Genomic DNA, 72,089 nt, shown 5'->3' on the forward strand with positions numbered 1-72,089 from the left:
ATTTTCTTTTATGGCTTTTCATTTAAGAAAATATTTGGTAACTGTGTAATAGAGACTGTCATATCCAGATGTGAACATACAATGTAGTATGAATCTCTATCCCTGATATCGAAGATGGACTCCCAATGAAAGTGTTCAATATATCTTGACAATAGGATGCTGGACTTTCTGCCCTTGTCCATACCTATAATGTCAGGATACTCTTTTTTTTTTTTTAAAGATTTATTCATTTTATTACAGCCAGATATACACAGAGGAGGAGAGACAGAGAGGAAGATCTTCCATCCGATGATTCACTCCCCAAGTGAGCCGCAACGGGCCGATGCGCGCCAATCCGAAGCCAGGAACCTGGAACCTCTTCCAGGTCTCCCACACGGGTGCAGGGTCCCAAAGCTTTGGGCCGTCCTGGACTGCTTTCCCAGGCCACAAGCAGGGAGCTGGATGGGAAGTAGAGCTGCTGGGATTAGAACTGGCGCCCATATGGGATCCCGGGGCTTTCAAGGCGAGGACTTTAGCCACTAGGCCATGCCACCGGGCCCAGGATACTCATAAATAGTGGAATCACGGTCTTATGCTTGTTTAAGGAATATATTTGTGTAATGATATAGGAGAAGTCAGTATGGATGTGGGGCATAGGTAAGGAGATAGGGAAAACCCATGGCCTATGGAACAGTATCATAAAATAGAAAATAATGACTTTTGAAGTCACTGTGGCAAGAGGCTTTGCAATAATACAGCAGAAAGCAGAGTGCCTTTCCTTTCAGTTTTCACTCGCTCAACCAACTTTCTCATATGTTTAGCTTGCCCTAATTTCCTGTATTAATCAATCAGTTAGCTAATCATTCATGACATGGTTTATTTAAGCCTTGCAAATCATGTAAGTTAAACAGTTTAAGTTATGTTACTTCCCAGCTATGACTGCCAAGTTTTTGTCTTCTTGCTAAAGACCTGAGATAGATCTTTTGATCTGGTGTGCCTAATGTCTCAGGCTGAAGAAAATACCCCATATTTATGTATTTATTTATTTGGTTAGTTATTTAGCTCACCCAATTTCAACATAAGAGTTAAATGAGTTTTGTAAGATTCTGGAGATGACTGCAGGGACATCTCTCAAATCTTTAATGTCAGTTTTTCGTTGTGCAATGAACCATCTCCCTTGGCATTATAAACCCAATCCAAGGCATTTGATGACTGATTTATGGTTTCCCAGTAGAAACTTCCATGACAGACACAAAGCTATGCTATAACGTTAGAACTCACTGTGTAAATGCATTGGCCTTATCTGTCAGCTTTGAATGGGCCTAAGGAGGCGAAGATGCAGCAGACGGTCTGAGAGACAGTTGTATTTTTCCATTCTTCCTTACATACAGGTGCACCTGACTTTGTCACCTTCCAAGGTTGCTGAACAACATTCTAACAAGCCAACTCATTTTTGCTCTTAGCATTAATGAAGTTTCCCTGTTCCAGGCTCATACCAGACACATGTCTTCTATGACTATTGTCACAGAAAATGGAACCCTTTTCCACTCACATGAATATTCAAATCAGCTGTTGCATTATTGGAAGTTTGAAGCTGATAACAGGATTGGACACAAATGCTTCCTGCTCAAATCAAGGCACAATTCACTCAACTCTATTTTAAACACTCCCCAACTGTTTCATACTAAAGGATAATAACATGGAAGTACATACATTGCTCCATTATCATATGATTTAGTCAGCATAGTTATTATTGGAATGAATGAATTTCCTGCAAACTTGTTAATTGGTCTATGAGATCCTCTTCATCTCTTTTCCATAAAGTCATGTGTCTGTAAAAAATCTAGTATTTTCTATCTTGGGTAAAGATAAGAGTGCAAGTGTGATACAGGCAGAGATAAGTAAGCCAGAGAAGTCACAACAGAGCACAGAACACTTATGTCCACTTTGCACAGCTGAAATACTACCTTATTTGGGACATAGAAGCGTGGCTGAAATTCATTAAGTTTCCGATAGAAATTTAAAGCTTCTTTTTTTAAGTTGAGACATCAGATTTGAAAATACGTTGTTTTCTTGGTATATTATTTTTCAAGGTAATATAGAAAAAAATCCAAGATTGGCAAATAGAGAGATGGCCGAATGTTCTGCAATTTTCATCACCACTCTACTCTCAGCATTACTTTTGAATTCCTTCTATTTTGTGTATGACCATTAAAAAGGCTGGTAGTCCCTCATGCTGAAACCTATGGCTGGAATGCTAGACCAATGGTTTTATTTCATGCTGAGGGGTAATTTGTTAGTTAAAGCACACAAGCGTATTTCAGGATAGAAAACTGCCCTACATTCTTTTCAGCATGTTTTGGCATTCCTCTGGAGAGAGAGGAAATAAAATAGAATAGAGTTGAATAGACCTCCTTTCATACTTCAGCATGAAAAGAAATGCAGCTAATATTCATGGAAAGAAATCCCCAGGTTTTCTGAGTATTCTATTCATAATTAACTTCATTATATAAATCAGACTACCTATAGAAAGATTCATCAAGGCAAAAGAAGAAACATTTTTAAAAATAAAAAACTTGCTGGGAAAAATTAACCCCCTCAAGTCTCGAAAACTATTTGTTCAGAACCTAGGAATGATCTAGAGAAAGAGTTGAATCACGTGTCATCCTTTGATGTGGAGTGGTTCCCTGTGTCTTATGCAGTGCTATAAAGTAATGCTTCAGGAAACAAGTGCTTTAGTCAATTTAGGTTTTTCATGTGATCTCCTGTGCTTTTTTTCTCTGGCAAAATGAAGGTGTGTTAGGGCCAAACACCCACTGAAAACCTGCTGATTTTAGTATGACCATGGAGTTGCTGACAAGTATTGGCATTGTATTTTAATTTCATGTTCTATTAAATGGAAAAAAAGTCTATCTGAAATGATAGTTCTTACTGTAAAGACACTTTCTAGATTTCCTAAGTACTGGGATGTACAGAGGCCAGGAACGGAGCTTGTAGCGCACGGGCAATGATTGCCCTAGCAGCCTGTGTGACCTCACAGTGCCCTGTATTCTCCCGTGGCTCTGTGCAGTGGATTATGGGAAATCCAAGTTTTTACCTACAAGAAACATAAGACCTATGCTCACTTTTTTTCTGATAAGTGGTAATACTTTATTGTCTATGATTCTATAAAAAAAAATAGTGCTCGAAGAATCAAAGACAAAATAATTCGCACTCTGTAAAGCCAAGCACCAAAATGGCTAATGCATGTGCATCGAACTGAACAGATTGTTCATCATCAGAAGATGTACTTGAAAAATCGCTGAAAAAATTCTTTAACAATTATTTGCCACATTCACTGATATGCATTAAAGTCTTACATTATAAATACTTTCAATAAAGCCAAGAGGAAATAAAATCCAGAATTCTTAGATAAAAACTATAACTTTTCGCTTTTCATTTGAATAGATATCTAGGAAAGCAGTTGGCATGCTGGACATCTTAGCAAACATAAAAGCAAGCAAGTCTCTATATATAGTATCCCCAATACAATTATTAGCCAGTGAAATGGGAGGCAAATTGCATAAAACAGATTTATGATGTGATTGATATGAGGTATGTACATGAGAAAGAGTTTTAATTGAAAAATAAAAACAATCAGAAATTAAATTTGTTAGGTAAAAATTCAGGTTTTCATATGGCAGTTAAGTTTGACCTGAACTGTAAGAATTCTTAGGATAGGGTCCAGTGATGTGGCCTAGTGGCTAAAGTCCTCGCCTTGAACACCCCGGGATCCCATATGGGCGCCGGGCCGGTTCTAATCCCGGCAGCTCCACTTCCCATCCAGTTCCCTGCTTGTGGCCTGGGAAAGCAGTCAAGGATGGCCCAAGGCTTTGGGACCCTGCACCCATGTGGGAGACCCGGAAGAGGTTCCTGGTTCCCGGCTTCGGATTGGCCGTTGCGGCTCACTTGGGGAGTGAATCATCAGACGAAGATCTTCCTCTCTGTCTCTCCTCCTCTCTGTATATCTGACTTTGTAATAAGATAAATAAATCTTTTAAAAAAAAAGAATTATTAGGATAGGGGTCAACATTGTGGCATAGTAGGTAAAGTCACCTCTTGAAAGTCTAGCACCCAAATGGGTGGCATCTCACGCCCTGTCTGCTCCACTTCCACTTCAACTCCCTAACAATGTCCTGGGACAAGCAGGGGAAGATGGAGCACACGCTTGGACCCCTGCAAACAACGTGGGAGACCCAGAAGAATCTCTGGACTCCTACCATCACTATTTCCTGGCCTGGCCCCAGCCATTACAGTCATTTGGAGAGTGAATAAGTGGATGAAAGATTCTGTCTGTCTTTTTCCCTTTAATTCTGATGTTCAAATAAATAAATATTTTAAATATAAAAAAGCATAAGAAAGTGGGATATAGCCAAGTGTGGTCAAGACGTTGAAGCATTCAGAACAGCAGGGTGAATAAGAGTAAGTAGCTATGCTGAACCAAACAGAAGTGGAACTATACACACCACATGCTTAGATTACATTTATATAAAATGTTAGGGTATGTAATGTAATCCAACATGACAGAGAAAAGAGCAATAAAAATAAAGCCAGAAGAATCCCAGTCCAAACATCAACACATGCCACAGGCCAGTGGTAATCAAACAGTCTGGTACTAGTACAGAAACGGGATCAATGGAACAGAATACAAAATCAGCTCTAAATGTATCAAGGACCTGAATATGCACCAAAACAATCATCAAACTGTAAGAGTAGAAAATAAGAAGGAGTCTCCAAGATATAGGAACTGGGGAAGGCTTCTTAGAAAAGTCATCAAAGGCACACGCAATCAAAGCCAAGATAAACAAATGGGACTCCACCCAGCAGAGAAGCTTCTTTACAAAAAAGGAGAACAGCAAAGTGAGGAAGCAACCAAAGGAGTCGGAGACAATCTTGACACATTACACAACCAGGAATTGACAAAGAGCTTCAGTAATGCAACGACACCAAAACAAACAACCCTGTGAAGAAATGGGTGAAGGAAATGAACACTTTTTAAAAGAACAAATTCAAATGTCTAATACACGTATCGGCAGAGTGGATCTTGAAAGCAGAATGTGAACAAGTGGACTTCCATGCTGGTGGAGGAGGATTTTCCTCAGAGCATATTCAAGCACTAAGACAAACTAGAACCACACATCATATGTACTAAAGTAATACTACTTCACTAACTCTACAACAAGTCTACCATTATTAAAGTAAAACTATTTAATAATATTATAATCAATAATCGATCTCTAGCAAAACTGTCCTTGAAAAATTAAGGAGGAGTAAGGACTGTCTCATAGAAAATACAAAGCGGCTAAACACTACACCTGTTTTGCAAGAACTGCTAATGGGAGTTTTCAAGTTTAATGGAAAAAAAGAAACACGAAAATGTATGACATTGTTTTTTTATTTTTCTTGCAAATGTATGACATTCTTAAAGATGAGTAAATACTCAATTCAAAATACTTTATATAATGAAAGTATAAACAAAGGATCATAAAAATCCCACAGAAAAACATTATTCTGAAAAGAATATGAATGCATTGTTAAATTCTGCACCAAAATAAACTTACCATTTACTTACACTTTACTCAAGCATATTGAGTACCCTCAAAAATAACATCCAACTGCAGTGTGAAAGTTAAAAAAAGAAAATTATTTAAACATTGATAGCTTAAGAACATTAATTTTATGTGTTAATTTGACATGGTGAGAATTATGCAAAGAACTTGAAAGGAATATTTCTGAAAGATATTAGGATAGACTACGGAATGGTTTTATAGATTTTATTTTTCTTTTTTAATCTTATTTATATTATTATTATTAGTAGTAGTAGTAGTATCATTTTATGATACAGTTCCATAGGCCCCTGGATTTCCGTTATCCCCTCCTCAGTTCCCTCACCCCCACCACCGAGTTCCCCTATATCATTACTAAGGTATAGTTCTTTATATACAGTCATATCTCCATTATTGTGGGCATGGACAATGGCAGAAAGTCCATCACCCTATTGTCATATAGTAAGCCGTTTCATTGGAAGTCCATCTTTAGCCTGGAAGTAGAGATGCATAGTGTATTGTATCCTCACATCTAGATATGTTAGTCTCCATTTCACAGTTACTCTACATCCCTTAAATGAAAAGCCACAATGCAAAAGCAACAGTATGAAGAGAAATAGAAATTTACAATGCCATAAAGCTAAATAACATGCTACTGAATGACTAATGTGTCACTGAAGAAATGAGAAAGACAATCAAGAACCTTCCAGAAGAAAATGATGCTACTATATGATCTATGTTATATATATCTCACATATCTCATGGATTCTGATTTTTGGGCTATGGTTAGTTTGATCTCTTCAAAACACTCTCTTCTGATTAAATTCTTCAATGACTCATGGCTTATAAGGTAGATTTTATTTTTTAAACAAACAGCAAAAAATAACTAAATGTTCTATAAAATAGTGATTTGATTTGATACACCTAGTCTGAAAGTCAATGGACAGTAAAACTTGTATGCAAATAGATACCAAAAGTTAACCTTGGTGCACACATGTATATCAGACATAATCACTAATAGAGAACCGTGGTGGCTATATGGAGATGAGACAGAAGACTGTTGTTAAAGACTTTCAGAAGTGATAAGGAGGCCAAACCATAAGGATCTTTTCACAAAGGTTATATGATGATCACAACTGTGTTTTCGTGTAATTCCAAAACAAAGCAATATTTGGAACAAATGCTAACAGAACTCAAGGGAGAAATGTCTGTCACTACAATGCTAGTATGGAACTTGGTGCCTCAGTTTCAGCAATGTATGTATCATGCAGACCAAAATCCTGAGTAATGGACAGTAGACCAAGCAATGCTGTAGATGAAAAGGAACGAACAAGAGAGAAGTCTTCTTTATTAAAGCCAGTGGAAACTATGCATATAAAAATGTCATTAGTGATAGCTCAATTGACTACAGTTCCAACTGTAAGTAGTGGGAACCTATGTGAGCGCTGATTCATATCCTAGCTGCTCCACTTTTCAATCCCACTCCATACTTATGCCCGGGGAAGTTAGCAGTGGGTGGCCAAAGTCCTTGGGTCTCTGCACCCAGGTGGGAGACATGGAAGCAGTCCTTGGGTCTCTGCGCCCAGGTGGGCGACGTGAAAGCAGTCCTTGGGTCTCTGCACCCAGGTGGGCGACGTGGAAGCAGTCCTGGTTCCCGGTTTCAGACCTTGCCAGCTGTGACGCTTGTAGCCATTAGAGGAGTGAACCAGTGGGTGGAAAATCTTTCTGTCTGTGTCCTCTCCTGTCTTTGAATCAGCCTTGCCAACAAAGATGAGTACTATTAAACATTAAATGAAATAATTTTTGCACAAAAAATAATGTCAACTTGCTATAATATGTCTGAAGTGAACCTAGTCTGAGATATTAGAAACTACAAGACAGTCCCTGGGCTGTGGCCTAGCGATTAAAGCCCTTGCTTTGATCGCAGCAGGATACCATATGGATGCCAGTTCTAATCCCGGCTGTTCGCTTCCCATCCAGCTCTCGGCCTATGGCCTAGGAAAGAAGTTGAGGTTGACCCAAAGCCTTGGGACCCAGCACACATGTGGAAGATCCGGGAAAGGCTCTGGGCCCCTGGCTTCGGATTGGTTCAGCTCCAGCAATTGTGGCAGTTTGGGGAGTGAATCATCTGATGAAAGATCTTCCTCTGTGTCTCTCCTCACCTCTGTATATCAGACTTTGCAATAAAAATAAATCTTCAAAAAGAAAAGAAAGTACAAGATGCAGTTCAAAAAGCAAAAGCCTGTATTATGTCATCAGGAACACATACAGATTACTCCTTTCATTTCTTTTGTCAATAAAAGGCAATTTTGTGACGGTGTTGATAGTCCTGCATTAAGGATCCACCTTACAGTGCTTTTGGTTTCTCCTGATTTCCTTTTGAATTCAAATATTAGCAAATCTTTAAATCACACCCATTATTCCGTATTATAAAATTAATTATAGGAGCACTGACATACTAGCCTTTTCAATTGCTTGTGAATGGACTGCATTTAGGCTGATATTATCACTCAGAGAAGTCTTAAACTTGCTTGCACTTTTGTTGTGAAATAAAGGTGTTTTTAAACTTCATCATTCATTCCATTTTCCAATGAACTTTTTTAAAGTTCCCTTGTATGTAGAACAATCCAGCAAACAGAAACTGAATCAGTAACTTCTAGAACACTTCAGATTAGGTTACACGTTAGTCCACAAAGCAAGTCTTAGCAAATATAAAAATATTTTTAAAATATCAAGTATAGTGACAGTAATGGTCTATTGACATGGAAATTATTAACTATGGAAGATTAGAAAATTCACAAACACATAAAAACTAAATAAAATACTCTTGAATAATGGCAGAAAGAACAGACACAGACTTTAAAAAAAAATCTTGAGACAAACGATAACAAGAGTATAATAAAAAGTGTAATGGCCAAAGTAGTTCAAAGAATTCTATAGCTATAGGCACAGAAATAATAATAGAAAAAAAACTTGAACAAGCTCATATTAAAAAACAAGGAAAGAGGAAAGAAGACAGTACGTCAGATGTCAGCAGAAGGAAGTGAAGAAGGAAGACTGAGTAGAAACCAATTCAACAGAGACCAACAGACACAGAACAGCGCAGGCACGATGTTCAAGTCAGCCAGGAGTGCTTAGAACAGACACAAAACAGAGCAAACAAAAAGAGAACACACTGTGGGCGTGCATAAAAGGAAAAATCTACAATGCAAACATTTAACAGAAAGAAGAAAGAACTTACATGGAGTGATACTTGAAAACTCTTTTCTGCTAGGAGGTTATTACCTAAACATATAGAGAATTCATAGAACTTGATAGAAAAAAACAACTAAAAAATACATAAATTTAAATATGAGCAAAGAGAATACATGTTTTCTAAATAAATAAATGATCCACAGATATGTAGGAAAGTTGTCAGTATTAGTCAGATACAGGGAAATGTACATGGTATACTTAATATACACATATATAACAGATTCATGTAGAGATTGATTTAATATGTTTAAATACAAGTATTCATTCTTGTAAGATACCATCATATTCTTCATTAGAAAAACCCTACATCTCAAAATAATATGGGTATACGTGTTTTTACTGGAATAAAATGGACAGAGAAATCTCACTTATTACTAAAGTGTAAGAAAGTTTGCCTCCAAGAAGCAGAGAATACCTTGGCAGTTGGCAGAAGACAGGGAATGTTCACTCTGGACGACGCTGGTGAAAGGATTCAGAACACAAGTTACATACATCGGGGACCTAACATCTGACTACAATCACTTCAGTTAGTATTATTTTACTTTATATATGCACGTTTTCTGAGGAAGTAGAGCTTAACTATTCTCAATGCAAATACAGAGTGAGAGAATAAAGAAACTGTAGCCATATAGAATGATGAAAACACTAACTTTGTTTATTGTGACAATCACTTTACTCTGGATACATATTGTGCATAAAACATTGCATTATATTGCTTAAATATACCAATTTCAAATGTTTCAGCTTGGCCCCAGATGCCTGTGAAAGTTCAAAAATGAATGCATTCTACATATACATGAGACATGATATAAAGGTTCAAATTAATACATATACAAATTGTATTTAAAATGAACATTCTCTGTTAAAATTGTCTTTACATTTGAAAAATAAATAGATAAGCAAGCAGAAAAATTACAAAAGATTTGGTAAAAAAAATGGACACACAACTCCACCAGTGTTTTTTTTTAATTATATAATTTTAAAATACATACTTATTTATCTGAGAAGCCAAGTAACAGAGAGGTGGGGGAAGAGTAGAGGGTGAGTTTTCTTTCTTGCACCTGATGGCTCACTGCCCAGCTAGACTCAGATCAGGAGTCAGGAATTGCATCCTGCCAGCCCACTGAGCAGGCAGAGGCTCCAGTACTCAGGCTCCCTTCTGCTGCCTTCTCAGTAGGTTTGCAGGTGGTTGGATTGGAGACAAAATAGTGAAGACTTGTATCAACACAGTGCTGTGCAGTGTTGGCACTGCATGCCGTGGGCTACAATGCCATCCATGTAACTGTGACATTGATAGAAAGGACAGGTTAACTGAAAGAAGACGATCTAACTTTTTTCAGTTATTTTTAATGGAAAGTCAGATACACAGAGAGGATGAGAAACAGAGCGGAAGATCTTCCGTATGTTGGTCAACTCCCCACATGGCCTTAAGGATCAGGGCTGAGCTGATCCAAAGAGAGAGCCAGGAGCTTTCTCAGGGTCTCCTACATGGGTGCAGTGTCCCAAAGCTTTGGGTGGTCCTTGACAACATTCCCAGGTCACAAGCAGGGAGCTAGATGGGAAGCAGGACCACTGGGATTAGAGTCATCCCTCATATGGAATCACTGTGTGTGCAAGGCAAGGACTCAAGCTACTAGACTATGTTGCTAGACCAGAATCTAATTTTATATGGGAAACTTGGCACATGTATGAATGAAGGGAAAGAGAGCAGAGCTTATTTTCTTCAAATCATGTACAACTACATCCAATAACCATATAACATAGTAAAAATTCAGGTATAAATAGGTGGTAACTCTACAGCCTGGTCTCCTCTCAGAATTCTGAACCGCTGATTAGAGAATTTTTCCCCACTGCAGCTCAGTGATTTTACACATGGCATCCAACAGGGGGTGCTACACTTACGTGTCTTATGTTTAGACTACACTGAATTTATTTCAAACAATTAGATATTTCTGCTGAGTCACACAAGGTGATTGTTACTCAGATAGAATAAAATGAGAAGCAGTAATATTTGACTGAATGTGATGTATGCATGAAACTTTTCTTCATTCTCAATTCTTTCATTGCAGGGACCTCCAAAGATCCATGAAAAATACACTTTATGAAACGAAACAAACAAACCAAAAATCTACATGAATTTCCAAAGTTTTGCATCAAAATAAATTCACATTTAATACTGTTCCTCTGTGAACTTTTAAAAAGCCGCATACTTCTAGAAAATTGAGTTGAATTTACTCCTGGTAAAAATGGATAGATGGCAGGAAAATTTGTAAGTTGCGATCTGGTTTGGTTAAGTATATGTCAGGTTTTATTTCCGTTCCTTCCCCAAAAGTTTCAAATATTAGTTTAAGATCTCTGCAGCTAGTCTGATGATAAGCATGCTTACTTAGGATGGACTATTTTCATATCTGTGGGGAAAATATTGATCACAAACCCTCATGGATGTAGGTATTATAAGGATAAAATCAGCTAATATAAGTGAAACAAATAACTGTGTTTCTAAATGATTAGAATTAAGTGCACTCTGCCAATATCAGCTCTATTGACTAGTTGGAAAATAAGACACTCAGCAAAATAACGTTTTGTTTCATAAGCAAATTTTGAGTGTATGTATGTTTGAATGAGAGAGACAGACACATAGAATTGGACTTCCAATGGTAAAAATACATGATGATCATTTTACAAATTAAAGTCAGAAAAGTTTTAGGTTTATAGCAATGGTCTGGCCAGGATAAAAAAAAAAAAAAATAGGTAGGATTTACCTGAAATTTAAAGGACGGGTAAAATTTCAAGAATTTTACAAATAAAAGAGTAGGAATGGTTTAATTGCAACACGAACAGTAAGAAATGTAAGAGAAAATTCATTGGGAAGCAAAGGAAAGAGTCTGGTATCGAATGAAGGAGATCTGCACAAAACAGCATCATCAACATTTTTGAACAAGAGAATCGTGATGAACTTACTCTTACTAGTATACTCTGAACAGGCAAAATGTAAAAACAACAGCAACAACAAAACCATGGTTAAGAATTCAACATATCGGGCCTGGTGGCGTGGCCCAGTGGCTGAAAGTCCTCGCCTTGAAAGCCCCGGGATCCCATATGGGCGCCGGTTCTAATCCCGGCAGCTCCACTTCCCATCCAGCTCCCTGCTTGTGGCCTGGGAAAGCAGTTGAGGATGGCCTAATGCCTTGGGACCCTGCACCCGTGTGGGAGACCCGGAAGAAGTTCCTGGTTCCTGGCTTCGAATCAGCACAGCACCAGCTGCTGCGCTCACTTGGGGAGTGAATCATCGGATGGAAGATCTTCCTCTCTGTCTCTCCTCCTCTCTGTATATCTGACTTTGTAACAAAAATAAATAAATCTTTAAAAATAAGAATTCAACGTATTATGTAAAACCTCATCAGTGAAGAACAAAATAAGATCTCAAAAGTAGCATGAAGAGCAAAAAAGGAAAATGAAGAAGTTATCATTTTGCACAGTCAAGGTTAAAATTTGTATAACTTATTTTTTTTGAAGATTCATTTATCTTTATTGAAAAGTTAGATTTACAGAGAGGAAGAATGACAGAGAGGAAGATCTTCTGTCCAATGATTCACTCCCCAAGGGACTGCAATGGCCAGAAACAAGCTGATCCAAAGTCAGAAGCCGGGAACTTCTTCCATGTCTCCAACATGTGTACAGGGCCCCAAGGCTTTTAACCACCCTCTACTGCTTTCTCAGGTCACCAGGGGGGAGTTGGATGGGAAGTGGTACATTGGGATTAGAACAGGCACCCATATTGGATCCCCACACATTCAAGGCAAGGACTATAGCCGCACGACCACTGAGCAGGAGCAACAAATTTTATCTTATGCAGCCTATGTTAAGCTTTAATTCCAGCATTCTCACTTCAGAATCAGTTGTTATCTGGCAAAACTTTTACAGTAATATCTTCAGTACTTTTTCAATGACTGAACGGAATTCAATGTGTGAGTTGTTACCCCAGCTTAATGCACAGAAATTTTTGTGTCTATTTTTCTGTTTTTACATCATTTAAATTTTTGCCTTCTGTTGAAATGTTTTCCTTTATTGCAAACCCCTTGTTAATTCTCCCTATCCTTGGAAATTAATGGTCAATGTCAATATTAGGTAAAGTTAATGATCTAGCTTTTTCCCTTTTTCCCACATCAAAAAAAAAAAAAATGAAAATAGTGAACATTGGCATGAACTTGTGCACCGATCTAATCACACCCACAGAACAGGATAAGTCTGGAGCAGAAAACAATTGTGTCTACCTGCCATGACCATCTATCATCATTTTTTTCCCAAAATTCTTGATACTGACAATTTTTGCCTGCTAGATGAGTGAAAGATGTGCTGCTTGTTAGCATACGCATGTTGTTGAAATGTTCGTAAGGTGTTTTTCTTTTTTTTGGCAGACATGAAAGGTGAAATCATAGTTCAGAGTCCCCCCTCCAGCAGAGAAAAGAAAATAGTCTTTGCTTCATTGAAGAGAAAGCAGTAAGAGGGTCACGGGGAGAGGATGACCCAGGAGGTTCCTTGGCCCTACTCTGTCTGGACTCACACAGCCCATTCTTCCAAAGATCTGCTAATGAGTGTTGCCCAGTGGTGATTTCCTTCATTTTAGTGCCAACATCGTATGAAATAACGTCAATTCAATATGTATTAATGTTTAAGTTATGTTGAAGCTATGCCCCATTGTAGAAACATTTGGATATTTCTGCAGTGTTACCGACTCTCTCTCTCCATCTCTCTCTCACACACACACACAAACTAAAGTATTCACGGGGTGCTCTGATATAGAGAATATGTTATTGCAAACATTAAAGAAAAAAGAAGTAAATGAAGGATGTCTGAGGAGAAGAGAAGGGGAAGAATGATTATCATAGAGTTATACCTATGAAATATGCAAAATATGTGATGAAAGAAATTAGATCTAAGATTATTCTCTGGGCAGGATTAAGGATGCCATTGCATGAAAAGCATGTTTTTCTATAATGATTTACATTAACTTTATTATTAAAAATGTATAAATATTCATCTTTTTTAAAGATTTATTTTTATTGGAATGGCGGATATACAGAGAGGAGGAGAGGCTGAGAGGAAGATCTTCCATCTGATGGTTCACTCTCCAAGCAGCAGCAACAGCTGGAACAGAGCCAATATGAAGCCAGGAGCCAGGAGATTCTTTCAGGTTTACCACGCTGATGCAGGGTCCCAAAGCTTAGGGCCATCCTGGACTGCATTCCCAGGCCATCCTGGACTGCATTCCCAGGCCACAGGCAAGGAACTGGACTGGAAGCGGGGCTGCCAGTTTAGAACCAGTGCCCATATGGGATCCTGCTGGCGCTTTCAAGGCGAGGACCTTACCCACTATGCTATCGCCCCAGGCCCTAAATCTTCATCTTGTTACAAAAAGGAGACATTATCTGTGTTGTAATTGTTCCATAAAATCATATCAATCATGACTTGATCATAACCAGTGTGTAACCAACGTTGGTGAATATAGTGATTAAATAATGTCAGCAACACCATGATATTTAATATCATCTTGTATACTGGAAAGTGTTTTTGGAGGGCTAAAAGACTTTTTTCAAATGTTTGTGTCTGTGTATGTCTATTTTGATGTATGTGTATTAGAGATGTCAAATTTACTATTAGAATTGTAAAGAAAAAGCAACACCATACAGGTAGGCACCACAGCACACCATCACAGAAGAGGCACTAAATGGGCACTAACTCCCGAGGACTCATTCCATGGAGAAACATTCCTGGAGATGTAGGATGGATACAAAGAAACACATACCTTACCCAGAAAGGTACAGTGAAATGCTGATGATGTAGGGCTTGCACTCCAGCTCATGGTAGAGGAAAGCAGACATAACGAGCTTCGGCACATAAACCTGATAAGCATTAAGCTAAGCATGGCTGTACCTATTACTACTGCTATTGAGTGATGCATCTAGGATTTTGCAAGAAGACTCTAGAAGCTGTACAGAAACAAAACCAGGTAATAAAGTCCCTTGGGAGAGAGGAGATGGAGTGAGTGGAACTCTTCAAACAGATCAGACATGAATTACTAAAGCAAAGAACATACTGCATTATATTTATTGCTCTACATCTGATAGTAAATTTGTTGTACATTGCCTCATATTAAAACTATAATCTATATCAAAAATTCTCCTCAAGACAGATGGACAGTCAACATGTGTGGGAGTATCCATTGAACACAAAGCAAACGTGCTGTGATACAAATTGAATTTTGATCCAAAGGTATTGAAATTTGCCCACCAGCTAGCTGAAATTCCCATCCAAAGAGCTACTGCAGGGCTGGTATGGAAGTCTTCACTACAGTCCTCACCTTGCATGTGCTGGGATCCCATTTGGGCACCGGTTTGTATCGTGGCATCTTCACTTTCTTCTAGTTCCCATCCTATGGCCTGGGAAAGCATTTGAGGATCATCCTGATTCTTGGGACACTGCACCTGCATGGGAAAACAGAAAGGATTCCCTGGCTCTTGGATTAGGATCGGCTCCTCTCTGGCCATTGACACCACGTGGGGAGTGAACCAGAGGATGGAATATCACTCTGTTTCTCCTTCTCCCTGTAAAGCTGACTTTGCAATAAAAATTAATAAATCTTTAAAACAAAACTACTCTTGCTGCTAGTTATATCAGTATGAAAAAATGGAGAAGGGTAATTGCAGTAAATCATATCATAGAAAAATATTTAACAGAATTCAAGTCCTCAAATATGTTTCAATGTACTCAAAAACAGGAAAAGTGCATGTGTATGCTGATGTCATCACTCAACTGATCAGTAAACTGTAAGATGATTTAGAAACTCCCTTTTTGAAGCTGATGTCGGAACCAATGCAGGACAGAACAAACCTGCATCTGAATCTTTGCATTATCTACATTACAGGAAGTATAGATTTCAGTTGATAATCATGAGAAAGATAAGTCTATAGTAATTCTGAAAAATGGCTTGCTGTCCAACTTACTTTAAGGAGTTCTATGTGGGTTTTCATAGTGTCTCCTTGCATCCACAACATTAACAGAGCCCAACTTTGTTCTCCGTATTTAACATCTTAAAAAGTATGTTAGGCTGAGTGTTAAGTTAGTTTGCTTATTTACTGAAGTTGCTCAAGTGAGCAGAGATGATTTCAACAAAGATATTTTGATATGAAGTCAAATTATACCAGGATTCACAAACAAAGCAAATTATAGACATTTTGCATAGCATGCATCCTGAATATTTGTGTCGTTTTCAGGACTTTTCATTTGCCTGACAACACTCTTGGATGCAGGTGATTTAATATTAGCAGCACTCAAAGAAAAAACTGCAGTCTTTCAGAAAAAGAATATTTAATGTAATTTTGGAAAAGAAATCATACACAAATATTTTAAGCATGTTTAGGCAGAGATAATTTAACTGGAATAAAATCAAAGCTTTTGAAGTGTCTCTTGGGTTGGATCATTTCAGAAGAGATTCTTTAACATAAAGTCATATTGGATTCTCAAAACATTTAATCAATCAAAGGCATCATTAGGAACAGCCATTTTATGAGAACTAAGAGCCCAACTTCCTGGACTCTAATGACAAGTTCCCAGACAGTCCATGCAGCCAGCAGGAAGAGTCTGTTTGCAAATCCACCACCTCCAGGGATATATAAGGGCCCATCCAAGTGAGGGTCAGTACGAAAGTTGGTTTCATCTGTTCCCACAAGCCCAGCTTGCTCTCCAAAGCCTTCCTATGGCTTGCCAGAACTACTGCTCTGCAAACTGTGGTTCAGGGTCCCACAGGAACACCTGCCACATCCCTGCCTCACCATCTGTGACCCTCTGCTCTACCAATGGGAGCTGTGGAGATGTCTTCTACTTACCCAGCAGTGGTCAAGACCAGGCCTGGCTCTCTGACAACTGCCAAGAGACCTGCATGGAATCAACCAGCTGCCAGCCACTCAACTGTGTGCCCAGCAACTGTGCAACCTCTGGGGGCTCTTCCACCGTGTACTATGTGCCCAGACCTAGCCAAGGCACCAGTTTGGTTCCTGTATCTTCCATCATCTCCAGCTCCTGCCTGCCAGTCTCCTGTAAGCCTCTGAGTTATGTGCCCAGCAGCTGCCGTCCACAGAGCTCTCTGCTTACCAATTGCCAGCCCATAAGCTGTGGGCCCACTGTCTACCGCCCAGTGACCTTTCTGCCCACCAGCAGCCGACCTCAGGGCATCCTCACTTTTGGATGCCAGCCAGGAGGTTCTGTGACCTGTGGTCCTCAAGTGGTGCATGTGGTATCCAGTAGCCCAAGGCCTCCACAGCCTCCATCCGGCGGTTGCCAACCTGTGACCCATGTGTGTGGCACTTTCCGTCCATCTTGCTCTGCTCAGGGATGCCAGTAGCTTTCTTGTTCCAGGCAATGAGAATGTTGGAGATGCACGATGAAAATTCCAATGGACTTTTTGCTGCTTCCTTGGTAGTGCCTGAATTTCAGTTGCCTGCTCTTCCTGTACCTGACCTAGACAGGAGCTGCTACTTCTATACTTTCATCTTTGCTTAGCATTAAAAAGGGAAAAGAAAAGAAAAAAGAAAAGTAATAAAGAAAACATCTGCAATGTTTCCAGTGTTGCCTTGATGTGGGAAGCATGTATTTGGTTCATGCTGTAATAAAAGTCAAAACTAAGCATCTGATTCACTGGTTTGTCTTTTATTTCTTCATTTCGACACAGAAATGATCAAACAAAACTTCTCACAAGTTTTCCCAAAAAAGATAGGTGTGATACCCAACCATATACTCTTACTGGGCATTAAGAGATTGTTTGATGTTATTATTCCTCAAGCTGCCTTATGCACCTCAGATCCCTTGCTCTGGAGAGCCCAAGAAATGCTGTTCGGCATGCATTTTACAAAGGTAATACTAGGAATAATGTCTCTCATCTCTCTCTTCCACTATAGTGCCCTTTTTCATCACAGATGTAGCCATAGTTTAGTACTTAAGTCTTCATTGACTTCCAATAATCTAGACCCCAAAGTAACAGCCCAACGCCTAGAGATGACACCTTTCTTCATAGTCTTCTAACTGCTCTGGCTACTTTCCCCTTTGTTGCATATTAGCTCTTCTCCCATGTCTCAATCCTAACACGTAGACCACCAAACACAGTTCTGACAATCATCCTACGTTTTGAAAATCTCATTAGCAAGATTAGACTCCCTGTGTTATCTTTCTACTTGCACTTCTTATTTTTTCCTCCTTTATATTTTGTTCTTATTATTTTCTATCATACAGTTTTATAGGTATAGTGATGCCATCCTTTGAATTTTCCTCCATTCCTTCCCATTCTTCCTTCATTATTCCAATTCCCCCCAAGATTTTTACAATATTCCTTTAGCAATAGGTTGAAAGTCTTACATTCTGCTATTTAGGTATATCATGTTATTGTACATAAACACAACTGTAGCAAATGTAGTATCAAACTTTCAAAGGTATATGCAACAGTTTCGTTGGAAGTCTTTCCTGTGCAAGTATTCACCAAGGAAAGAGTAGAAACATTAAAAAAAAATGAAAACTTGCTCATAAAAAAATTTAACTCCCTCAAGTCTTGAAAACTATTTCGTCAGAAACCAAGAATGCTCAAAATAAAGAGTTAAATCATTGACATGTCAGCCTTTGATGTGGAGACATTGGTGCTGTGTTCATTCTGTGCTATAAAATAATGTTTCAGAGGAAATTTATGCTTTAGCCAATTTAGATTCTTAATTTGACCCTGTGTACTTTTTTCTCTGCAAATGAAGGTGTCTAGGGCCAAACCATCATGTGAAAACCTGCTGATTTTAGTATAACTGCATATTTGTTGACAAGCTATTGCATTGCATTTTAATTTCATGTTCTATTAAATGGGGAAAAAGTCTATCTGAAATGATAGTTCTTACTGTAAAGACACTTTCTAGATTTCCTAAGTACTGGGATGTACGGAGGCCAGGAATGGAGCTTGTAGCGCACGGGCAATGATTGCCCTAGCAGCCTGTGTGACCTCACAGTGGCCTGTATTCTCCCGTGGCTGTGCAGTGGATTATGGGAAATCCAAGTTTTTACCTACAAGAAACATAAGACTTATGCTCACTTTTTTTTCTAGTAAGAGAGAATTAATTACGATCTTTGTTGCTGCCAAATAAAATGATCAAAGAATTAAAGACAAAATAATTTGTACTGTGGAAAACCAAGGGCTAAAAAGTTGAACCATGTGCATCCACATGAGCAGATTAACCATCATCAAAAGTACTTGGAAAGTTCCTAAAGAATTCTCTCTCACTTTTCTTCCTCCTTTTAAATTACCTATTTATTCTTCCTGTTTCTGGGAAAAGGGAGGAGATAAAGGAAGTTGCCACACCCAGCCTTCCAGTGCCCCAGTACCTAGGGATGGGGAATGGCCACAGAATATCCCCCAGGGTCCTGATATGTTGTAAATTTCAAGGATCATGCCAAGGTAGTTTTGATAGTTCCAAAATACTTCCAATGTACATTGGCTGACATAGTCCACCTTACATATTTGCTGTAATCTCCTGGCTGGGGTAGTTTTCCAATTTGCTCTATGCTCCTTCCTCTGCTGTGGTATCAGATGTCTTCTGTAGTTCCCAATGGGTGGAATATTCTCCATGTGCAACAGGTCCTGCTGTCCACTGTTCTGTATTTTCCACTGCAGAGGACCAGTTCTTGCAGGTGGGCACAAGGACCAAAGATAGGTGAACTGGGCTTGGCTGGAATCCTGCTCAAGGAGCTCAGAGACCCAGCACCCACTGTGCACAGAATGGCATGGCTTGCTTCACCTCAGCATCCACCAGCGGGTGTTGCAGCCTGCCTTGGTCCAGTCTGCTCCTAGTTCCAGCTCCTACTCCTGAGTGATGCAGCCTATCCTGGCCCAGCCAGCACCCAGTCACGGCCCTAACGTGCACTGGCTGGTGTTGTGATTCAACCTGGCCTTTCCTGCAGCCTGTCCTGGTTCTCAGCTCTGTCCATGGCTGTTATGAAATGGACCAGTCTCGTCTGTTCACTGACAGGACCCACATGTATGACTGTGGATACTGTAACCTGAATGGTCTGGCTTGCTCCTTGCTTTCATTCTTGTTCTAACCTGCATCCCAAAGAAGGAGTTTCCCAAGTTCCTCTTTCAGATCTCCTGCCAGTGGCAGATCTCACGCACACCAGTGTCTCCTTGGCCAAGGTAAACTTACTCTACCTCTTGTTCTGGCAGGTACAATGTTGTTACCCAGCTGGTGCATACCCATCCAGTTGTTATTCTTGGGAGTTACATTCCAGATGTACTCGGTCCACTCTCAGTCACAATTCTCATGTGGTTCAGCCAGAGCTGAGACATTGCCCAGATAGTTCTATGCCCTTCCTGGCTCTCACAAGTACCAGTATATGCTGGTATCTGGCCCAGACTAGTGCTCCTCAGACTCAGTCCACACCTATGTCAAGGGGGACTTCAGCCATGTCCACACGAGACTACCGTATCCAATCCATACCCATGCTCACTGATGGGAACCTGAGTCAAGCTGGGGCATCCGCTTGGCTCTCCAACTGCATCTGTTCCCAGTCACAGATCTTGTGAGTGCCAATGAAGCTTGCAGTTCCATAAAGGTGAGCCCACATGCCCCACTTTCAATTTTGTCCCCAGGTCTGATTCTCTTACATGTTGGTTACTGTCATGGGCCTGCCTAACATTACCTGTCCCCTAATCTGAATCCTACTGGTGGATACTGTTGTTTAAATCAATAAGCAGGCTCTCAACCCTAGCTTTAATGTGTGCCAGCAAGTGGAATTTCACTGGTGGTCGATGATAACTGCTCCAGCTCAGGTTTCCCATGCATGCTGATGCTTTGGTCTGATCCTTAAGGGACCGCCCCGCCCACCCCCACCCGGCCTCGCTTTATTCCCTTTCTACCTGTTAGGTCTCAGTCCCATCGCTGACCTGCAAATACATTATACTTGTCTGTGGAAGTCTCTCAGTAGACATTCCTAACCTGACATGAACCCTCAGGTCTCAGCTTGCTCTAATCTGAGCCATCCCCAACATCACTGTAAGCCCTCCCGCCAAGTCCCCCAAGTCCCCAGAGCATGCCATTGTGAGCAACATTGGCACACAGAGTCGCAAGACTTCCCCTCCCTGGGTAGTTATGCCACCTGACTACTGTATCTGTGCTGGTTCAAAAAGCACCCAGACCGGGGGCCCTGGGGCCGTGCTGGGCCTTCCTTCCCGTGGGAAGTTAAGCCGTGATTACCACACCTGTGCAAGTCCAATAAGCCTAAAAACTTTTCTGAAGAGTCATTTGCTATCACATTCACTGATTTACATGAAAATCTTGTTAGAAATATTTTAAATAAAATCAAGGGGAAATAAAATCCACAGATATCCTATATAAAAACAAGAAAATACTCTTTCATTTTTTCCTTTGAAGATGTATCTAGCAAAAATCTGTTAGAATGTTGGACATCTTAGCAACATAAAAGCAAGCAAGTTTATAATGTCCTGAACATAATTATTTTTCAGGTGACACAGGAGGCAAATTGAATAAAACAGATTTATGATGTGATTAGTATGAGATATGTCCATGAGAAAGAGTTTAAATTGGAAATTTAAAAAACAATTAGAAATTAAACCTGATTAGGTAAAAATTGAGGTTGCCAATTGGTGATTAAGTTCGACATGAACTGTAAGAATTATTAGGATAGGGGTCAACATTGTGGCATAGTAGGTAAAGTCTCCTCTTGAAAGTCTGGCACCCAAATGGGTGGCATCTCACGCCGTGTCTGCTCCACTTCCATTTCAACTCCTTAATAATGCCCTGGGACAAGCAGGGGAAGATGGAGTACACACTTGGACCCCTGCAAACAACGTGGGAGACCCAAAAGAATCTATGGGCACCTGCCCTCACTTTATCCTGGCCTGACCCCAGCCATTACAGCCATCTGGAGAGTGAATAAGTGGATGAAAGATTCTGTCTCTCTCTTTACATTTAACTCAGATTTTCAAATAATAAATCTGTATTTTAAAGGAGTAAGAAAGTAGGATATAGCCAAGTGTGGTCAAGATCACTGAACATTCAGAACAGCAGATGTGAAAAAATGATGTGAAAATATACACAAAAGTCTTACTTTGCCCTTAAATAAAATATTGCAATACATAATGTAATTAAACATGACAGAAAGAAGCACAGTAGTTCTGGATAAAGGATTTTGGAGGAAAGAAAAAAACAGAAAAAAGTTCTAAAATGAAACATGAAAAGATTTTAGGGGTAGATAACATAACTATTTTCTTGGTTTGTGGCACATACTAGCGACAAAATTTAAATTGTTTTTTTGTCTGTACATTTATTAACCTTAGTCTATTGTGTCTCAGTTCTATTTCAATCCAACCGATAAAAAGTATAGACCAATTTGATTTTGGATCTAACTGTAGCTCCTAAATCAGCCCCATAATCCACAGGCAGGTTTTCCATGAGGGACAAGCTGAGCCACCAAATAAGACCATGTCGGCAGAGAACATGTAGAGCCTGATCACACTATTAATAATAGGATTTCCAACCATAGCACCAACTGAATGTTTAGCAGCAGTAGTCAGATGTGACCCAGTGTCACTGAGTCAGAATCCTGAAAGCTGGGACATTAAGTTAAGGCTCCTTCAGATGAGCTTAACATTGTCCAAAAGAGCCTATAATGATTGATCTACTCTATCAAGTGCATAGACATCAAGGTAAGGCTACATGAAAAAAGATTCAAAAATAATGCAACCTTTCACAATCAGTAGAGTTTGAGCTAATTATCCTAAAGAAACAGAAAGCTACATATTTCCTGACAAAGCAAACACTCTTATGAAAGAAGCTTAATGAACTCCCGAAGAGCAAACTTGTACAACTGAATGACTCAGGCAAGCGGTTCCTAACAAACTGGGAAGTCTGGCAATGGAAGAGCAGTCATAAACATCAGTCAAGAAGACATCTTGGAGTTGAAGAATAAAATTATTAATTGATAATCTTTATAGTCTTTCAACAACAGATTCACACATTCTGAAGAAAAGAAAAACATGAATAACGTTAGACAATCTGAAGCGATCTGAGTGATTTGGTGGACAAGTGAGCTATTCACAGGCCAGCAAACCTGGGCTTGTGCCTAACCTTGGAATACTAAGACACAGACCAAATTCCCTGGTGTTGTCTCTCCTTTGTGCCTTCCTATGGTTAAAAATAGCAGAAGAGAGAGTCCCTGACCCCCATTCTATCTTTTCTTCTTGTTTTCCATGAGCTACAATTAATGAATCAAAGCATACCAAGAATGTGTTAATGCCTGCTCCCTATCCTAAGAATTGCCAGCTTCACATAAGATAAAGGTTCTTTCTGGGTATAAAAGCTGTGTTTGCTGAAACAAAGGGCATTCATCCTGAAAGTGTGGCTGATGGACACAGCGTAGAAGAACAAAATCATTTGTCTGTTAAGAATTTTCTTGTGGTTTGCTTGATTAATCTTGACAGTGGTCCAAGTAGAGAGGGAAAAATGGTGCATACTGAAGCTGAGTCAGCCTTGTGACTGAGGCGGTGGAATGCTGCTGGTGATGCGAGCAGCCCACATTACAGTGTTTGTGTGATTCCTCCTGCCTGACATCTGTCCAAGATCTCTGGTAATAAACCAGAGAAAGCAGCACCATAATGCCCAGGTAACTGTGTGCCTGGAGCCCGTCTAACAGGCCCAGAGGGGCGTCTAGGCTTTCGGAATTTTCCCTGAGCTATCCTGGATGTTAGAGCCCTGTGTGGAGCAAGACACTTAATGGAAGTACTCTCTCTTCTAATAAATAAACACATCCTAAATTGACAAGAGAAATGAAGTCCATATAATGATGTCCAAAGTATCACAAAATGCACTGAAGACCAACATTTTCAAAAATCAAGCACAAAGCTTGAATCTTGAAAGAAGCATGTGAAAAGCCTCTCACCAAGAGCAAGTGAACTTTGAAAAGAGTTGAAGACATTTTTTTCATCAGAGCATATTCAAGGCCTAAGAGAAGAGAAAATTACATATCACATGTACTGAGGCAAAAATACTGCCAGTCAATAATTCTGTCTTCAGGAAAGCTGCCCTTGAAAAATTAAGCAGGGGTAAGGACTTTCTCAGACATAGAAAATATGAGCCAGCTGAATACTAAACCTGTCTTACAAGAACTGCTAAAGGGAATATTCAAGTTTAAATGAAAACACAGTATTGAAAAAAAAAGTATGGCATTCTTAAAGATAAGTAATCTCAATTTGAAATATTTCATGTAATGAGAGCATAAAAGAAGGATCATAAAAATTCCACAGAAAAACATGACTGAAAAGATTACGAATGCATCTTTTAATTCTGCACCAAAATCAACTTACCATTTGTTTATACTTTACTCCAGCAACTTGAAGTACCCTCAAAAATAACATCCAACTGCAGTATAAATGTTTAAAAAAGAAAATTATTTAAACACTGATAGCTTAGGAAAATTAATTGTACTTGTTAACTTGACATGGTGAAGATTACTCAGAGAATTTGAAAAGAATTTTCTGAAAGATATTAGGATAGTTTACGTTCTTCACCAAACTATATGGAGTGGTTTAATGGATTTTATTTTTCAAACAAACAGCAAAGTAACTAAATGTTCTATAAAATGGAGTCATTTGATTTGACATACCTAGTCTGAAAGTCAATGGACAGTAAAACTTGTATGCAAATAGTTACCAAAAGTTAACCTTGGTGCACACATGTATATCAGACATAATCACTAATAGAGAACCGTGGTGGCTATATGGAGATGAGACAGAAGACTGTTGTTAAAGACTTTCAGAAGTGATAAGGAGGCCATACCATAAGGATCTTTTCACAAAGGTTATATGATGATCACAACTATGTTTGTGTATAATTCCAAAACAAAGCAATATTTGGAACAAATGCTAACAGAACTCAAGGGAGAAATGTCTGTCACTACAGTGCTAGTAGGGAACTTGGTGCCTCAGTTTCAGCAATGTATGTATCATGCAGACCAAAATCCTGAGTAATGGACAGTAGACCAAGCAATGCTGTAGATGAAAAGGAACGAACAAAATGGAAAAGTCTTTTCAATAAGCTAATGGAAAATATGTATATGAAAACTGTGTGGATTAAAAAAAAATGCACAAGGCCATCAGTGAGAGCTCAATTGGCTAAAAGTCCCCTTGCAAACCCTGAGATGCAATATGAGTGCAGGTTCATCCCGGCTGCTCCTTTGTTCAATCCTCCTCCATACTCACAGTCTCAAAAGTTAGCAGAGGATGGCCAAAGTCCTTGGGTCTCTGTGCCCATGTGGGAGACAAGGAAGTATGTCCTGGCTCCCAGCTTCAGACTTGCCCGATTGTGGCCCTTATACCCATCAGGGGAGTGAATCAGTGAGTGAAAGATCTTTCTCTCTGTGACTACTCATGTCTATGACTCTGCCTTCCGAATAAAAATGAGTAACTCTTAAAAATAAAATGAAATAATTCTTGCACAAAAATATAGTAATGTTAGCTTTTCACATGTCTGAAGTGAGCCTAGTTTGATATATTAAAACAGATAAAATGCAAGCTAAAAGATATAAAAGACTGTATCAAATCATCAGAAACTTATGTAGGTTGCTCCTTTCATTTCTTTGTGCCAATAAAAGGAAATTTTGTGAGGGATTTGAAAGTCATTTATTAGGCATCCATGTTACATTACTCTTTGGCTCCCCCTGATTTCTGCTTGTATCCAAATATTACCAAGTTTCTTAAATCACATGCATTATTCCTTGTTATAAAATCTATAAAGGGGCCCAGTGCAGAGGCCTACTGGCTAAAGTCCTCGCCTTGAGCATGCTGGGATCCCATATGAGCACCGGTTCTAATCCCGGCAACCCAGATACCCATCCAGCTCCCTGCTGTGGCCTGGGAAAGCAGTCGAGGATGGCCCAAAAGCTTGGGACCCTGCACCCACATGGAGATCCAGAAGAGACTCTTGGCTCCTGGCTTTGGATTGGATTGTCTCCAGCCATTGCAGTCACTTGGAGTCAGTTGGAAGATCTTCCTCTCTGTTTCTCCTCTTCTCTATATATCTGAATTTGCAATAAAAATAAATAAATCTTTTGAAAAATAAAACCGATACAGGTGCAATGACATGTTTGCATTTTCAACCGCTGTGGATGGACTGGATGTAGGCTGATATTATACTCAAATAAGTCTTAAACTTGCTTGTACTCATGTTGTGAAATAAAGGCGTTTTTAACTTTTAACTTTCATTCCATATCCAATGAACTTTGTTGAAGTCCTGTTGTATGGCAGAATATTCCATCAAACAGAAACTGAATCAGTGACTTATAGATCAATTCTCAGGTGAGATTACACATTAGTTCACAAAGCAAGTCTTAGCAAAATAAAAAGATTTTAAAAATATCAAGAATACTTGCCAATAATGGTTCTACTGAAGTGAAAATCATTAACTACAGTAAATTAGAAAATTTACTTAAACACTCTTAAACAAAGGCTCAAAAACACACAGTTTTTTTTCCAGAAAAATCTTCAGAAAACCAATGGTAGGAGCATATTATCAAGAGCTCTAATGACCAAAGGTAGTTTGAGGAAGTCTGTAGCTATAGTCACAGAAATTCAAAACAAAACAAAACAAAATAAATCTTTAGCCTAGAAAACAAAAGAATAAAGACGAAACTATGTCTAGTGTTAGCAGAAGGAAGTAAAGAAGGAAGACTGAGTAAAAAAAAATAAAAATCAAATAGAGAATAACAAAAACAGTGAGAACAGGGCGAGTGCGATCTCCAAGTCAGGCATGAGTACTTAGAGAGCAAAAGACGCAAACCAGAAGGAACAGACACTGGGAGTGCACCTGTTGAAATTCTGCAAAGCAAGCATCTAACAAGATGAAGAGGAAGTCCACACGGAGAAGAACTTGTGTGACATCCTTCTGGTGGGAGGATAATATCTAAAATACATAAAGAATTGATATAACTCAATAGGAAGAACAACATCAGAAAAAACTCACTTAAAAATGAGCAAATTAAACAGACCTTTTTTGAATAAATAGATGATCCATAGATATGTGAGAAAATAGTGTGAGAAGACTATATGGACAAATGTATAGCATATTTAATATATACATATATAGCATATGTATATAGCTTGATTTAATATATATTTAAATATAAGTATTAATCCCTGTAAGATACCATCATAGTCTTCCTTAGAAAAATCACTCATCCCATGACAATATGGGTATACATGTGTTTACTGGAATAAAATGGACGCAAAAAGACAGATTAACATAATCTCACTTATTACTAAAGTGTAAGATAGTTTGCCCCCAAGAAGCATAGAGCACCATGGCAGTTGGCAAAAGACAGGGAATGTTCACTCTGGGTGACGTTGGTGAAAGGATTCAACATGCAGGTTATACGGAAGGAGAAAATTGGGGACCTAACATACGGCTAAAGTCACTTCAGTTAGTATTATTTAACTTTATATATGCAAGTTTTCTGAGAAAGGAGAGCTTAAGTATTCTCAATACAAATAAATATACACACAGAGTGAGGGAATAAAGAAATTATAGTCATAAAATGATGAAAATATTAATTTTGTTCATTGTGACAATCATTCTACCCTGGATAGATATTGTGTATAGAGGGTTGCATTATATAAAATATTGCATTACATTAAATGTTTCAGCTTGGCCGCAGATGCCTGTGAAAGTTCAAAAATGAATGCATTCTACATATACATGAGACACGATAAAAAGGTTCAAATTAATACATATACAAATTGTATTTAAAATGAACATTCTCTGTTAAAATTGCCCTTACATTTAAAAAATAAATAGATTCACAAGGAGGGAAATTTAAAAAGATTTGGTAAACAAAAAATGATCGATCAAGTTCAATAATGAGACACAACTCCACCAGTGTTTTTTTATTACATAATTTCAAAATACATACTTATTTATTTGAGAGGCCAAGTAACAGAGAAGTGGGGAGGGGGAGTAGAGGGTGAGTTTTCTTTCTTGCACCTGATGGCTCACTGCCCAGCTAGACTCAGATCAGGAGTCAGGAATTGCATCCTGCCAGCCCACTGAGCAGGCAGAGGTTCCAGTACTCAGGCTCCCTTCTGCTGCCTTCTCAGTAGGTTTGCAGGTGGTTGGATTGGAGACAAAATAGTGGAGACTTGTATCAACTCTGTGCTGTGGAGTGTTGGCATTGCATGCCGTGGGCTACAATGCCATCCATGTAACTGTGATATTGATAGAAAGAATGGGTTAATTGAAAAAAGGCGATCTTCTAATTTTATAAGGGAAACATGGCACATGTATGAATGAAGGGAAAGAGAGCAGAGCTTATTTTCTTCAAATCATGTACAAACTAAAAAATTCAGGTATAAATGGGTGATAACTCAACAGCCTGGTCTCCTCTCAGAATTCTGAACCGCTGATTAGAGAATTTTTTCCCATTGCAGCTCAGTGATTTTACACATGGCATCCAACAGGGGGTGCTACACTTACTTCTCTTAATAGGTTTAGACTACACTGAATTTATTTCAAACAATTGGATATTTCTGCTGAGTCACACAAGGTGATTGTTACTCAGATAGAATGAGAAATAGTAATATTTGACAGAAGTGTGATGTATACATGAATTTTCTTCATTCTCTACTTTTTCATTGCAGGGACCTCCAAAGATCCATGAAAAATACACCTTATGAAACAAAACAAACAAACCAAAAATCTACATGAATTTCCAAAGTTTTGCATCAAAATAAATTCACATTTAATACTGTTCCTCTGTGAACTTTTAAACAGCCGCATACTTCTAGAAAATTGAGTTGAATTTACTCCTGGTAAAAATGGATAGATGGTGGGAAATTTGTAAGCTGAGATCTGATTTGTTGAAGTATATGTCAGGTTTTATTTCTACCGTGACCAAAAACTTGATGTATTATTTTAAGATCTCTGTGTAACTAGTCTAATCATAGGAATACTCCCTTAAGACATACTGTTTTCTCCTCTGCATGGAAAATACTGGTCATAGACCTCATGGATATAGGTTCTGTGAGAATAAGATCAGCTAACCTGTTAAAACACACACAACTGTACTACTGTATGGTTAGACCTAACTACACTCTGCCAGTATCAGCTCTATCAAATAGCTGCGAAATTAGACACACGGAAAAATCACATTTTGTTTCATAAGCAAATTTTTTGAGTATACGCATGTAAGAGTGAGAGACAGGCAGACACATAGGGTCCAACTCACAAGGGGAAAAATGCATAATGTGTGGAAAGTGTTAGGTTTCTAGTAATGATCTGGACAGGATTATCATTAACAACACAGAGGCATTATTTACCTGAAAGTAAAAGGACGGATAAGATTTCAAGAATTTTACAAATAAACAAAGAGGGACAGAAATGGATTAATTGAAAAATGAACAGCTAGAAATGTAAGAGAAAATTGTTTGGAAAGCAAAGAAAAGCTGGTCATGAATTGAATAGAGCAATACTATCGACATTTTTTGAGTGAGAGAATCATGTCATCATGCTACTTTAAACTAGTTTAATCTGAATAACTTATTCAGTAAGATATAAAAAAAGAAGAAAAAACATGGATAGGGATTCAAATGTGGCAGGCAGAACTTCATCAGTGATTAACAAAATTTGATTTGAAACTGCGTAGAGAGCAAAATAAGGGAAATGAATAAAACGTCTTCATTTTGGAGAATTGAGGTAGAAAATGCTGTAACATATTCTATCATTATCTAGTCTATGCTAAACTATAATTCCAGTACTTTCATTTCAGAATTCGTCGCTGTCTGGCAAGGCTATTAGAATAATATCTTACCTTCTTTGTCAATGACTGCGTGGTATCCAATGTGTGAGTTGTTACTACAGCGTAACGCACTGGAACTGTTGTTCAGCTTTTTCTGTCTTTACATCATTTATATTTTTCCTTCTATAAATTTTTCCTTTATCGCAAACACCTTGTCATTTCCAAGTATCCTTGAAAATTCATTCCCAATGTTAATATTTGGGTAGAGTTAATGATCTAGCTCTTCCCTTTCTTCCACATCACTGTAAGAGTGAACATTGGCATGAACTGGTGCACCTGTCTTATCACACACCAGAAAACTGTTTTGTCTTCTTACCATGGTCAGTATCTAATACTATGTTTTCAAGAGTCTTGGTACTAAACAATTTTTGCCTGCTAGATGGGTGCTGTTAGCATACATATGTTGTTGAAATGCTCATAAGATTTTTTTTTTTGCAGACATAAAAGGCAGGTTCAGGATTCAGAGTCCTCCCTCCAGCACAGGGAAGAAAACAATTTCTGGTTCATTGAAGAGAAAGCAGTAAGATGGTCATGTGTAGAGGATGACCCAGGAGGTTCCTTTTCCCTACTCTTCTGGACTCATACAACCTATTTTTCTAAAGAGCTCCTAATGAGTGTTGCCCAGTGGTTGATTCCCTTCATTTTAGTGAAAAAATCACTATGAAATAGCATCAGTTTAATATGTATTAATCCTCAAAATAAATTCAAATTATGCCACTTAATGAAAACTTTTGGATATCTCTACATTGTTTCGTATACACACACACAAGAGTTTTCATGGGGTGCTATGAAATAGATTATATTATTGTAAACTTTCACAATAGAAATAAAATAAATAAAGGACGTGTAATGAGGAGAAGAAAAGGGGATAGAAGGATTATCATAGAGCTATACCTGTGAAATACGCAAAATATGCATATTTTATATGCATATCTTTATAGTAATCATTTTAAAATGAAGTGAAAGAAATTAGATCTAAATTTATTCTCGGGAATTCATTAAGGATGTCATTGCATTAAAAAAAGTTCTTGTATCATGTTTTACATTAACCTTATTATTACACATCTATAAATCCTCATCCTGGTGAGGAAATGGAATATATTATCTCTGTTGCAATTGTTCCATAAAATCATATTGATCATGGCTTAATAAGAGCACATATGTAATCAACTCTGGAAGGTATAGTGATTAAATGTTAGCAACACCATGCTTTTTAAGATTTTATTGTAAACTGGAAAATGTTTTTGGAAGTCTAAAGGACTTTTTTCAAGTGTTTGTGTATCTGTTGTTTTTTTTTATTTGTGTATTAGAAATGTCAAATTTACTATTAGAATTGTAATGAAAAAGCAACACCATACAGGTAGACACCACAGCACACCATCACAGAAGAGGCACTAAGTGGGCACTAACTCCCGAGGACTCATTCCATGGAAAAACATTCCTGGACATGTAGGATGGATACAAAGAAACAGATACCTTACCCAGAAAGGTACAGTGAAATGCTGATGATGTAGGGCTTGCACTCCAGCTCATGGTAGAGGAAAGCAGACATAACGAGCTTCGGCACATAAACCTGATAAGCATTAAGCTAAGCATGGCTGTACCTATTACTACTGCTATTGAGTGATGCATCTAGGATTTTGCAAGAAGACTCTAGAAGCTGTACAGAAACAAAACCAGGTAATAAAGTCCCTTGGGAGAGAGGAGATGGAGTGAGTGGAGCTCTTCAAACAGATCAGACATGAATTACTAAAGCATAGAACCTCTGACCTAGAACATTAAGTAACACTTAGCACATTAGTACAGAACTGCACAGACCATGTCATTTTAATTTCAAAGGACTACCCCAACAGTGTAATTGTGATACATTGCCTCATAGAAAAAAATAATCTATATCAAAACTTCTCCTCAAGACAGATGGACAGTCAACATGTGTGGGAGTATCCATTGAACACAAAGCAAACGTGCTGTGATACAAATTGAATTTTGATCCAAAGGTATTGAAATTTGCCCACCAGCTAGCTGAAATTCCCATCCAAAGAGCTACTGAAGGGCTGGTGTGGAAGTCTTCACTACAGTCCTCACCTTGCATGTGCTGGGATCCCATTTGGGCACCACTTTGTATCGTGGCATCTTCACTTCCTTCTAGTTCCCAAAATACAGCCTGAGAAGTCTGCAAGGGATGGCCTAAAAGCTTGGCACTCTTCACCAGCAGCTGTGAAGAATAAAAGGAAGGAGCTCCAGGATCCTGGATTGGGACTGACATATCTCTTGCCGTTGTGGCCACTTGAGGAGTGAGACAGCAGATGAAACAATTGTCTCTTTGTTCTCCTTTACCTTGCAAACCTGACTTTCCAATAAAAATTAATAAATTTTTAAAAAATATCTATAGGAGTTACTGGATATATCAGTATGAAAAACAGAGAAGGGTGGTTGCAGTAAATAACTATTACACATCATAGAAAATATATTTAGCATAATTAAAGTCCTCAAATATGTTTCAATGTACTCAAAAACAGGAAAAGTGCATGTGTATGCTGATGTCATCACTCAACTGATCAGTAAAGTGTAAGATGATTTAGAAACTCCCTTTTTGAAACTGATGTCAGAACCAATGCAGGACAGAACAAACCTGCATCTGAATCTTTGCATTATCTACATTACAGGAAGTATAGATTTCAGTTGATAATCATGAGAAAGATAAGTCTATAGTAATTCTGAAAAATGTCTTGCTGTCCAACTTACATTAAGGAGTTCTATGTGGGTTTTCATAGTGTCTCCTTGCATCCACAATATTAACAGAGCCCAACTTTGTTCTCCGTATTTAACATCTTAAAAAGTATGTTAGGCTTAGTGTTAAGTTAGTTTGCTTATTTACTGAAGTTGCTCAAGTGAGCAGAGATGATTTCAACAAAGATACTTTGATGTGAAGTCAAATTATATCAGGAATCACAAAGCAAATTATAGACATTTTGCATAGCATGGTGGTTGAAGCATTCCTGGATATTTGTGTAGGTTTCAGGACTTTTCATTTGCCTGACAACACTCTTGGATGCAGGTGATTTAATATTAGCAGCACTCAAAGAAAAAACTGCAGTCCTTCAGAAAAAGAATATTTAATGTAATTTTGGAAAAGAAATCATACACAAATATTTTAAGCATGTTTAGGCAGAGATAATTTAATTGGAATAAAATCAAAGCTTTTGAAGTGTCTCTTGGGTTGGATCATTTCAGAAGAGATTCTTTAACATAAAGTCATATTGGATTCTCAAAACATTTAATCAATCAAAGGCATCATTAGGAACAGCCATTTTATGAGAACTAAGAGCCCAACTTCCTGGACTCTAATGACAAGTTCCCAGACAGTCCATGCAGCCAGCAGGAAGAGTCTGTTTGCAAATCCACCACCTCCAGGGATATATAAGGGCCCATCCAAGTGAGGGTCAGTACAAAAGTTGGTTTCATCTGCTCCCACAAGCCCAGCTTGCTCTCCAAAGCCTCACTATGTCTTGCCAGAACTACTGCTCTGCAAATTGTGGTTCAGGGTCCCACAGGAACACCTGCCACATCCCTGCCTCACCATCTGTGGCCCTCTGCTCTACCAATGGGAGCTGTGGAGATGTCCTCTACTTACCCAGCAGTGGTCAAGACCAGGCCTGGCTCTCTGACAACTGCCAAGAGACCTGCATGGAATCAACCAGCTGCCAGCCACTCAACTGTGTGCCCAGCAACTGTGCAACCTCTGGGGGCTCTTCCACCATGTACTATGTGCCCAGACCTAGCCAAGGCACCAGTTTGGTTCCTGTATCTTCCATCATCTCCAGCTCCTGCCTGCCGGTCTCCTGTAAGCCTCTGAGTTATGTGCCCAGCAGCTGCCGTCCACAGAGCTCTCTGCTTACCAATTGCCAGCCCATAAGCTGTGGGCCCACTGTCTACCGTCCAGTGACCTTTCTGCCCACCAGCAGCAGACCTCAGGGCATCCTCACTTTTGGATGCCAACCAGGAGGTTCTGTGACCTGTGGTCCTCAAGTGGTGCATGTGGTATCCAGTAGCCCAAGGCCTCCACAGCCTCCATCCGGCGGTTGCCAACCTGTGACCCATGTGTGTGGCACTTTCCGTCCATCTTGCTCTGCTCAGGGATGCCAGTAGCTTTCTTGTTCCAGGCAATGAGAATGTTGGAGATGCACGATGAAAATTCCAATGGACTTTTTGCTGCTTTCTTGGTAGTGCCTGAATTTCGGTTGCCTGCTCTTCCTGTACCTGACCTAGACAGGAGCTGTTACTTGCACACTTTCATCTTTGCTTGTCATTAAACAAACAAACAAAAAAAAAATTGCAATGTTTTTCATTGTTGCCTGGGTGTGGGAAGCATGTATTTGGCTCATGCTATAATAAAAGTCAAACTAAGCATCTGATTCACTGGTTTGTCTTTTATTTATTATTGTAATGGTCAAACTCAATTTCTCATCAAAAAATTTAAAACTTGTATCAAATCACCATGAACTCATGCTGCTTTGTTTCTTTCATGTATTTTTTTTTCAAATAAAGGAATTTTTTGAATGTTATTATAATCATTCATTGGGCATGCAGCTCACTATACTCTTTGGCTCCTCTTAATTTTCTTTTAAATCCGAATATTTGCATATCTTTAAATTGGGTTCATTATTTTTATTATAAAATCTATTAAAGCAGCACTGACATACTTGTATTTAAATTTTTGTGATTTACTGAATATAGGCTGATATTTTCACTCAGAGGAAGCTAAAACTTCCTTGTACTTTTATTATAAACTAAAGGCATTTTTAACTTTGATCTTTCATTCCATTTTCTAATGAAATTGTTTCAAGTCCCCTTGTATGCAAAACAATCCAGCTAACAGAAACTGAGTTAGTCACTCCTAGAACAGCTTTCAGTTTGGATTTATATTTGTCCACAAAGAAAGTCGTAACCATTAAAATGATTTTAAAAATATCAAGTAGTTGCCTATAATTGTTCTACTGAAGTGGAAACGATTAACCACAGAAAATGAGAACATTCACAAACATGTTAAAATTAAACAAAGCCGTCTTGAACAATGGCTGAATCAACAGGCACAGTTTTTTATTTTAGAAAAAATCCTGAGACAACAAATAATAGCGGCAATTTAAAAATCATGATGACCACAAGTAGTTTAAAGAAGTTTGCAGCTATAGGTACAGAAATAATAATAGAAAAAAAGTTAAATAACCTAATGTTATAAAAACAAGAAATGTTTTAAATGTTACATAAGAACAAATAATACACTATATCTAGTGTCCGGAGAAGGAAGTAAAGAGGGAAGACCAGAGTAGAAACCAAGCCAGTAGAGAACAACAAAAATGTTAGAACAGGATGAACACAATATCCAAGTCAGCCGTGAGTTCTTAGAACAGACAGCAAAGCAGAGTAAACAAAAGGGGAACACCCACTGTGGACGTGCAATAAAGGAAAAAAAATCTACAATGCAAACATCTAGCAGAATGAGAATACAAATTCACATGAAGAAATACTTGAAAACACTTTTCTTCTAGGAATTTAATATCTAAAACATACAAAGAATTCATACAACTCGATAGAAAGAATAAAAGAAGCAATTTGAGGATGAGCAAATTAAGTAGACCTTTTTCAAATAAATAAAAGATCCAGAGATACATGTAGCAGTAGTTAGCACTAGTAATCTATTGGAAATATGTAGATTATATTCATTATGAGCATATTTAACATATATTTATGTAGATAAGATTGACATATATTTAAATCCAAATATTATCCTTTGTAATATAGCATTGTGATCTTCCTAAGAAAAATCATCCATCCCATGACAACATGGGTGCATATGTATTTATTGGAATAAACTCTACAGAGATAAACAGGTTTGCACAAACATATTTATTAGTAAAACCTAAATTAATTTGTCTCAAAGAAGCACATAATATGGTGGTGGTTGGCAAAGACCGGGCATGTTCACATGGGTTATATTGGCGAAAGGTTTCAACATGTGGACTACACAGAAGAGTAATTCTACGGATGCGGCTTATGGATATAGTGACTACAATTAATATTATTTTACATACACATTGCAAGTTTCCAAACAAGTAACGTTTACCTATTCTAATCACACACACACACACAATCAGGAAAAAATAAATAGTAGTAATCATGTAAAATGATGAAAATGTTAATTTTGCATATTGTGACAATCATTATATTCTGGATATATATTGTGTATAAATCATTGCATGGTACAATTCAAATATACACAATTTTTATTTTCAGTTTAATTGCAGATGCTTGAACAAATTTAAAATTATTGTAGTCTACAAACGCATTATATAAGATACAAAGATTCAAAATAATAGATATCCAAAGAATATGTAAATTAACATGTCTATGTGAAAAATTGTCTTTTGCATTTAAAAAATAAATAACTGGTAAGCACAGGAACCAGGGCAGGGGGCGGGACTGGTGGGGGTTATTGCCGGTTGCTCGGACGAGGCTGTAGTTCCCACTGCTTTGCATGAGGGCCTAGCGTGCAGTGGGTAGAATCTGGCTGTGATCCAACATCCACTGGCTGGCAAGGAAGACAGGGCTGGAAACAGAACTGACACAGCAATTGCAACACTAGTGTGTGCAACAGACTGTTTCATACCCTGCATTGCCAAGCACAAACCTGAATTGGGTCCGGGATCACCTCAGATGAAATTTTTGTGGCAATCTCCTCAACTGAATTGCTGGACTCAGAACCCAACCATGGAGAGAATTGCAGGTTCCACGATCTGACAGTGGAGTGCATGTGTCAGAGCTGGGCCTACTCAGTGGCTTAGACAGAGCAGTGGACGGCATATCCAGGTGCACTTGGGGAATATGGTAGTACATTGGAGCCTGCAGAGGACACCTTCACCGTAACAGAGGACAGAGGACAGAATAAATTGATTAACTACTGCAATCAAGTATTGGCAGTAAATATCTGGGCAAATGGAGACTCTAAGGTGAACAATGACAATCAATGGATTCTGGAAAAATTTCATCGGCAGTAATTCATAACCGTGAAACTTTCAAAACATCTTGAGCAGGAAACTTGGAGCTTGGCCCACATTGGGGACTCTGGGTTGGCGTCAAGTGGATATCCTCCATTACAGGGTACAGAGGCATTTGGCAGGTTGGGTGTGGCTTCTCCACTTGTCTCCTCCCTTCGCCAAGAGGCAGAAAGGAAAAAAAAAGACAATGTGGAAATAATGTTCTCACCCACTCTCCTGTAGCTCTTGATCCTTTGAACCCTAGTCATCTATGTAAAAATCATCGTAGATAAATAAATTATAAACAAACAAACAAGGGGGATTTTAAAATATTTGTGAAAGAATAAAAAGTTCAAGGTCTAAAATGAGACACAGCTCTACCGCTATTTTTATTATATAATCTTAAAGTATATATTTATTTCTTTGAGACACCAAGTAACAGAGAAGTGGGGGAAGAGTAGAGGGTGAGTTTTCTTTCTTGCACCTGATGGCTCACTGCCCAGCTAGATTCAGATCAGGAATCAGGAATTGCATCCTGCCAGCCCACTGAGCAGGCAGAGGCTCCAGTACTCAGGCTCCCTTCTGCTGCCTTCTCAGTAGGTTTGCAAGTGGTTGGATTGGAGACAAAATAGTGAAGACTTGTATCAACTCTGTGCAGTGTTGGCATCGCTACAAAGAGGTGAGAGCTCAACAGCATGAAACTCAGAACTCCAAAATGGTGACCAGGGAGTTAATATTTCCTGGCTAAATCTCAGTGTCTGACACATGGTATCCAACAGTAGGAAACCCAACATGATATCCAACTTGTTTGTCTTAATAGGTTTAGGCTACATTGAAGTTCATTTAATCATTTTGGTATTTCTGCTGAGCCACACAATGAGGATTATTACACAGACATGAAAAAGAGAAGCAATGACATTTGACGGAGTGTGAAGTATACATGAATTTCCTCCATTCTCATATTCTTTCATCCCAGGGACCTGAAAACATTTACGAAAAATACACATACATATTTTTTAAAACCGCCTGAATTTCCATTTTTTCATCAAAATAGACTCGTATGTAATACTGCATCAATCTTGAAAGTCTCATACATTTAGAAAATTGGTTTACTTTTGGTAAAAATGGAGAGATGGTAGGAAAAGTGTGTAAGCTGATTTGGTAAATTAAATGTCAAGTTCTACTCCTCCCTCCCAAAATTGAAGTATTATTTTCAGCTCTCTGTAATGCGAGGCAGATATATACGAATATTTGTTAAGGATGGGCTATTTTCTCATCTCTATGAAAAACAGCGATCTCACCTGAATGAAGGTATTGTTGTGAGGATAAAATTAGCTAATATATGTAAAACACACATAACTGTGTTTCTCTATGGTTAGAATTAAGCACATTCTGGCAATAGCAGCTCTATCAAATAGCTGCGAAATTAGACACACAGGAAAATCACATTTTGTTTCATAAATAAAATTTTGAGTGTACGTATGTAAGAGTGATAGAGACAGGCAGACACATAGGGTCCAACTCACAAGGGGAAAAATGCATGATGCCATTCCACAAATTAAAGTCTGGAAAGTTTTAGGTTTACAGTAATGATCTTAAGAGAATTAACAAAAACAACCCGATTTAACTGAAATTTAAAGGATGGATAAAAATGTCAAATATAAGACAGATAAAGATTGGGTAGATAAGAGAGGAGTTGACCAAAAAAAATAAATAGAAATGGTTCAATTAATTATGCTTGGAAAGCAATGGAAAGCCAATCGTGTACTGAATAAATGTTATAAACAAATGTTATAAACAAAGCAAAATCATTGACAATTTTGAGAGAATCATCTGATGAAGTTACTTTTACTAGTTTACATGAACACAGTACTTAGGCAAAATGGAAAAAAGTTTTAAGAAGCAGGAGTAAGGATTCAAATGTGGCAGGAACAACTTCTTAGTGAAGAAAAAAATTTAATTTGAAACTGCACAGAGAGCAAAAAAAAACCGGAAATGAATAAAAAGTCATCATTTTGGACAGTCAAGGTAGGAAATTTTATAACAATTTATATCATTATCCAGTTTATACTAAACTTTAATCCCAGCACTCTCATTTCAGAATCTGTTGCTGTCTGGCAAGGCTATTAGAATAGTATCTTAACTAATTCCTCCATCACTGAGTGGCATCCAATATGTGAGTTGTTACTACAGCTAGCACACTGAAACTGTTGTGTCAGGTGTTCTGCTTTATATGTTTTATATTTTTTCCTTCTATTGAAATGTTTTCCTTGATCGCAAACCCCTTGCCATTTCCATTTATCCTTGAAAACTATTTTCCAATGTCAACATTTAGGTAAAGTTAATGATCTAGCTCTTCCCTTTCTTCCACATCAAGAATGAACACTGGCATGAACTGGCGCACCTGTCTTATCACACAGGACAGGATGAGTCTGGAGCAGAAAACTATTTTGTTAATCTGCCATGACCACCTATCATTTTTTTTCAAAATTCTTGATACTAAGCAATTTTTGCCTGCTAGATGAGTGAAAGATGTGCTGCTTGTTAGCATACGTATGTTGTTGAAATGCTCATAAGATTTTTTTATGCAGACATGAAAGGCAATTTCAGGATTCAGAGTCCTCCCTCCAGCACAGGGAAGAAAACAGTCTCTGGTTCATTGAAGAGAAAGCAGTAAGATGGTCATGTGTAGAGGATGACCCAGGAGGTTCCTTTCCAGAGACTCTGTCTGGATTCAAGCGACCTACATTTTAAGTGTTGAGCATGACACTGTGTGTGCAGGCTTCCAGACTATGCCTACATTTGAAGGATTTGGAGTTATGGCTAAGTGACTGCCTTCATTTTAGTGACATAGTCACTACAAATAACCTCAGTTTATTATGCACTAATGATCAATTTCATGAAAATATTTGGAAATAATTGTAATGCTATCATTTCTCTCTCTCATACACACCACACCTCACACACACACACACACACACACACACACACACTGAGAGATTTCATCAGGTGCTTTGAGATATAGATTACTTATTGCAAACATTAAAGAAAAAAAAGAAAGAAATGGATGATGCCAGATTGAGGAAGAGAGATGGGGGAAAATGGTTATCTTATTATACCTATAAAATATACAAAATGTGTTTTCTTTAAATATATATTTATATAGAATATGTTATATATATATATATGTTTTTGTATATGTTTTGAAAGGAATGAAAAGAATTAGATCTAAGATGTTTTCTGGAATGGGTTAAGAATGCCTTTGCATAAAAAATGTTCTTGTATAATGTTTTACATTAACCTTACTTTTAAAAATCTATAAACCTCATCCTGGTAAGGAAAAGGAAGATATTATCTCTGTTGCAATTGTTCCATAAAATCATATTGATCATGGCTTAATAAGAGCAAGTATGTACCAACCCTAGTGGATATAGTTATTAAGCAATGTTAGCAAAACCACTCTATTTAATATATTATTGTAAACTGGAAAATGTTTTTGGAGGTCTAAAAGACTTGTTTCAAATGTTTGTATCTGTGTATGTCTATTTTGATGTATGTGTATTAGAAATGTCAAATTTACTATTAGAATTGTAATGAAAAAGCAACACCATACAGGTAGACACCACAGCACACCATCACAGAAGAGGCACTAAGTGGGCACTAACTCCCGAGGACTCATTCCATGGAGAAACATTCCTGGACATGTAGGATGGATACAAAGAAACACATACCTTACCCAGAAAGGTACAGTGAAATGCTGATGATGTAGGGCTTGCACTCCAGCTCATGGTAGAGGAAAGCAGACATAACGAGCTTCGGCACATAAACCTGATAAGCATTAAGCTAAGCATGGCTGTACCTATTACTACTGCTATTGAGTGACTCATCTAGGATTTTGCAAGAAGAATCTAGAAGTTGTGTACAAACAGTATGAGCCAATGAACTTCGGGAAGTAGGAGATGGAGTGAGTGGAGCTCTTCAAAAAGGTTAGACATGAATTCAAAGACAGTATCCTCTGACCTAGAACAATAAGTAACATTTAGCACATTAAGTACAGAACCACACAGAACATATCATTTTTATTTCAATGGCCTACCTCTAATATTAAAATTATTGTACATTGAAACATAGAAAAAATAATTTTCTGTTTAAAAAATTATTTTCCTGAACGATGGAGACTTGACATGAGTGGGCAATATCCATCGGACAGCAACTTGGTGTAGCAATTAAACTGAATTTTGATCCAAAGGTTACTGTAATGTATCTGCAGGATAATTCATACTTTTATCAAAATGGCTACTGGATCTACTGGATATATCAGTACAAAAAGCAGATAGGGTTGGTTGCAATAAATCAATATTACTCCTCCTAGAAACGAAATTTAAAAGTTATAAGTCCTCAAATATGTTGCAAAGAACACAAATTTAGGAAAAATGTTTGATTATGAAATTGTAATCAACAACATGATTTGTAAAGTGTAAGATGGTTTATAAAATCCCTTTCTGAAACTGATATAAGAACCAATGCAGGACAAAACCAATTCATGCCTGAATCTATATATTATTTACGTGGCATGAAGTATAGATTTCAGTTGATAATCATGAGAAAGATAAATCCATAGTAATTCTGAAAAATGTCTTGCTGTCCAACTTACTTTAAGGAGTTCTATGTGGGTTTTCATAGTGTCTCCTTGCATCCACAACATTAACAGAGCCCAACTTTGTTCTCCGTATTTAATATCTTAAAAAGTATGTTAGGCTTAGAGTTTAAGTTAGTTTGCTTATTTATTGAAGTTGCTCAAGTGAGCAGAGGTGATTTCAACAAAGATATTTTGATATGAAGTCAAATTATATCAGGAATCACAAACAAAGCAAATTATAGACATTTTGCATAGCATGGTGGTTGAAGCATTCCTGGATATTTGTGTAGGTTTCAGGACTTTTCATTTGCCTGACAACACTCTTGGATGCAGGTGATTTAATAGTAGCAGCACTCAAAGAAAAACTGCAGTCCTTCAGAAAAAGAATATTTAATGTAATTTTGGAAAAGAAATCATACACAAATATTTTAAGCATGTTTAGGCAGAGATAATTTAATTGGAATAAAATCAAAGCTTTTGAAGTGTCTCTTGGGTTGGATCATTTCAGAAGAGATTCTTTAACATAAAGTCATATTGGATTCTCAAAACATTTAATCAATCAAAGGCATCATTAGGAACAGCCATTTTATGAGAACTAAGAGCCCAACTTCCTGGACTCTAATGACAAGTTCCCAGACAGTCCATGCAGCCAGCAGGAAGAGTCTGTTTGCAAATCCACCACCTCCAGGGATATATAAGGGCCCATCCAAGTGAGGGTCAGTACGAAAGTTGGTTTCATCTGCTCCCACAAGCCCAGCTTGCTCTCCAAAGCCTCACTATGTCTTGCCAGAACTACTGCTCTGCAAATTGTGGTTCAGGGTCCCACAGGAACACCTGCCACATCCCTGCCTCACCATCTGTGGCCCTCTGCTCTACCAATGGGAGCTGTGGAGATGTCCTCTACTTACCCAGCAGTGGTCAAGACCAGGCCTGGCTCTCTGACAACTGCCAAGAGACCTGCATGGAATCAACCAGCTGCCAGCCACTCAACTGTGTGCCCAGCAACTGTGCAACCTCTGGGGGCTCTTCCACCGTGTACTATGTGCCCAGACCTAGCCAAGGCACCAGTTTGGTTCCTGTATCTTCCGTCATCTCCAGCTCCTGCCTGCCGGTCTCCTGTAAGCCTCTGAGTTATGTGCCCAGCAGCTGCCGTCCACAGAGCTCTCTGCTTACCAATTGCCAGCCCATAAGCTGTGGGCCCACTGTCTACCGCCCAGTGACCTTTCTGCCCACCAGCAGCCGACCTCAGAGCATCCTCACTTTTGGATGCCAACCAGGAGGTTCTGTGACCTGTGGTCCTCAAGTGGTGCATGTGGTATCCAGTAGCCCAAGGCCTCCGCAGCCTCCATCCGGCGGTTGCCAACCTGTGACCCATGTGTGTGGCACTTTCCGTCCATCTTGCTCTGCCCAGGGATGCCAGTAGCTTTCTTGTTCCAGGCAATGAGAATGTTGGAGATGCACGATGAAAATTCCAATGGACTTTTTGCTGCTTTCTTGGTAGTGCCTGAATTTCGGTTGCCTGCTCTTCCTGTACCTGACCTAAACAGGAGCTGTTACTTCCACACTTTCATCTTTGCTTGTCATTAAACAAAAAAAAATTGCAATGCTTTTCATTGTTGCCTGGGTGTGGGAAGTATGTATTTGGTTCATGTTGTAATAAAAGTCAAAACTAAGAATCTGATTCACTGGTTTGTCTTTTATTTCTTCATTTCGACACCGAAACGATCTAACAAAACTTCTTAGGAGTTTTGTAAAAAGAAAAAAAAGATAGGTGTGATACCCAACCATATACTCTTACTGGGCATTGAGAGTTTGTTTGATGCTATTATTCCTCAAGCTGCCTTGTGCGCCTCAGATCTCTTGCTCTGGAGAGCCCAAGAAATGCTGTTTGGCACACATTTTACAAAGGTAAGACTAGGAATAATGTCTCTCATCTCTCTCTTCCACTATAGTGCCCCTTTTCATCACAAATGTAGCCATAGTTTTGTACTTAAGTCTTCAATGACTTCCAATAATCCAGACCCCAAAGTAACAGCCCAACGCCTGAACATGATACCTGACTTTCTCTGTTTTATTTATTTATTTATTTATTTATTTATTTATTTATTTATTTATTTATCTTTATTACAAGGTCAGATATACAGAGAGAAGGAGAGACAGTGAGGTAGATCTTCCCTCTAATGATTCACTCCCCATGTGACCCCAACTGCCGGTGGTGCGCTGATCCGAAGCCAGAGGTGTGCAGGGTCCCAAGGGTTGTGGCCATCCTTGACTGCTTTCCCAGGCCACAAGCAGGGAGCTGGATGGGAAATGGGGCTGCCAGGATTAGAAAAGGCACCCATATGGGACCCCAGCGGGTTCAATGTGAGGACTTTAGCTGCTAGGGCACTGCGCTGGGCCTGACACGTGACTTTCTTCATTGCGTTCTAGTTGCTCTGGCTGCTTCCCCTTTTGCTGCATATCAGCTCTTCTCCCATGCCTCAATCATGACACGTAGACCATCAAACACAGTTCTGACAGTCATCCTACCTTTTGCATATCTCATTAAAAACACTAGAGTCTCTGTCTGATTTATCTGTTTGAAATTTTTATGTGCTATACTTTATTGTTATTATTAATTTCTATGATATAATTTTGTAGGTGTAAGGATTCTTGCTACTTCCCCTTTTTCCCCCTCCCATTCTTCTCCTGAACACCACCGTTTTCCTTCATATTTTTACACTCGTATAGTCCTTCAGGAAATGTACAACTCCAAAATTCTGCTGTTAGGTGTATCTGGTCATTTTTGGTATAGGCAACTGTAGTGAATGTAGTATCAAATTGTCAAGGTATCATTAGCAATTTATTGGTAGTCTTCCTTTTATTCAGGTGTAGAGACATATACAGCAATATAGATTCATTTCCTAATATGTTAGACTCCAATATACCATTCCTTATGGGAATACATGCATATGTATATTTTCCTATGAGAATATATATGTATATATGTATTATATTGGTTTTGATTTTTACCCGAATGATGCCTTAAATTAGAGAAAACATGATATTTGTCCTTTGGTGTTTTCGATTTCATGGATACGGTGGGCTCTGTTGGGACCATTTTGTTGTAAATGATAAAATTTAATTCTCTTTATAGACTGGGTTTTTTTGTCCTGGTCTGTACTTTGGAGAATTTTTCTAAGAAATCTTTGCCTATGTCTATTACTTGTAGATTCCTTCTTATGCTTTCTTCTAATGTTTGATGACTTTTTGGTACAGATTTAGCTGCTTAATCCAATTATAACTGATTTTTTATGTAACATGAAAGGTGGAGGTCTGTTTCTTACTTCCACAAGCAGATATGCAAACATGGTGCCATGTTTCATTTATTGACCTGTTGATATTTTCAGATAAGAGGTTAATACTTTGCTACTATGTACTAGGACACCATGTTCCTGGAACAAGTAATACACTGAATTTACCAGCAGTGGTATACCACAGACTGCATCTTTTTCCATGATACAGTCTCCAGTCACTTAACACTAACATGTATGTAAGTATATAATTTAGTATTTAAAATAATACCTAAATATATTCATGTTCACATAATTAAAGACCTATGCTACATCTAAGTTGACATTTAAGAAAGATAATATTCTTAGGACTAATTAATCCTTCTTCCTTGTAGTTATGAAATAATATCTAAACTTCTCGCTCTTGACACTTCATATATACATTTCATTTTTTTCTATACATTTCTTGACACTAGAATGGTGTGTCTGTTCCTCTGATAGTCACGTTCATACTGCCAATTGAAAATCCACCATAGTTCAGTCTTTTGCCTTGTCTGCATGGGTTCCCAGGGTATTTGAGCTTATGGCATTCACCTTCTTTTTTTTTTTTTTAATGCCTTTTCTAAGGTGGCTGTTTTGCTATTGAGGAAATCGCAACTGACTCAGCCTGGATTGTATCTCAGATATGCATCCATTCTGAACCTTGTTAGATTGTCTTTTAACAGAATTGAAAATGAAATTTAAGCTGACATACACAATGAGCACAAACCAACACCCTGCAGTTTCAACAATTCCTCCAAGATCCAACCGAAATACTGATTTCCTATATTAAACCTCAATATACAAGTACAGGTGTCTTTGTATTATTTTACTGATTACATTTGTGATGTCCTTTCACCTTGCTATATGAGTCATCATTTACACTGATGTATAACTCAAAAATACTAAAACATCAACAATTCATTTGCATATTTTGGTTAACAAATATTAAAGCTGTTTCCATTTTTTTATCTAATAGAAAGAGAATATTATTTTATTTTGTTCATATATCTCGTATGCACATGTAGATATCTGCCCTAAGTGATATATTGAGAAGTGAATGACTAAGTTACGCGTGGCAGGTGCCTGTTGATTCTGCTTTGAGACTTCAGTTATGACAACATTGACTTCTATTAGGATATCAAAATTTCACATATCCTGAATCTTCTCTAATCCTTAAATTATCAGTTTTGTGTTTTTTGGTTAAGACATTCTACTCAATATGTGATTATAGTGACTTTTTTCAAATTTGATGACTCATGGGATTAAGAACAAAGTCTCTGGTTGGTTTTTTTCCATTTTGATATACTTGTTTGTAAATGAACACTTTTTTAACTAACATGTACTCTTCTTTCTTTCTTTTTTTCTTTCTTTTTTTCTTTCTTTCTTTCTATAGTTACAGAGAGTGAGAGGGAGACAAGGGATTTTTCTTATCCAACTTCATTCCCAAAATGGATGCAATGCAACCCAGAGCAGGACCAGGTCAAAGCCAGGAGTCACGAGATTCACCCATGTCCCCAGTGTAGGTGTCAGAACCCCAGGCCTTGTACCATTTGGAGCACCCAAGACTAAAAGCATGCCAAATTAAAGCCATTCCACAGCTCCTTGCCAGTACATATACTGTTGCCTTTTACCAACATATATGCAAAAACAAAGCAGGATGGAAAACTCATGTAGCAAATACTTATCAACAATGGTAAGATTTGTGTTTCAATTAAAACCAGCCAGAAAGAATTCCAATAAAACTGCACCTGTTCTTTACAGTAATTAATGTATAACCACTGTGTTTGCCTTTTGGAAAGAATGTAATAAATACAAATCATTAGAGACTATGAGAACTCAGTGGTTTGGTCTCTGTATCAGGTTTCCGATTACCATGGCAGTTTGTAAAAAAGTAACAATGTGACCAGATAAAGAAGAGTAGGGCACACCAAGTCTGAATTCTTGAGTTCAGAGACTGCTGGTGCCAGACACCAAGGTAAAACACTATGGACAACAGTCCAAGAGCAGGCAAACATCTGAGACCAAAGTCAAGTACGGTAGTTGAGGGGTTGTAGTTGGGAAATAAAACTGTTTGCTCTAAAATACGTTTGATGGCCAGGCATGCTGGTTTGATTGGTTAATCATTTTCTTTGCAAGCGCTGGTATCCCATAGAGAAGCCAGTTTGTGTCCTGGTTGCTCCATTTTTCATTCAGCTCCCTGCTTGTAACCAAGAAGGTAGTGCAGGATGGTGCAAAAACTTGGGATTCCATATCCATGTGAGAAACCCAGAAGAATCTCTTAGCTACTGGCTTCAGATCAGTTTAGCTATGGCCATTGTAGCCATTTGAAGAGTGAACCAGCAGATGGGAGATCTTTCTGTTTGTCTCTCCTTCCTCCTCTCCGTAAAATCTGCCTTCCTCCTCTCCGTAAAATCTGCCTTTCCAATAAAAATAAATCTTAAAAAAAAAGATACCCTGGAGACAATCACATACTTATTTTTGTACTTGGGCCACACTGTTGCTTTGTGATCACCAAATATTAGCTGGTTAACATCAGTAAGGAATGCAACTGTCAAAGTTTGTGCCATGTTAATTCCTGTCGCTTGAGCCACCAAGCACTTCAACCAAAGACCAAGGCAGCAATACTTCTAGGCTAACCTCCCTCCTCAGAGAAGGGGGTTTTCCTCTCTCTCTCCACTTTTATAGTCTTTATCTGTGTCTCTTTTCTTATTTTCTCAGTTGCACACTATGTGCTTCTCCAACTCTGCTCATGCCACACTAGTTGTACTCTTACCAGATTCTGCATTATCGATTTTAGATTTTACAGCCACAAAAACTGCAAGTAAAACTTTGGGCTTTGCAAATTACAGAGTCTCAGATGTTCTGTTACAGCAATACAAAATGGGTGGGCATGGAAATTAACTGCATCTTTTCCTTGCATATGATTTGGAGATTTTGATGATTTTCAAATTTAACCATTTATTATTTTTTCAAATTATTTTAAACAATAAGTAAAAAAGGATGATTGTTTCATATTTGATGTGAAATCTACTTTATGTGAAAATAGTGCTATTTTCCATTTTTTTGATGGACAGCTAATATGCTTTCTTGATTAAGGCTCATTTTGAAAGAGCAATTTAGTATTTATATTTATATTTGACAAATGTATGTCATTTATTAGGATATAAAAATACATTATATTCACAATGTTAACTATAAGGAACATATTGGTACTTAGATATTAATAAAGATATTTAAACTGGTACTAAACAAGAAGCTGAAAAATATTTCTTCCACTTCATATTCCATAAAGCAAACAAATATATGCTTTGATTTATTGACCCAAATCAGTAAATCCTCATGATTTGAACCGTGGTGGTAGTGATCATGCAATGCCATACATGAATATAGAAAGTAAGCACTTAGCAGAGGCAGCAAACATTGGTATTCCATGGGTACCTCTCTGGAACTGTGTCCTGAAGGTCTTATTCTGGATTAGTCAGGGGGGATGGCAGCATCAAAATCTCCAAAGTATGTGGGATTTTCTCCTGTGGTCTTGATAAGTTGTACCTGGTTCTCTTCTGTGACTTGAAGCAAAGGGCTGCTTGACTACAACCCTTACTTGCTCTCCTCTTTCCAAATTTTGTTCTGATGGTGGCCAAGCAGGCAGTTTTCACAATTTTTACTGTCTGATTTTCTGTAATTATAAATGCCATCTTTAAGTGATGTCTATCTTACTGTACAGTAAACATTCCCACCAAGAGTTTGCAGGATCTTCAGTACTTCGTTGCCAAGATATTTCTTTTGCTAACTAGTCTAACTCACCATTCTGGATGGCCTTGTCATCCATCAAGTCTTAGGACACAGATACAATGCTTCCAAGTTTTTTTCAACTGTATAACAAGGCTGGCTTTCACACATATTTGCTCATTTCTGCCTGAGATTTAAGTTGAATGTCCTTTACTCCTCATCTTTACAAAAAGATTCTGATCATAATCATTCCAGTCATTTCTCAGACGCTCCGACTTTCCCTATGGTTCTCTATTCTGGTCTGTTTATGATAATCCAAGAATTTTTAGTCTGTTCCTCCAAACTTTCCCACCTCTCAGCATCGGCTGGTTTCAAAGCTCTTCTAAAATTTCAAGCGTTTATTCTGACAATCAGCCCCACTTCTCTATTCCAATGTCTTGTTTATATTCATGATCTTGTAACAGAATGACCAAGACTCCATAATTTAGAAGAAGTCATACATTATTTCCTACAATTTTGAAGGATGAAAAGTCAAAGATTGAGGACCAGCATCTTGGGAGGGCCTTCTTATTCATGCATTCTATAGCAGAAAATCAAAGAAAAAGAAAGAACAGGAGACAGAATCCACAACTCCCAGACCTATGGCATTAAGCCACTCAGGACGACTCACACGTTTTCCAGGTCTCACCTCTTAACACTTTCAGACTGCTGCTATGCATACCTTCTTTCTAAGAAATGCATTCAAACACAGCATTTCATCTGACTGCTCAAATATTTTGTGAGTGAATTTTTGAATTTTGCTGAGATTTGAGCACAGCCTAGTGTGACTGAGAACCTCCTGGGCATCTTAATCTGCATGTTATTTCACAGTTTGCTGCGTCTACCTTTAGGAACTCTACTAAATTTTTACAGTGAAGGGCCAAAGAAGAGGACCAACTGGTTATGTCAAGGGAAGGAAAGAAATAATCCTAAAGAAGCTGGTCCAGAATCTCCTCCGTAGGAAAGTCCCGATGTATAGAAGAAAATATTTATTTAAATTTATCTTCCTTGAGCATAGGAAATGGTGTGTCCCTGCTCTCAGTAGTTATGGCTCTTACAACTCTTGAGGGGGGGTGTTGGATGGAGGATTACAAAAACCACCTGTGAGTGTCACGGCTAAGGAACAAATTTCTACTTAGAAACTGAGATTTAACTATACAGCAATAAATGTTATACCAATCCACCTCACTACCATCAACAGTAAGGCTTCAGCACAACAGTGGAGTTCCACTGAAAGACAGAGAAATTGGGAAAACCAAAATTAAAATAAAATAGAAACAAAACCAAGAATAGTAAGGAAAATTAAGCTTCTACTGCCTACAGCTATGGTAAGTATTCAACACAGGCCACCTCCTAGAGAGATTAACTTCAGTCTTCACTATAGACCTTTTTATCTCAGACTGCATTAGGGAGCCCACTGTGGCTGACTGTCAAAACAAGAAGAGACGTAAAAAATGCGCAAGCAAAAACCTCATAAAAAGCATAAGCATCAAAGTTACACTCAATTGTTATACATACATGAGACTCATCAGAAAAGAAATTTAAAATAATTATGACTAGTTAGTTTTGAACTACAGTAGGAACATGAAAAAACACCACACAGAAACTGATGGACCATGTAAGCAGAGAAAACAGAAATCCAAAGAGTTTTGAACTGCTAGAAATCAAGCCACTGCCACAGAACTGAAGGATTGCTTGGCTGTAGTCATTAGTGGACTAGATATGGCAAGGAAACAATCAGTGAAAATGAAGATAGGTTAACAGACACTTCCCAAACTGAAATGTAGAGTCAAAGGGAATGGAAAAACCAAAAAGTACATTAAGAAAACATGAAAATTTCAGAAGATGTAGTACCTCTAATTGAAACACTGAAAACAAAGCGAGGAGGCAAAGAAGCAGAAAAAATATAATTGAACCATTAATGGCTGAAAATTTTCAATTTTTAGTGATAAACAGGTTCAGAGAGCTCCAAGAATAAAGCAGGAATGGTAAACAGAAGATAAACAAAACAGAGCAAGTGTTTTACCCAGGCTTATCACAGTAAAACTGCAGGGAGGAAGAACAAAGTGAAATCTTGAAAATCAAGGCCAGATAAATACATGCCCTATCTAAAGATGAGCTAGGACACAAATTGTAATGAAGTTGTTAGCAACCATGCAAATAAGGAGAGATTCAGTGAGTGAAATAGTTAAAATTTGTGGAACGACATTACTAATAATTATTCTGTTCATCATTTATATCATTTACCCAGCCATGTGCCTTTTTTTTTTTTTTTTGGATGAGGTTCTCTGAAAAGATTGAGAGAACTTATTTAAGTATGTGAACAATTTTCCATTTGTAACTCAGCTGTAATATCATTGGGTCATTTGATAAAGCATTTACCTTTTTTAAGCAATTTTAGCAGGCAAAAGCATTCAGTAAACAACAATAAATCCCCATACAAGTAAAGCAGCCTACTGGATTCAGTCATGTACAACTCAATGTACAACTATGATGTGAAGTAGATACTGAGTACTGATAAAGAAAAACGGTATTGAGGGTCTGGCTCAGTGACCTAGCCACTAAAGTCCTTGCCTTGAATGCGCTGGAATCCCATATGGGCGCCGGTTCTAATCCTGGCAGCCCCATTTCCCATCCAGTTCCCTGTCTGTAGCCTGGGAAAGCAGTTGAAGGTGACCAATGCCCTTGGGACCCTGCGCCCAGGTGGGAGACCTGGAGGAAATTCCTGGCTCCTGGCTTTGGATCAGCGCAGCTCTGGCCATTGTGGTCACTTGGGGAGTGAATCATCGGAGGGAGATTTTCCTCCCAGTCTCTCCTCTTCTCTGTATATCTGGCTTTGCAATAAAAATAAATAAATCTTTTTAAAAAGGAAATATGGTATTGTGATTGTATAAAATAATATAAATGAGGTAAACATTGCATGATAAGCCTGAAGTTTTGTCCTGTCGTATTTCAGGTTGTGCAAAACAACGGCTTATGACTTGTAAAGAGCTACAAGAGGAATACTATAGATCCACTAAAGACGTTGAACTTCAGATGGAAGGAAATAGCAATGGGAAAACTTGCAGATAGTGTTAATAGGTAAGACTCTTTCAACAATAATAGGTCCAACTTGTTGCTGGTATGTTTAAAATATGATGAGCAAATAATAGTTGTCTTCTAAAGGTAAAGGAAACTCAGCCACACCTCATTGGCATCCAATTAGAGATGAATATTTCACATAAGCTTGGTGTAAATCATGGTGCGTTGCAGAGATAGTAAGACTGGGTCCTGGTTCTTGGTTTCAACTCAGCCAATTTGGGGAAGTGAAAAATGAATGGAAGATCTCTCTCTCTCTCTCTCTCTCTCTCTCTCTCTCCTCTCTCCTCTATCCTCTCTCCTCTCTCCTCCTCTCTCTGTAAATCTCCCATTCCAAAAAACAGTAATGTTTAGAAAAACATCTTACAGTAACAGCTTTTAGGATCTTCAAAGCAGTCATTCATGCAATGATTCATTAAAGTGACTAATTTCTGATCTGAGAATTTATAACGCGCAATGGCTGTGAGTGAGAGGTGCAGGAGACCTAGTCAATGTGAAGTCTCAGCCGTTGTGTGAGAACAAGCAACAACATTCTCCTCCAGACAGCGTCTCTCCTGCCACCCCTACTCAGGCTTTCATTTCACCAGCTGCATAAAGACAAACAATTGCATTTGAGCTTTCTGATTTGTAGAGAAGAAAATATAATGTGTGTAAATACTTCAAATGACAGAAGCAAGAAACATGTTTAAATATCTTAAGGATTGCATGTGGAAGTTGCCTTCCTCACTGGGATCAGAAGAAGAGTGTAGCTCATTTTCCCGGAAATATTCAGCTGTTCCAGCTGTAATATGCTTATTAACTTTCAACACACATATTTTTCAAGCCTTGAAACACCTTGCCTATATTTTGGATGTTAGGCATCACCAAAATGAATAGTGAGATGTCAAAGTAGTACTGGTCCGAAGCTTCAAAATAAACAAGTAAAACAAAGCATTGTCAAGTTGGTGCCTTTTCTGATTTAATTTAAATGACTATCTAGTTGTTAGGTTTAGTTCAAGTTGCAAAGGTTTTCCACTTTCAAATTATTTGGACAATTCTTCCTTTTTATACTATTTTTGCTTTTATTTTGTATAGCAAATTCCTCTGAAGATCTCAATACATTTTTTTATCAAGTAAACATATTAACCATTGATAGCACAATTACCACAATCATTTTCTATTCTATACTGAAAATGCAAACGTTCAAAATTTGGATTGAAGCGTTAAGTTAATTTTTCCTATTAATGCTCCTTGTGTTAAGAGATGTCTTGCTAGAAAACTAAAGATCTGCTTTAAAATGCAACATACAGTGATTGGCACTCATCTGTGTCTAGAAATTGCTTCAAAAAATAATGCTATTTTGGAGAAATTATGTGAACTAGTGGCATCACCGATGCTCTGAGCACACTCCTGTGCTTTTATATCATGGAAAATGGTGAGTGACATTTATTAAGTGGGTAAGTGACCTTTCTGTGACATTTTGGTTTCCAGGATGTCACAAGCTGTCAGGTTACTACACATAAGGCACATATATAATGCTCTGTACATAGAAATGTATGTGTTGGGCCCGGCGGTGTGGCCTAGCGGCTAAAGTCCTCGCCTTGAAAGCCCCGGGATCCCATATGGGTGCCAGTTCTAATCCCAGCAGCTCCACTTCCCATCCAGCTCCCTGCTTGTGGCCTGGGAAAGCAGTCGAGGACGGCCCAATGCATTGGGACACTGCACCCGCGTGGGAGACCCGGAAGAGGTTCCAGGTTCCCGGCTTCGGATCGGCTCGCATAGGCCCGTTGCGGCTCACTTGGGGAGTGAATCATCGGATGGAAGATCTTCCTCTCTGTCTCTCCTCCTCTGTGTATATCTGGCTGTAATAAAATGAATAAATCTTAAAAAAAAAAAAAGAAATGTATGTGTTATGACCTAATGGGCAGCAGTCATATTCCAATAAAAGTGGACTAGGAAATACCCCTTCTATACAGACAAAATAATCTCACATGTGCTATCCTGATAAAGATCTCTCATCTTAATCCAGTGAAACAGTGCTATAAATTGGATATTGAATTTGTGATGAAATGCTGAACTTTTCTGTGTTAGGAAACTAAGCCAAATATAGTTGTCATAGAAATTCACTCTGATCATGAAATTATTGAACTCCATGGTTCCTCAAAAAATATATCAGTTCTGCTTTGTAAAGTCTTTAAATTCCCATGCTAAATTCATCTATATGTGAAATTAATAATGAATACCCATGTCATTATTCCTCATTTCAGAACACACAATATGGAGTGAAGCATTCTAATTTATAACTACAAACTAATACACTATAGAAATATCAAGGTATTTTTTCTTAATTACAACTACCCTGATGAGAGACCTTCACAACATGTAAATAAAATTATTTATCAAAACACTGCTTTATTCACTTTAACATTTTATAAACATTGATTTAAGCCTAACTTTAAACAGAATTTTATTAATAGCATGAGAAAGAGCAATATGCAAGTGATTCTAGACTCTAAAGTTGCATGAAGTTTTATAATACTAGCAATTGCATTTATGGTATCTCAGATTTCCTTGTGAAATTACCTAGCATTATTTGTAATGCACCTGTTCTTTTATCAACTGACTGTGGATATAAATTTACAACTTCTTAACTCTGTGAGTTCTGGATCACAAAGATTCAGCTTTGTATCACCTCAATGGCATCATACTTTATTTTTCTCATCCAAGACCAAAAGCAATGCACCTTTGGAAAAAGCGCTCAGAATAATAAACTCCAGTCTTTGACCATTTGCATCTCTTGGTAGTTATTTCCAAAATCAAGGAAGGATGTAAGTTTTGAAATTTGGATTACACTCCCATAAGTGTAATAAGTCAAATTTTCTTCTAAACCCAAGCCAGGGCTTTACTGAAAATGTTAAAGTCATTTTATTTTCATGATCAGAGAAGCTGACTTTACATGACATTCAATTTTTCATGGAACTTTCAGAGGACCAATTTAGCTTTGTTTGGGCAGTTAAAATCAGTGGCTTCAGAGGAAAACTGAAAGGACACAATATAACAAAATTCCTGCTGTCCTTCTAATCCCATACATAAGTGCAAAGCAGCTCAAACTCCACACAGATAGAATGTTTTCGAATTGAACTACACGGTGGGAAAGAAAACATATAAGAAAATATTATGAGGTCCAGACATAACACCTCGTCTATTGCTTTCTGTAACAGCAGTTGTACTGATGCTTCATTAAATATGTGGTACATATAGCACATGTAGACTCTTCTTGTTTGTTGTAACAGCAGTTGCATTGGCGAGCTTCATTCACCATTAAAATGGAAGAATACTTTCCATTATCCTTCCAAAATTCTTATTGGTTGATAAATATCTGGTCTCATGAAGTCATCAGGAATTTTATCTTTGAAGATGATTATAGCCTGCAAGACAGATATGCAAGAAAAGTTGCAAGCGGTGGAGTATAAAGCTATGTTGGTGATACATATTTTAATATTCTTGTTTAAAATTGCATAACTTGAAAACATTTGTGGTTCGGTGAGTTCAGTGGTTTGCTGGGAGTTATCCATGACGGAGCGCCTAGGAGAAAATCCTGTCCATGCATCTGATCCAGCTTCCAGCTAATGCATGTGGGAGGCGAAGATGATGATCCAATTACTTAAGATCTTGTCACTCATACAGGTGACCCACACGCAGTTCTGAGCTCTTCAGCTTGACTTGGCCTAGCCCTAGCTGTCTTAGACATTTAGGAAATGAGCAAGTATATGTAAGTGTGGTCTCTCTCTCTCTCTCTCTTTCTGTGTGTGTGCGCGCCCGTGTATGTGTGTACTGCTCTTCGTAACTCTGTTTTTCAAACAGATAGAATACTTAATCAAAATATATCCCACACATTTATTCAGGACAATTTAATCCTGAATGACTTTGAGATGCTGTTACATATTGCCCTCAACATTAGGCGTTGACTGTGATCCATTTGTAAGGACCCCAAATCTAATGAATTTTCAACATCTATAAATAGGGAATTCATAAATGCTACCATTTAATATTTTGGCAAAATAGAATATCATTAACTTTTAAAAAATATTTATTAAATGGAAAGTTTTACAGTGTAAGAGATAAATGTAGATTCCCCATCGGATGGCTTAATTCGCACATGGCTACAGTGGCTTGAGCTGGGTCAGGCCAAAGACAGGAGCCAGGAGTTCTACCCAGGTTCCCCACAAAGTTTCAGGGATGCATGCTATTGGACTATGTTGTGTTGCTTTTCTCTGGCACATTGGCAAGGAGCTGGATGCCAACATTAAGGCATTGTTTCAAAATGCCAGCTAAATTGTCAATATTTCATGTTAGCTTGTAACTTCTTAATCAAGTGTCAAAAATTTTATTTGAGAGTGATGGCAGGTTTTGTTGTTGTTGCTTAAAGCTTTGAGGAAAGCTTCATGATAGTTTTCACCAGCAAATTTTAATGGGAAAGAGATTATGTGTTAAGATATTGTTACGTGCAACCAGCTCATTGTATTTTATGGAAACACAGCTAATCTGAGGTTCTGAGAACTGAAAGACACCGGGATGATTTTCTTTTCCATCGGAGCCCAAACCAAGCTTTCTAGAAGCATTTTCAGTAAATCAGTTTCTTGTATCAAATGACAACTCTCTTAACATAAGCCTGTAAGTGATGGGCTCCAAAATGTGATTTACTTAAAGTCCGTATACTTTCCAAAGCCAAGTTTACTTCGGTACTAAATAATCCATGGAAACTAATTTTTATGAGATGCTTATTTTCCATCTGTTTTCTCAGAAAAATCTCCTTTTATCAAATAAATGTTTACCATATGATATAAACGTTAGAAAGTTAAATAATCCAATAAAAATATATCAGTCATCCAGTGTTTACCAGAACAACACTATAATACTGGGTTCTGTGTGCAAAGTGGCAAAAACAAATAATAGTAAGAATCTATAGAGTTATGAAAGAGTGGACAAAGCAAATACTCATCTACTGAGGGGTTTGAAGACATGTATCGAAAGCTTTAAAAATATTATAAATTCAGTAGATTCGTTTTTAGTGTGGGACCGGAATGATGAAGAAGGAATAAGGAACAACAATATTCAGTTCTAAAGAATATCTCAAAATGATCGTTGTCATGGAGGTTATTGGAAACATCTGCTGTGTATTTCAGGATTCTGGAATCGTCTTTAACTCAGGTACAACCATAGTTAATTTGAATTTTACATGCTAGCATATGCGGCAACAGGTGAATTTATAAAGAGGTGATTGTCATATAATCTCAGTGCTGATTGAGATCTTGTTTTGAAGAGTCTGGTTGAAAAGTCCACCATGTTATTTCATTTCTTTTCTCTCTTTCTCTTTCTCTCTCTCTCTCTCTCTCTCTCTCTCTCTCTTTCTCTCTCTGTCTCTCTCTCTCTCTTTCTCTCTTCTTGTCTTTCTCTTTGTTTCCTGATGAGGACAATTGTGAAAAGTTGAAGAATGTTAAGCCAACCGGTCCTTATGAGCCCTTGTCCTAATCTTAGATGCTGTTTTTAACACAGATAAGAAAGAACATTTAGGTTCTGACATCTTCTTGCACAGGCCTTCAAATGTAATTCTATCTTGGCTGTTTATGGCCACGGATCTTTCCTGGGTATAATAAAAAATAATAAGGTTGAATACTAACAAAAAGCTTCTGGAAATGTAAGTAAAACCATATGAGAAAGTTGGTGGGTATGAATGCCTCAACAATTGTGAAGCAAATTATGTCAGGTAAAAAGATCTTGGCAACAAGAAGTGATTATGTACATGGAGCTGCTGGAAAGCAGTTCTCTAATTGATTGTCATGTGTCTAGACCCTCTCAGGATACTAGCTTTGTTCTTGCTACTTCCTGTAACTCCAATTGAGACTTCAACTAGATCCTCAATTAATAGTTACAATCTCTTGACCTCTGCTATCTTTGAACACTTAAACTACATGTCTGGTAGTGGCATCTGTTTGATCTATAACGACTGCTGTTGCCAATCACTGACTAGAGATGCTTAGCAGTGAGCTACAACTACTTTAAGGTCCAGTGATTATACCCTTGGTGATTTATAGTTTATAGTCTCTCTGGACAACCTCAGACACACCTTCCAATAAATTTGGTTAAACAAAAACAATATTAAAATTCAGGTTTCTTGTTAAAAATATCTTGCAATATATATCTATAAGTCTCCAAGATGAAAATATTTCCTTTGCATTAGTTGTTTCCTGAATCAGAAGCACAATATCCAGCACAGGTTATACTCCCAAATCTTTCAACATATGAGAAGATATTTAGCTTTATTATCAATAAATATGCTTCTTCATGTTCTAAAATATGTCTTTTGTTAATGTTGCAGTGATTATTCTACTGAATTCCTGATGTTTTTAATTCCAGTGAATTTAGATGTTTATAATTAACGGCAGAACTCTATATGCTTGATGAAGGAGAGAAAATGTAATGAATTTTGTGACTTTTTTCAGTGATTCCTTTAGCAAGTAGTCATCATGTTGTTACATGTTGCTAGCTTACTTATTTGCAAGGGGAGATAAGAGAGAGAGAGAGAGATTTTCAATCTACTATCTTACTGCCAAATGCTGGAGCCAGGAACGCCTTCTGAATCCCCATGAATTAGGAAACCATGTCCTTAGAACATAATCTACTACCCAGACCATAAATGGAGACAAGACTTGGTCTCAAGACCCGTATAGGATGTGCGTGTGTGTGTGTGTGTGTGTGTGTGTGAGAAATGACAGCTTTATATACTGAACCACAGTTCCCACACCCCAGTATTCATTTCATTAACTTTTTGCCAGACAACATGTTATGTCACTTTCCTTGGGTCTTTCTAGATTTTTGTTTCCTGAAGTTTTCCTATCCTTTTCAAAGCACTCTGATTGAAACCACTTTGAAGCCCCCATTCTGAGGCTCTCACAGACTACCAAGGATTAAACCCTTCTTTGATGATTGCTCACAATATTCCAGAAAAATGTATAGAGTCTGACCTATTTTTCATAAATTCCAAACATGATAGGCAATCAGAGTGCCATAAATGTCTTAACGAGTATCCAGTACGATTAAAAACAAAATAGTAGTAAGTAACATGCTGGAGCAAAGGTAGGGAAGTACCATCCATGTTGATGAGCAAAATGTGTGGGCAAATGTTTATTAATTATTTAGTGCCTGTTGCAGTCTGATGCACTTTTGTACAATTGAGAAAATTAAGTTTAAGTTATTTTTAAATACTCTTAGAATCAACTATTCCAATTCATGCAACGTATGAATTTTTGCAAGCTATGTATTACTCCAGTTTGATACAGTAGTGTATGTGTCCACAGATAGCTTTTTTCTCAGTGCTTTTTTTATACACTCAAGTTTTCTGGTATTTCAGTAGCTTTCTGTAACCTGTTAAAATCAGGAAAATATCTTATTTGAAGCAGCAGCCTCCAAAACTCATGAAAATCTTAAAACAGTTTCACTGATGTCTGTGTGGCTGTTGCCAGTTCCTCAAAGTAGAAACACTGAATGGTCACAAATGTTTACTTGTTTCCACAAATGTTTCATTTGAAGGCTGTTTTTTGGGGGGAACTTCCTAAGAAAGTTTATCATCACGCAGGCAATTGGCTTCGCTTTATTTTCATTCTGAATTATTTAGTATGAAGTCACTGTCGGTCGCCCACATTTAGGTAACAGTCATATGCTACTTCTTTCAGATGTATCTTTGCATATTATTTGGAATCTTTCTTCATGGAACCTTTTTTTTTCTATTTTCCTTACTTTCTATTGATAGTCATATGGACAAGCACATAGATGTGTTTGTTTTTATTACAGCCTAATTCTGTTTCATTTGATTTTATTATTCAGTGTTCCAGTTCTGGTCTTGAAGAGTTATTTTATTTGGCAGCTGTATCTCTTTGATACAATTCAAAATTGGTTTGTTTTTGTTTTTGAGCCTCCTTTATTTTCTGGCATGAGAAGATGCTATCCTGTCATTTTGAATTTTCTCTGTGATGAATGTGTGTATTTCATATGTGCATTTCATATTTTATAATTCACAGATTCTGGCAGACTCATTTAGCATTTAGCCTTAGGAAGGTCTTGCTTAGGTTAGACAAACCAAGAAACAGTTCATAGTAAATTTGCACTGACATAAACAATCTTTATAAGTTTAAGGCAACTGCCCTGATACTATGCTTAGCATATCATGAAAAGAGAATCTTTTTGACAAAGAAGAAGAAAAATGACGTAAGCATAGGTGATTATACAATTCATAGAGAGACATACACAGTGGCCATGTCAGTTTGTATAGCATTGATGGAGATGAAAAATGTGTTATTTGACAAGTTAGCTTGCTTGCAGCTATAGCCTTCATCATTGATTCAGTGAGTACAGCTACTTATTTTAACTGAAAGACAGAGTCTGCTTAATAGCATTTACATACATCTGAAAATGTTAATGGAACCACCTGAATCTATCTAAGGTTCTCTACCAGTTTCTATTCTGACTGTTCCATTTATTCTGACTGTTCCACTTCCTATACAGGTTCCTTGACAAAATCGGTAGTAGATGATCCAAGTGTCTAGCCCTTGGGTCTGAGAGAAGTTCCTGGGTTGAGCTTGAACTGGCTGTTGCAGCCATCTGGGAAATGAACCAGTGCAAGGAATCTCTCTCTCTCTCTCTCTCTCTCTCTCTCTCTCTCTTTCTCTCTCTCAATACATAAATAGGATAGATAGATAGCAATGGATAGGTGGTCACAGAAGGTGGCTGGGAACTCGCATTTATCTTTAACATATTGGTTACTCATTACTATGTCAATTAATTCCATAATGATGTAAATTTTTGCTGATGGTATGTTGGAGCTTTCAATTGACTGGGATGATACTCTGCTGGCTCTGTCTTCAGACCAGAGAGGGTATACCTAAGAAGCCGTTGAACTTGACTGGACAATAAGATGTTGGACTCTGTGTTTGGTATATGCTTGCAATGGGGGAATCTCAACTGAACTTGAGCTGTGGTTATGCAACAAGGTGGAGGAATCCACCATGGTGGGAGGGTGTGGGGAGGGGTGGGGAGAACCCAAGTATCTATGTAACTGTGTCACATAATACAATGTAATTAATGAAGTTAAATAATAAATAATTTAAAAAAAGAAAAGAAAAAAATATATATATACAAAATATGCAAAACGCAAGATTTCTGGATATGAGACCTTCAGAAAAAAATTACAATTGCTTAAATATAGGGAGTAAATGACTAAATAAAAGTTACAGTGAATTGCAGAACATTATTGAAAGGCTTCATGAAATGAAACTAATTGAATGACGCAGGAGAATGCATAAAGCTAGGTAGAGGAGCCCATGGAAGAGTAGCCAGAACTCATGGACTGAGTGCTTTTCAATTCTAATGCTCTCACAGCTTTATAAATTTCACTTTCTGCCTGTTCAAATTGATGTATTACATATCACTTCACCAGTAACTTTCATGATTTATTTTGATATACATGAATGTATATATTTAAATAACTAAATAAATTATCTGATTATCATCCACCTAGCACAGCCACAATGAAGTAAACTACAAGGTTATTCAAGCTGACATGAACCACAGCAATCTGGACCAAGGAAAATTGAACTGAGCTAGAATTTTTAGAATGTGTTCATACTGACTTAAAATTTATGCTTCTAGAAAAATCAGCCACCCAACAATAAAAGAATGATATTCTGTAGTTAAAAGTACAGAAACAGCTAAACTTTTTTACTGGAAGTTCCAAAAATCCCCCATAGCTCATTTGTATGAATTTTGTAATAATATAAATCTTCTCATTCATTTTCTATATTTGTGTGTGTGTAGATAGATAGATAGATAGATAGATAGATAGATATAGATAGATAAAAAAACTTCCACACTGGCATTGCGCATATATATTTTCTGTATGTATTTCAAGCATTATATTAATAAGAATCCCTGTAATACTCATCACATTGTATTGTATGTAATGATCTTTGTATAAACTAGAGTAGGGCGGATTGTGTCAAGTTACAGTCTCTTTATAGAGGAAGAAATAAAATGTTAGAACTAACAAAGTGTTACACTTTCCTTTGGAATTATGATTTTTTTCTTTTTGTTATCAAAATGAGCTGACCAACAATTAATCAAAAAAATGGGGGACACAGCACAACAGCCTAGAGGCGAAAGTCCTCACCTTGCACACACCAGGATCTCATATGGGTGCCGGTTGATATTCCGTTTGCTCCACTTTCCTTCCAGCTCCCTGCTTGTGGTCTGGGAAAGCAGGGGGGTTCGACCCAAAGCCTTCGGACCCTGTACCCATGTGGGAGACCAGGAAGAAGCTTCTGGCTCCTGGCTTCATATCAGCTTAGCACCAGCCATTGCAGCCACTTGGGAAGTGAGTCAGTGGAAAAATCATCCTCTTTGTCTCCCCTCCTCTTTGTATAACAGACTTTCAAATAAAATAAATAAATCTTTAAAAAAAAGAAAATAGGAACCATAAGCAGTGTATCTTTTTCAAATTCTGTAATTTAATTTTTTTATTTATGAAAAATAAGTTTACTGAGGACATAAAAATGTTACCATCCAAATACAGTTTTGTCACAAAAAGCATTTTTCATGAACATTTTTGTGCATCTTCTTCTTCTTCATATTATTATTATTATTTTATGATACAGTTCCATAGACCTTGGGATTTCTCCTAAACTGAGTTCACCTATGTTATTACTATTGTATAATTTCTCATGAACAGTCAAATGTCCATCATTGCTGACATGGTCGACAGCAGACTCCAGCATCCTATTGTCAGGATATAATTATCAGTTTCATTGGGAGTCCATCTCTAGTCTGGAAGTAGAGTAATACTGCATTGTATCTTCACATCTGAATATTATAATCTCCATTGCACAGTTACTATATATCCCCTTAAATGAAAAGCTACAACACAAAATCAGCAACAGAAAGAAAAATAAAAATTTACAATGCCATCAAGTTAAATAACACGGTACTAGAGCGATAGTCTCCATCTCTTCAAACCGTGGATGAGTCTCCATTGCAGTTACTATACATCCCCTTAAATGAAAAGTCACTAGACAAGATCAATAGCAGCAAGAAAAAAGAAATTAACAACACCATGAAGTTAAATAACATGCTACTGAATGACTAATGTGTCACTGAAAAAATGAAAAGGAAAATCAAGAACCTTCTTGAAGAAAATGATGCCTCTGTATGATCTATGAGTCATTGAATAATTTAATGAGTTTTGAAGAGATGAAACTAAAAAAAAAAAATCAAAATCCGTGAGATATTGTTTCTGCTGATCTTTGCTGGTGAGCTAGGTCACCTGCAGGCAACAAATAGATGGGTTTTGTGTTTTTTATCCAGTCTGCTAATCATGATGTCTTATATGATCAAGAAAGTAACAATGTTTCTAGAAATGTTTTCATGATTTATGTGCATTTATTCATTAAATATTCACCAATATTCATCAATATCCAACTATAAAATTGTGCTGTTGAGATCCTAAATAAAGGTTGTTTGGGGATTGTTATCACTTGTCTTTACTCACTACCAGTGGAAAACCATGTCAGAATTTGCTGGGCATCATTAGAGTAGAGTTTTTCATGTTGTTGCAATTGGGCACACATTTTTCTTTTGTATATTCAACTAGGATAGAGGTTCATGTTTGGTGAAATAGTAAGCATAACTTTCCTTTCAAAATACCATATTGACGAGTAGAATAAAGAAAAAAGTCACACATGTCAGTATGAGAAATACTGTTATCTCTTCCCCGAGGCCACAGAACCACAGCAGGACTCAACAAAATAATAGTCAGTTTAGCTTCATTCACCTTCTAAATATGAGATGATTTACAAGGATTGATTTTTTTTTTATTTATGAGCGTATTGATTTGCAGAAATAACGATGTAGGTAGCCTCTTTGAATAAGTTCTTTCAGGAACTCACAAAGGGTGACTTACTCATGTGCTGCGGTGCAAATGTGCAGGTCAGCAACACTAGCGAGATACAAGCATGTTATGATTTTGCAGAAGGGTCTGGGAAGTTGCAGTTACTTACAACTCTAAACAAAGTAGAAAAGGAGCTTTGAAAAAAACCTCATCTCTGGTTTTAAAAGATGCACTTATGGAAAAGTCAATGCGGTTCAGCAAGGAAGGGATGTGCTGACTTTGTCCAGGGGAAGATAACAGATGTGGAGGATCTGCATCTTCAGGGGAGAGCTGAAGAGAAGTTTGCAGCGGAAATTACACAGAAAAAAAGAGAGATGTCATGGAGCAGTCTGGACAGGGATGTCACCCCTGACCCACAGCTAGCGGTTGGAGGAGAGGCCAGAGTCTGAGAGTGAAGTAAGGGCAGCCCATGCTGCTGATGTTTTTGCCTGAAGAAGAATCTTGTGGAACACACTAACTTGGATTCACCTTGGAGCCCTAGGGGGGGCAAGGTATACACCTATCCCCTTGAAGGAAAAGTACATTTCTTTCTCCCCATCCTTCAACAATGTGGCTAGTGACCAGCAGAGAAAACACTATCTTACTGTCATTAGAAACAATAACATCTCTCATGTTCCCGATGTGTGAGCAGAAGATTTTATCAGAGGGACAAGTCTACATTCCCTAATGACTCGGAGTCTGGCCTGGAAGGTTGGCGGGAAGGTGAGCGCACTCAGGTCTGTGGTGTGCTCCCTCTCCTCCACTAAATCACTGTCTCCATGGCTCAAGCTGCCCACAGGACCCTGGCCAGGGCAGGACTGTGGGACATTTGCATGACATGTGCGTGGGAATTTCGCCACTGCATGACAGAGCTTGAATATAACTCTATGTGTCCCCTGATGTCCTGGGTTGGGTCACTGTAGCGGGTTCTATGCTCACCCGGAGGACCACACAGACCTGTTGTGCTGCTGTTCATGTGGCAGTGGGGTTGTTGTTCCCACCATGGGCTAAGCCTTGGTACTGGTCATCTTGGAAGAAATGCGATGTCACTATGATTATTTCAACAGGTGTGATTATAGCCTCCTTGTTGGTGACAATAGAGGAGGCCCTCCTAGGCAAGTAGGGTCCCTCTGGATTCTCACCCCACCACTGAACACTGACCAGAGCTTTTTGGCCCACCAGTCATGAGCTTCTTGATATCCAACGAAGGAGCATAAGCCACTATGCCACAGAAGCACAACTCAAAGAAAAAAGCCATGGATGGAGGAAACTAACAAGGATTTCCATAAATGCCCAGAAGTAAATACAGAAATACAAAAAAAAAGTAAAGAAGAAAACAGGGCTCAACGTGATAGCTTAGTGGCCTGGAATCCCACATGATGACTGATTTGTGTCCCTGCAGCCTAGCCTCCATCCAGCTCCCTCTTGTGGCCTGGGAAAGCAGTAGAGGATGGTCAAACGCTTTCAGACCTTGCACCTGTGTGGGAGACCCACGAGAAGCTCATGGCTTCTGGCTAAGATCAGCTTAAATCTGGCTGTTGCAGCTTTTTTTTTTTTTGTAAGATTTATTTATTGTTTGGTGACAGCATTTTTAAAATCATTACTATCATTTTATGGGACAACTCCAAGGTCCTGGGATTTCCCTTACCTCCTCCCCAACAGTAAAAGGTAATGCTAGATTACCTTCACAAGAGCTCCCAATGAAACTAATACCTAATTACTGATAAGAAATTATATGGATTAAGAAAGAATAGATAGATGTAGTGCAAGTTCTAAGAGAATTGTTAACCCAGAATACTATACCCAACAAAACTCATTCATCAATGGAGGTGAAATAATTTCCAAAACCAATGGAACAATGTAAAACTAGAAATTAATCCACACATCTACAACCAACTATTCTTTAGCAAAGGAGCTGAACTCAATCCAGAAAGAAAGGACAGTCTCTTCAATAAATGTTGCTGGGAAAATTAGATCTATGGGGCACGGTGCAATAGCATAGTGGTTAAATTCCTTGCCTTGCATGCTCCAGGATCCCATATGGGTGCTGGTTCTAGACCCAGCCCCACTTCCCATCCAGCTCCCTGCTTGTGGCCTAGGAAAGCAGTTGAGGACAGCCCAAAGCCTTGGAACCCTGCACCTGCATGGGAGAGCTGGAAGAGCTCCTGGCTCCTGACTTCGGATTGGCTCAGCTCTAGCCATTGCAGCTGCTTGGTGAGTGAACCATCAGATGGAAGATCTTCCTCTCTGCGGGATCTCCCCCACAGATTCCTCTAGTACCCCATTGCCGGAAGGGATGAGCCTGCTGCTTGCCACCCAGCCTCCCCGCCCGCAAGAGACAAACAGATGGACAGGGGTTCTGTCTAAGCAGTCCCGATTTATCAGGGAAATTCAATTTCTTATATAGGGTAAGGGATAACCTCAGGCCCGAAATTTCAGGAATTCCAGAAGGGGAGAAACTAGGAGCCAATTACTAGGACAATGACTGCGGAAGGCATCTCCCATAGGCCAGGGGTAGGTGACTGAGATGGCCCTGGTCAATCAGTATTTCATTGGAGCTACGTGACTCCTGCCCTGGTTCACGCCCAGGGCTTTGTCTTTGGCCGCCATTTTGCCTGCCAATGACCTGGACTGTTAGTTGCCATCTTATTGACTTAGTGACCTCTTTGCCCCTGAGCCCCACACTCTCTGTCTCTCCTCTATGTATATCTGCCTTTCCAATAAAAATAAATAAATCTTTTTTAAAAAAAGAAATTTAGATCTATGTATTAAGAAGCATGAAACAAGACACCTCTTTTATATATACTGTATTCCAAAATCAGCCAAAATATGTAAAGAATCTTAGTTTATGATCTGATACTCTCAAGTTACCAGAAAAAATATTGGAGAAACTTCAAGTCCTAGGTATAGGCAAAGACTTCTTGATGAAGACGTCAGAATCATACACAATTAAAGCAGGAATAGAAGATGGGATTACATGAAAAAAAAAGCTTTTGTACTGCAAAATCAACATCAATGAGGTACCACCTAAGGCCAGTAAGAATGGCTCACATATAAAAAACCACCAACAACATTTGCTGGCGAGGATGTGGGGACAAAGGAACCCTACTCCACTGCTGGTGGGGCTGCAGACTTGTACAGCCTCTGTGGAAATCAGTATGGAAAACACTCAAACAACTCAAAATCTGCATACCATATGATCAAGCAATAGCACTCCTAGGAATATATTCAAAACACCTGTTACATGAGAAACCAACATGCACCCCTATGTTCATGGCAGCACAATCAATAACTGCAAAAACTTGGAAGCAGCCAAAACGCCCATCAACAGAAGACTGGATAAGAAAGCTATGGTTTATTTACTCCATGGAAAACTACTCAGCTATTAAACAAAACAAATAAAAACAAAAAAATGAAATGCAGTTTTTTAGTGATCAAATGGGCCCAAGTAGAAATCATTATGCTAAGGGAAATGAGCCAATCTCAAAAGGTTAAACACCACATGTTTGCCTTAATTTAAGATGAAATGAGTTCAATTCGGAAAATAGTACATGTATACTGCAATATTATTTCAGCCCCAACAGTTTGTATCTCATGCAATAAGATGTGATGTAACCAACGAACCTACAATCAATGTGAGTCAGACTGCTTATGATCTACATCAAAGAATTGTAAAACCTAATATACTTTTAAGACCCTATGCTACTCGGAAATGGGGCGAGAGAGCAGAGAAATCTTCCATCTCCTTAGAATGTGTGAGGAAGACATGAAGTATAACCTACTGGGAACATAACAGGTAACTCGTAGACAACAGATTCGAATCAGCATTAGACAACAGTAAAACTACAAAGTCAGATAGGGGGAATCAAGAGCGATTCTGACAACCTCTTAACAGGAGGTCATATGCACAGAACAGGGGGCGGAACCCAGAGTGGAGCAGGTGAACAGGAGGAGGCTTATACCCCAATCCTGGAGACTCCCGGATCCTCACCAAGGACTATCAGTACGGGTACCAAGGACTATCAGTACGGGTACCAAGGACTACATCCCAACTGCCAAGGATACCATGGGAAATTGGAGTGCCTTCAGAGGCCAAGAACTCTGAGGTCACCCAGCCCCGTTTGGATCTACCACATGGGATGGAAGTAGCTCAAATCCTTCCTCACAGGATCCAATGTCATTGGAACAACAGCCAGGGGCCCTGAGCGGTCTACAGAAACAGAAGAACAGTAAACTTCCTTTGGGACTAGGGAAAGGAGATTTCTCTAGTCCTTACTTAGTTCCAACTTTGGCTCCCCACCCTCTCTTGCAATGACCATCAGGGTCACTCCAGACCACCCCCCAAAAAAAAATTAGATCGACAGAGAACAAGGAAAGCTTAGAACCAGACAGGAAATGATCAGCGTGGACTCACACATACCTTACTAGGTAGGACACAAAGATTAGTTACTCCTCACTAAGGTATTGAAGATTTCTCTGCACATCCCTTGTCTAACTTTATAAAGACTTAGGAAAGCTGTTCTTTCCCATTCAGCTGAAAGCCTAATTTGAGAATCTTTCATGCCATCCAACATGTGCTTTTGGTAGCCCAGCCCTCACTCTCTTGAAGTTATAGCATTTTCCTGTCACTTTAAGCCACTATGATCTATTCTTCTGTCATGAAATGCATTGATGCTGTGTCATTCACAACACACACAAAATCTGGCTTTCTATTTTTAAGATTTATTTATTTTTATTGGAAAGGCAGATTTTACAGGGAGTAGGAGATACAAACAGAAAGCTCTTCCATCTGTTGATTTATTTCCCAAGTGGCTGCAATGGTGGGAGCTGAGCTGAAACCAGTAGCCAAGAGCTTCTTCCTGGTCTTTCACATGGGTACAGGATCCCAAGGTCTTGAGCCATTTTCCACTGTTTTCCCATGCCCTAGGTAGGAAGCTGGGTGAGAAGTGGAGCAACTGGGAGATGAGCTAGTAACAACATACGATCCCAGAGTTTGCAAGGCGAGGATTTACACTCAGGCATCATGCCAGGCCCTTTAAACTTGATTGTAAACAACGTTCAAATATATGTGCCAAGCCTTCCATCTGTCACCAGCAGTATGTGCCCACAATTTGCGAAATTTTGTTGTATCCTTCCTCTATTTTTTGTGTATACTCACTGTGCTAATTAAATTATCTGTTTTCCATTAATTTGAATCTCTCGGTACTTCCAACCATCAAGGCATTACAGTTCTCCAAACTATTTGTATAGGAGTAGCTTGTCCCAACATCCTTTCCTATTGCTATAAGCCACTTATTTTCTTCAATCATGTATCTGCCGGTTTGAAACTGTTTGCTACACGTGCAGCAGTTTAGAGTCAGCTTATTCTTCCTTGGGAGTTCATGAGATCTACTGTTTAAAAAATCTTGCTGAATGTCATCTCTAAGTCATGGCTGGAAGTTTCCTAAGAAAATCCACTTCACATGAGGACTAGCTCTTGGGTTAACAGATCAATGTGCTTCTAGTTGTCACTGTTTCAATCTGTTATTGTTTGACTGGGTTCAATTCAAAATTATTTTAATTGTTCATTTCTTTGGTGATATATTTCCACTATCAAGGCTTCTTGACTTACGTGTCATTAATAAGTTCTTAACCAAGAAAAAAAAGTGATAATTATATGTAAATACATTTGCTTCAAATCATGTATGGAATATTATCCTTAGGTTTTTTCACCCCTCAACTTAAGAACCTTTTAAAACATACTTATTTATTTAGCAGAAATGCGGAGTTCCACACACAGCAGGAGAGACATAGATCTGTCACTGGCTCACTCACGCCCCAGGAACCAAGAGTTTCTTATGGATTTCTCTCTGCAGTGTCACAGACATTTGGGCTGTCTTCTGCTTCTTGTCCCAGGCCATTATCAGGCATCTGAGTCAGAGGGTAGCAGTCAGGTCAGAAAAGTGAGCAAACAAAAAGCGGATGTCTCAGGGGGGAAGCTTTACCCACTATGCTACAGTGCCAACCCCATGTAAAGAGCTGTTTTGACAGTAAAAATACAGATTTAAATCAAGGAGAGTGTCTTAATTAACACAGTGAATTTTCCCAAAACACAATGTAACATATCATACTTCTTAAATTTTAAATTTGCAGCTGTATTCTCTAACACTTAAAAATTGTGGATGATGGGCTTGGTGTGGTAGCTTAGCAGCTAAAGTTCTTGTAATATTGACAACAGTTCTAATCTCCGCAAACCAGCTTCCCATCCAGCTCCCGGCTTGTGGCCTGGGAACGCAGTCAAGGATGGCCCAAAGCCTTGGGACTCTGCACTCACATGGGAGACTTGAAAGAAGCTGCTGGTTCCTGGCTTCAGATCAGTTCAGCTTTGGTCATAGCAGCTACCTGCGGAGTGAATCAACAGACAGATCTTCCTCTCTGTCTCTCCTCCTGTCTGTATATTTGACTTTCCAATAAAAAAAAATTATGAATCATTTCAGTGGACATAGACTGTTTTGCCATTGTTAACAACCTCAAAATTCCAGGCAGTTAAAAGTGCAATAGTCTATTTATCACTCTTAAGCTGCAACATGGAATGCCTTGGTTCAAGTCCCGGCTTATCTTTGGGTGCCAATTTCATGCTAATATACACTAAAGAATTGAACATAAGGATTGAAAGAGTTGGCTTCATGTTACCCATTTTGGAGACCTGGACGGAGGCTTTTGATCTGAGTTTGCCTTCAGCCTACCTCAGCGGCAACTGTCTCAGATATTTGAGGAATAAACCAACCAGTTGGGATGTCTTTGTTGGTGTTGTCATTTTGTCTCTGTATTTTTGATTTTTTTGGCCTTTCATATAATTTGAAAAAAACAAACAAATTTAAAAAATGTATGCACCAATTACACACCACACATATGCACCTTATACATACATGAGTATATATATATATATATATATATATATATATATATATATATATATATGTAATTAATTCTTCATAGAAACCTTATAAGAAAATACTCCATTCCTCTCCATATTGAGGATGCTAAAATTGAGTTATAGAAACAGTTGCCAGTTTATTGAAACCAGTGATAGAATCAGTAGTAGGACATCTCCGTCCTCTGACCTTGTTCTTTACAATTGTGTACGTGGTCACTCAGCAACTAGCAGATGACTCATTGTCCACAGGAATATGGGCTATACAAAAAGAGTCATTAGTGATCTGTTGCCAAGAAAGGCATTTTTTCTTAACTATGTATTATAGAAGTGTTCATTTTCAGTAATAAATTTGAGAAAAGGCAATGAGTATTGTGCGATTGAATGTTAGCAAAATCAATTATGCTAAGAATAATAACTTTTAGTTTAATTGGTGCCTGGAATTCCCTAATTTAAACTTTTAGAAAATTAGAAAAGCAACATTTAATTTGTTTTTATCATATACAATGTGCTTCCCTGAGTATTTTCACATTTATTATCTCATTCTATCTCTAATACAGATCTACAAATTGCATGCTATTAGTTCTAGGTTTACATTACAATGTACTGAGTGCTTAGTGTACGTGTTCAAGATCCCATGTCAATCCATATGTACAAATCCTACTCAGAATTACTTAGGATATGATGCTGGAATGGTATCATATAAGAACAATTTAAATAAATTTAAAAAATAAATGATACTCTGCTAGAATGACTTGTAACTCATAAAGCCACAGTCCTGGCAAAGCCATCTCAAGATTTTATTATTTTTGTTTTGTTTGAGAAGGAGGGGAAAAGAAGAAACTGACAGAGACATGGAGAGAGAGGGACAGAGATTCTCTTACCTACTGATTCATATGTCTACAAGCCCAAATGGCCAGAGCTAAGCCAAGGTCAAACTAGGAGCCGGAAGCTACTCTGGTTCTCCCATTCAAGTAGGTGGTAGGGACCTTCTTGAATTATCACTCTGCCTTCTAGCATCAGCAATAGCAGAAATCTGGAGTCAGGAGCCAGAAGTTCATGTCAAACTCAATAATCAGGTATAGAATATGAGCATCTTAATTATAAGGCCTCAGAATGTTTAATTCTTATTACAGCTATATCTCATCATATATTGTATTGCCCTAAAAAGTTAAGCACGAACCACTGTCAATTCCCTATATTTATCTTCAATTGCATTATCATTTTAAAGATAGTTATGTTCATTAAGTTTTGTTCCCCAAAATTATGATTTTATTTGTCACTCTTTTGAAACCACTAATGATACTCTCATCAGTGGGATAAAGGAAAATTATCAATTTTTTAGACTACCACCACTAAACTTAGGAATCATTTTTATTCAATATTCATATTCAAGTACTAAGTACCAATTTGAATGCATTTTACTTTGTAAAACATGAGATCACATTTGCATCATTTAAGAGAACATTCACAAGTGTTATTAAGACACAGTTATATATTAGGTGGCAAAACAAAAGTTCAAATTTGTTGTGATCTGCAAGGCCAGCTATTTGGGCCATTATTTTCTTAAAGATCCACTTGCTGGAAATTTTAGCATTCTTTGTTCTTCTCTGTTTACCCGAAATGATTTTAACCTTTGTGGAAGAGTTCCATAGTTCTTTTTTTAATGAGTTGGAAGGAAGCTA

General features: G+C 38.1%; 3 protein-coding genes across 3 annotated transcripts; all 3 read left to right on the forward strand.

The window, feature by feature from the left end:
- The first annotated feature begins 16,575 nt into the window (after positions 1-16,575).
- Positions 16,576-17,220, forward strand: LOC131479852 (keratin-associated protein 26-1-like). The gene has a single exon (XM_058661319.1). The coding sequence runs from the start codon at positions 16,576-16,578 to the stop codon at positions 17,218-17,220; it is 645 nt and encodes a 214-aa protein (XP_058517302.1).
- Positions 17,221-33,209: 15,989 nt separating this feature from the next.
- LOC101529457 (keratin-associated protein 26-1) lies at positions 33,210-33,854 on the forward strand. Its single transcript, XM_004588637.2, has one exon. The coding sequence runs from the start codon at positions 33,210-33,212 to the stop codon at positions 33,852-33,854; it is 645 nt and encodes a 214-aa protein (XP_004588694.2).
- An 8,302-nt stretch (positions 33,855-42,156) lies between these two features.
- Positions 42,157-42,801, forward strand: LOC131479853 (keratin-associated protein 26-1-like). The gene has a single exon (XM_058661320.1). The coding sequence runs from the start codon at positions 42,157-42,159 to the stop codon at positions 42,799-42,801; it is 645 nt and encodes a 214-aa protein (XP_058517303.1).
- The last annotated feature ends 29,288 nt before the right edge of the window (positions 42,802-72,089 follow it).

This window comes from Ochotona princeps, chromosome 3, assembly GCF_030435755.1.
Source record: "Ochotona princeps isolate mOchPri1 chromosome 3, mOchPri1.hap1, whole genome shotgun sequence".
NCBI classification, from domain to species: Eukaryota; Metazoa; Chordata; class Mammalia; order Lagomorpha; family Ochotonidae; genus Ochotona; species Ochotona princeps.

Excerpts from the sequence above, each read along its gene's own strand:
- LOC101529457 (XM_004588637.2), top strand. The coding sequence starts at position 33,210 with ATGTCTTGCCAGAACTACTGCTCTGCAAATTGTGGTTCAGGGTCCCAC.
- LOC131479853 (XM_058661320.1), top strand. The coding sequence starts at position 42,157 with ATGTCTTGCCAGAACTACTGCTCTGCAAATTGTGGTTCAGGGTCCCAC.
- LOC131479852 (XM_058661319.1), top strand. The coding sequence starts at position 16,576 with ATGGCTTGCCAGAACTACTGCTCTGCAAACTGTGGTTCAGGGTCCCAC.